The sequence below is a fragment of the Mauremys reevesii genome, linkage group 24 (genome assembly GCF_016161935.1).
Source record: "Mauremys reevesii isolate NIE-2019 linkage group 24, ASM1616193v1, whole genome shotgun sequence".
NCBI classification, from domain to species: Eukaryota; Metazoa; Chordata; order Testudines; family Geoemydidae; genus Mauremys; species Mauremys reevesii.
In genome coordinates, this window is record NC_052646.1 from 10,459,283 (window position 1) to 10,528,482 (window position 69,200).

General features: G+C 50.6%; 3 protein-coding genes across 9 annotated transcripts; 2 read left to right on the forward strand and 1 right to left on the reverse strand.

The window, feature by feature from the left end:
• Positions 1–1,499: 1,499 nt before the first annotated feature.
• Positions 1,500–21,226, forward strand: SDHC (succinate dehydrogenase complex subunit C). 4 transcript variants are annotated; one of them, XM_039512610.1, is made up of 6 exons: positions 1,500–1,641; positions 6,237–6,293; positions 8,117–8,218; positions 9,232–9,293; positions 14,400–14,563; positions 17,831–19,587. In XM_039512610.1, exons 1-6 carry the CDS (start codon positions 1,622–1,624, stop codon positions 17,933–17,935), a joined length of 510 nt encoding a protein of 169 aa, XP_039368544.1. In that variant the 5' UTR covers positions 1,500–1,621; the 3' UTR covers positions 17,936–19,587. The 4 variants fall into 4 exon arrangements, 3 of the variants coding, with proteins under 3 accessions (XP_039368544.1, XP_039368545.1, XP_039368542.1); XR_005591031.1 differs by lacking the exons at positions 1,500–1,641; positions 6,237–6,293 and adding an exon at positions 6,652–6,770 and having other exon boundaries at positions 17,831–18,028; positions 18,137–21,226; XM_039512611.1 differs by lacking the exons at positions 1,500–1,641; positions 6,237–6,293 and adding an exon at positions 6,582–6,680.
• Positions 21,227–23,527: 2,301 nt separating this feature from the next.
• CFAP126 (cilia and flagella associated protein 126) lies at positions 23,528–29,866 on the reverse strand. 2 transcript variants are annotated; one of them, XM_039512606.1, is made up of 5 exons: positions 29,773–29,866; positions 27,850–27,912; positions 27,215–27,295; positions 26,174–26,350; positions 23,528–24,720 (listed from the first exon to the last, which is right to left on the reverse strand). In XM_039512606.1, exons 1-5 carry the CDS (start codon positions 29,797–29,799, stop codon positions 24,040–24,042), a joined length of 1,029 nt encoding a protein of 342 aa, XP_039368540.1. In that variant the 5' UTR covers positions 29,800–29,866; the 3' UTR covers positions 23,528–24,039. The 2 variants fall into 2 exon arrangements, with proteins under 2 accessions (XP_039368540.1, XP_039368541.1); XM_039512607.1 differs by lacking the exons at positions 27,215–27,295; positions 27,850–27,912; positions 29,773–29,866 and adding an exon at positions 26,836–26,965.
• A 4,505-nt stretch (positions 29,867–34,371) lies between these two features.
• LOC120390417 (NACHT, LRR and PYD domains-containing protein 3-like) lies at positions 34,372–55,888 on the forward strand. Of its 3 annotated transcripts, none has more exons than XM_039513083.1 (10): positions 34,372–34,491; positions 42,171–42,237; positions 42,641–42,807; positions 43,740–43,917; positions 45,197–45,262; positions 46,180–47,917; positions 50,327–50,413; positions 51,065–51,235; positions 52,924–53,091; positions 54,979–55,888. In XM_039513083.1, the coding sequence occupies exons 2-10, from the start codon at positions 42,204–42,206 to the stop codon at positions 55,058–55,060; spliced, it is 2,691 nt and encodes an 896-aa protein (XP_039369017.1). In that variant the 5' UTR covers positions 34,372–34,491; positions 42,171–42,203; the 3' UTR covers positions 55,061–55,888. The 3 variants fall into 3 exon arrangements, with proteins under 3 accessions (XP_039369017.1, XP_039369020.1, XP_039369019.1); XM_039513085.1 differs by lacking the exon at positions 34,372–34,491 and adding an exon at positions 40,994–41,296; XM_039513086.1 differs by lacking the exon at positions 42,171–42,237.
• The last annotated feature ends 13,312 nt before the right edge of the window (positions 55,889–69,200 follow it).

The following is a 69,200-nucleotide window of genomic DNA, read 5'->3' on the forward strand; positions in this document are numbered from 1 at the left end:
CTTTCCATTTACATTCTCTAGGTAAAACTAGCTCCCCCCTTTCACTTCACTAAACCCACCACCCCTAAATAACAAACACTGTAACCAATTACACCCTGGCACCTCTGTGTTAGGTATTAGAGTTATAAAAACATGCTTAGCGTTTAGCCTTTATGGAATACTTGTAAATTGCTGCATGCATTAATCTCACTTTATAATACCTGTAGGCCATGTTATAAAGTAAAATTTAAGTGTTTGCTCCATAACTGTAAATCACCTGAGAGGAGAGCAGCATTACCAAGTGCGAAATACTTGTTTTCAACATGAAGTGTTATCTCTTGCCCAACAAAAGAAGCCCCCATCAACACTAGGGAAACCACTGCTGAACATAACCACTGCTGAAGACAAAAGGCTTTGTGCATTGCTTCTCCCCTCCCACCCCCATGAAGAAGAGACGTGAATTCAGCTGTCAGGAGGAATTCAGTTGCACAACTCTAATGCTTGAGTTCACACTTGATACATGGTTGGTGAAATCTAAGGTCTTGTCTACACTGCCACTTTACTGTGCTGAAACTTTCTCATTCAGGGGTGTGGAAACCCCCCGCCCCCCGAGCAATGAAAGTTTCAGTGCTGTAAAGTGGCAGTGTAGACAGTGCACTAGCGCTGGTAGCTACTCCCCTTGTAGGGGTGGGTTTTTTTTTTTTTTTACAGTTTTCTCCCAGTGTTGGTGCCGCAACTACACAGCCAAGTTGAAGTGTTGCTGCGGCAGCGCTTTAACATTGGCAGTGAAGACATGCCCTACGTATAGAACTCACAGCCAATTTGGGGTTTGTGTCCTGCTTCTCAACTGTTAGCCCTGAAGATCGTACTCATGCTCTTGAGCCACTGGAGCACTGCTTGAAAGGAGCATTTTGAGATCTGCAGAGCAGATCAAGATGAGCCAAAGTTACTTAGTCAATTTTTCTTCTTCTATGCCCATAGTTGGTGCTTAGCTGGTAAAAGCCCAATAGAAATATCTTTGCTCTCAAAACTAAAAAACTTATTTTTAAACTTTCATAATCTAATTTAATAAAACCTCTCTGTGGAGCCTCCCTCTGGGGCTCGAGCCAGGAGTGTCTGCCAAGTTTGTTACATTAATGTTAAGCATTTAGAGGGCACATTATATCCTCAGAGCACCCGACTATGACATTTCTGCTTCCATTGAAAATAAGTGGTGGGGCTGTAGAACCACCTTCACTGCCCCCAGCCCGCGTGGGGTAGGGCAATAGCGCTACCGCCCCTATAGGGCTGGGGACCGGAGAGCCAGAGCCAGGGGCTGGAGCATGTGCCTACTGATGTTAACAAGAGCAGGATCAAACCCGGTGACTTGCCCTGGGTCACAGAGCGAGTCCCTAACAGAACCCAGGCGTCCCGGCTCCCAGCCCCCCACAGCCCAGCTCCAGGGAGATGCACAGCAGGCAACAAAGTGCGCGTGCGCATGCGCGTGGCGGGGTCCCGGGGCTGGGAGGGAATCCCGGCTATGAGGGTCGAGGCGGCCGCTGGGAATGGAGGCTCCGCCTTTCCCCGCGCTGGGAGCGGAAGTAGGGCAGGCGGACGTATTTTGTACGTCTGAGGTCACTTCCGGACCTCGGAGCGTTTCAAGATGGCGGCTTCTTTGTTGAGGTGACGTCTGGGAGCGGGGGGGGGCGGGTAGGCTGGAGATCTGGCGAGTGTGGGGCGCTCGGGTAGCGGGCCGGGGGCCGGGCCGGGGAGAGGCCCGGCGGGTAGCGGGATGGCCCGGCGGGGTGGGCGGTGGCGGCCGTGCTGTGGAGAGCCCCGTGGCGGGCGGGCCGGTGACGGCCTGTGCTGTGGCTGCGCCTTTGGACAGGGTGGAAGCGTTGGAGGGCTCGGGGCAGCGCTGGGACCCTGCGCCTGGCTTCTCCCGGTCACCTGCAGCGGTGCTGCTCCTGCCTCCGGGGGCCGCCAGGGGCGCGCAGTTAGGCCAAAGCAACAGCCTCGGTGACCTGCAGTGAAGCCTGACTGGCTCCCGCTGCCGGGGCGAGCCCGTGACAGGCTTTTCTAACTAGCTTTCTGTCTGCATCTCCCAAAACTGCCAAATGCACTCCTAATTTTTTTATCCATGGTACATATATGACCCCAGTTACTGTAACATCTGAGCACTTCACAATCTTTAATGTGTTTATCCTCACAATCTAGGCATGGCCCAATATCTAAATAAATACTTTGCCTCAGTCTTTAATAAGGCTAATGATTTATCATTGGGATGATCATCTTTGGGATGATTTAGTTGGGTTTGGTCCTGCTTTGAGCAGGGGGTTGGACTAGATGACCTCCTGAGGTCCCTTCCAACCCTGATATTCTATGATTCTATGAAGGCTAATGAGGAGCTTAGGGATAATGGACGGATGACAAATGGGAATGAGGATATGGAGGTAGATATTACCGCATCTGAGGTAGAAGCCAAACTCGAACAGCTTAATGGGACAAAATCGGAGGGCCCAGATAATCTTCATCCAAGAATATTAAAGGAACTGGCACATGAAATTGCAAGCCCATTAATAAGAATCTTTAATGAATCAGTAAAGTCAGGGGTTGTACCGTATGACTGGAGAATTGCTAACATAGTTCCTATTTTTAAGAAAAAAATAATCCGAGTAACTATAGGCCTGTTAGTTTGACATCTGTAGTATGTAAGGTCTTGGAAAAATTTTTGAAGGAGAAAGTAGTTAAGGACATTGAGGTCAATGGTAATTGGGACAAAATACAACATGGTTTTACAAAAGGTAGATTGTGCCAAACCAACCTGATCTCCTTCTTTGAGAAGGTAACAGATTTTCTAGACGAAGGAAACACAGTGGATCTAATTTACCTCGATTTCAGTCATTTGACATGGTTCCACATGGGGAATTATTAGTTAAATTGGAAAAGATGGAGATCAATATGAAAATTGAAAGGTGGATAAGGAACTGTTTAAAGGAGAGACTACAACGGGTCATACTGAAGGGTGAACTGTGAGGCTGGAAGGAGGTTACTAGTGGAGTTCCTCAGGGATCAGTTTTGGGGCCAATCTTATTTATCCTTTTTATTACTGACCTTGGCACAAAAAAGCGGGAATGTGCTAATAAAGTTTGCAGATGACACAAAGCTGGGAGGTATTGCTAACAGAGAAGGACCGGGATATCCTACAGGAAGATCTGGATGACCTTGCAAACTGGAGTAATAGTAATAGGATGAAATTTAATAGTGAAAAGTGCAAGGTCATACATTTAGGGCTTAATAACAAGAATTTTAGTTATAAATTGGGGACACATCAGTTGGAAGTAACAGAGGAGGAGAAGGACCTCGGAGTATTGGTTGATCACAGGATGTCTATGAGCCGCCAATGTGATATGGCCGTTAAAAAAGCTAATACGGTTTTAGGATGCATCAGGCAAGGTATTTCCAGTAAAGATAAGGAGGTGTTAGTACCGTTATATAAGGCATTGTTGAGACCTCTTCTGGAATACTGTGTGCAGTTCTGGTCTCCCATGTTTAAGAAGGATGAATTCAAACTGGAACAGGTTCAGAGACAGGCTACTAGGATGATTCGAGGAATGGAAAACCTGTCTTATGAAAGGAGACTCAAAGAACTTGGCTTGTTTAGCCTAACCAAAAGAAGGTTGATGGGGGGATATGATGGCTTTTTATAAATATATCAGAGGGATTAATATTAGGGAGAGAGAGGAATTATTTAAGCTTAGTACCAATGTGGACACAAGAACAAATGGATATAAACTGGACACTAGGAAGTTTAGACTTGAAATTAGACGAAGGTTTCTAATCATTAGAGGAGTGAAGTTCTGGAACAGTCTTCCAAGGGGAGTAGTGGGGGCAAAAGACATATCTGGCTTTAAGGCTAAGCTTGATAAGTTTATGGAGGGGATGGTATGATGGGATAGCCTAATTTTGGCAATTAAAGATAAATTGCCAAATTATCAGCAGGTAAGTATGCCCAGTGGTCTGGGATGGGATGGGATCTGAGTTACTACAGAGAATTCTTTCCTGGGTGCTGGCTGGTGAGTCTTGCCCACATGCTCAGGGTTTAACTGATCGCCATATTTGGGGTCAGGAAGGAATTTTCCTCCAGGTCAGATTGGCAGAGGCCCTGGAGGTTTTTCGCCTTCCTCTGCAGCATGGGGCACGGGTCACTTGCTGGAGGATTCTCCGCAGCTTGAGGTCTTCAAACCACAATTTGAGGACTTCAATAACTCAGACATAGGTTAGGGGTTTGTTATAGAAGTGGATGAGTGAGATTGTATGGCCTGCATTGTGCAGGAGGTCAGACTAGATGATCATAATGGTCCCTTCTGACCTTAAAGGCTATGAGTCTATGTGAGGCAGGGTAGGGCTATTATCCCCTTTATTCAGGTGGGACCCGAGGCACAGAGACTGCGTGACTTGCCCAAGGTCATACAAGGAGTCTGTGGCAGAGCAGGGAATCCTGAATCCCTGCTTGCTTCCTAGCCTCTGGATCCTCCTTCCTCCCCTCATTGCAGAAATGCCAGATTTGTTTAGCTGTGTTCCTTGTTCAGTTTGCCTCCAGCTTCCAGAAAATTCTTCCACTGACAGAAGTTGGAGAGAGATGAGGGGAGGAATCTGGCCACGTTGGAAGCCCTCATCCTAAACGTGTTTTGTCATAGTAATTACCATAACTCCATAATGAAAGACACTGCAGAGAACTGCATTGTGAACCGACTAGATTAACCCAGACAGTGCTTATCTTAATAGGGGGCGGTGAATTGATCTTGGGAGACAGGAGGTTCTGAATTGCTAATGCTGGCTCTGCCAGCTAACTCGCAGTGTGACCTTTGTCAAGTCATTGAACGACTGTGTATTCTTTCCCTTCTTTGTTGTTTTGTTTTGAATTGCAGTAGAGCCTAGGGGCCCCAGGCGTGGACCATGGCCCTGTTGTGCTAGGTGCTGTACAAACAATAAAAAGAAGGTCCCTGCACTAAAGACTAAGTAAATTGTAAAACAAGGCTGATCCTCAGAGTGTGGAGCTGTCAGCCCTGTCATTTTGTGTACGCTGTCATTTTTTTTTGAAAATCTTTTGTCTTCTGCCATCTGTGTAGATGGTGTCCAGGAGTCAGAGCTTCGCTTTATGTAAATGTTTATAGCTTAGTTGAGGTCAATGGAGCTATGACGCCCTGTTGAGGGTCTGGTCCTCAGGTGTTTTTACTGCTGTGCCCTCCAGATCTGTTGGGGGATGGTTAAAAATACCAGCACTATGTTTACGGACTGGTGTTAATGAAACAGTGGGAGATTTCCTGAGATGCTGGAGCAGATGCAGTCTGCATGCATTTGAGGGTTAATTAATGTTTGTCAGTGCGCTGTAGATGAAAGTGCGGAGTGTTGTTATACACTTAATTCTAATCATGTCACCAGGAAATGAAGTGCTGTCTTTTGTGCCTTGTCCTTGACAGTAACTTGGGAGAGAGAGCGGATGCTGTAGATTCCAACCCACATCTGCAAACTCTTGAGCTGTGGCTGGATTGGAGGCCTGGCTCTGCCCCTCTTGCTGGAGAAATGCCCTTGAATGTCAGAGTCACAATTACTGCAATTGATCTGTAGAGAATGGCTCCCACTGCTTTGGGGACCATAAAAACCTTATTTATCTCCCACCTCCAGTGTTGATGTGCCTGAAATACTGTGTGCATTGGGCCATGACATTGACTTGCCTTCTCGCTAACACTCAGAGAATAACGAATGGCAAGGGTGAAACAATATAATGAAAAAGAGCTTTAAAGAGGAAAGCTGGTGATCTCTTTATTTCAGAGGCTCGAAGAGCTGTAGACTGAACCAGCTCTTTTCATAGTGCTTGGCAGGCATGCCTTTCTGGGACATTTACCACCCAGTCTTGATAATTGCTTCTCCTGAGAGTGAAGAATGGCCTGCATTAGCCTCGCTGTTAGTGCAGAGTACTGTTTATGCCTGTCTTATTAGCAAGGTATTACAGCTCAGTATGGTAATTACAGGGTATCATAAAGAGAGAACTCTTGGGCAGAGTCTGGAGAGTCTAACTAACAACTAGGCTCAGCGTTACAAGTGGTGTTAAAAATAATTCCTCATCCCCCAGGCTCACTCTTAAAACATCAGGCATTACACTGTGGTCTCCTCTGCTCCTGGTTATAAAAATGCCCCTGTATTGTGTGCATTTACCCCTTTCAGTGTCTAGCCGACATTCACATAGCTTTTTCCGTCTTCTTTTTTTTTTGCAGACATGTGGGTCAGCGTTGCCTGTGGACTCGGCTCGGCCCCAGCCTTTCTGTGCGACAGTGAGTTTTTGAGGCTTTATTGAGAGTAAAGGGATTAATTCCTTTCTCCCTAAGGGATCCCTTCTAAGACTTCACTGCCTGTGCATGTTCTACCTGCTTATTAATTCTAACCATTCAGATATCTGGCAGGTGCCATGTGTTGGCAGGGTATTTACTATGTCATTACATGATAAATGTGACTAGTTAAATAACCTGCAGGTGTTTATTTTATCCCAGGATACAATTATTACCTCACAAAAGAAACTCCTGGCTGGAGGCTGGGGTGTGTGTTAGTCCTGAGCCTGACTGTTATTGAAGGTGTCAATGATGAATATGTACAAACGCAGTTGGATTAGAATAGTGTAACCGGAATAAAAGCAGGCTCACTTTGAGATAGCCTCTTATGAGGTCAGCATTGATCGGGATTTGCATGCCGTACAGGTGCATCAGCGACTATGTTGCATCCATGTGCTTTGTCCGTCACTGCTGTCATTCTGTGTAAGCTGCAGTGCAGTGTACACAGTAACTTTATACCTTACAAAGGTATGAACAACAGAAATCCTCCCAGCTCCCGTGCTCCATGCAAGCTGCGCAGCTGGGCTCAGTGGGGAGTGGGGGAAGCTGTTGCTTTTTGTTTTTTTTGGCTAAATCGAGCTGTAAGAGTAATTGCTGAGTTATCTCAGGAACATGAAATTACAAGGTCTTTCTTCGGTACAATGTGCAATTACCGTGGCAGTAAAGAGCAGGTTGCATGGTATCAGCCTTATATAACATGTTATCAGACAGCTAATAGTCCGACTCGGCTGTGGATGGTGCTTTTCAGGTTGGGAGAACTAGGGAAATCAGTATGGAACTGAGCACAGCACTGTCTCACCATCCTAAGTTTTATTATGAAATGCTGAGAGCTGCCCCTGACTGTGTCAAATCCTGTTTTTCAAGAGCTCCGTGCTGCATTACTGCAGTTGAGACCAGCAGAGGTGCTTGAGGTGGCAGCTTTTGTTAGGGGCTCTAGTTTGGAACTCTCCCTCCACCCACAAGTCCACCAAGGCCCAGTTTTGTTACCCTACCAAACACGTTGTGAAGCCTATCTTTCTCCTTGTGTCAAGTATCAGAGGGGTAGCCGTGTTAGTCTGGTTCTGTAGAAGCTCCACCCACAAGTCCACCAAGGCCCAGTTTTGTTACCCTGCCAAACACGTTGTGAAGCCTATCTTTCTCCTTGTGGTTAAGGTTGTTGAGGAGGGTGGGTTGACGTCGGCAGTCCTTGTTAAAGTTGTAATTTTGAAGCTGTGGGCTTGGTGCCCAGACCACGGGATGGCACCTATAGATGGATTTAATAATTTTAATAAATAAATACTCCTCGATGAGCTGGGAATGGAGGAGATGAATTCATGTCAGAAGCCTGCTTCCCTGGCATCTCCATTCTTACTCATGGCCTCACTGCATCTTCCTTGGGCTTCATGCAGACCTGATGTCATGTTTATTCTGCCCTTTAGTTCTTTTTCTAGGTGCTGTTTTGCAGGGCAGCTATGAGCTGGCCCCATTTTCAGAACTGTGCCCATGGTTCAGGTAGTTTTCCTGTTTCAGGATAAAACTGCAAGGAGCAAAAAGCTGCTCAGTGGGAGGGGCATTGTGTGTGGTCGGTTTGACTTGTGCTGATGTGGAGATGGATGAGCTGTCTCCCATGGGATGTACAGTTCTGCAAGGTGAAACGCCTCTCTGGTGTTGCCCTGTGGACCTGGAACAGCCCTGCTCAGTGATGTTCTGCGGGCACAGGGTAAATGAGTCACTTAATTTTGTTGCTTTTCCTTCTACTCCTCTGACTTCCTACCTCTCCTTTGTTCCAGCGTGGTCCCCATGGGAACAACAGCGAAGGAGGAGATGGCTCAATTTTGGGATAAAAACACCCAGTCGAACCGTCCCATGTCCCCTCATATCACCGTCTACAAGTAAGAACTCCAGAGGCGTCTGCATCTCTGTGGGGTTACATCCCAGAGTCTGGCAAAGGACTTAACCCTCTGCATCCTCCCCTTCATGTGGAAAGAACTCTGTATGTTCCCTTTAGTCGTCAGGGAGCACCTGCTTTGTGGTTAAAGCAGAGGAGTGGGAGACCTGGCTTGTATTTCTAGCTCTGTCATAGACATTTTGAGACCCTGAGCGACGGAGTGTTACTTTCCCACCTGTGACAGTTTCTTCATCTCTGCAATGGCAATAATTAAACTGACCCATCTCAAGGGGTTGTGAGCCCTAGTTAATGTCTTCAGAGCCCTCTAACGTCCTTGATGGAAGGTGCTAGACTGGGTCAAAGGATTATTTCCCCCAAAAACCTGAGTCCAAAGGGTGTTAGGGTGACCTGAGGCACAGGAAGGGGATCATGTAAGGCCACCAGAGTACACCTCCTCAGTGTCTCTGCATTGGGCTCTTCCCATGATCTGATTCTCTTGTGGTGAATTTCCGGTTGTGTTGGGATTTTTCTCATTTCTGTGTATATGTCTGGGAGCCTGAATCCTGTCCTTCCCCTCTGAATCGGCAGCAGCCTTGCACTCTCCCCCCATCCTCCCTCCCTTTAAGCCCTCCCAGCAAACCTGGGCTTTCTCCCTCCCAGGATTCCTGCCAGTGGGGTTTGTCATTCCTGAGCCACCCCTGCAAATTCCCCGCCCATTTTCCTTCTGGCTAGATTCCTTGAATAATTCTGAGTGCAGAAATACACAGCCAGCAGCACAGAGCGGTCTGGGAATAGATTGGTCATGCCTCTGCCTCTGCCCCCCTTCTCAACAAGTTTATGTGAGTTTCCCAGTTTGTCTGGAAGGCTTCCAGCCTGTCCTTCACCCTCACATTACCTCAGGCTTCTCCTTAGACTATCTCACCTCTAACATGCTTCAGACACCCCAGATGTGCTATTTGCATATCACCCACACTCCATGAGTGGCTCATCTTTCTGACAAGGTCTGTTGTTTTGCAGGTGGTCTCTGCCCATGATGATGTCCATCGGCCACCGTGGCACTGGTGTTGCAATGAGTGCAGGTGTGTGAGTCTCTGCCTCAGGTACCTTCGGGAGTAGACGGGCCTTGGTCAGCATCAGTATAGAGAGCTTCCATTTGCCATCACTAATCCTGAGACAACTTGACTTTTATTCTGTTGATTACCTCGTCTCCCCTTGTCCTCAAGGCAAGGAGTTGGAGTGTCTCTGCTGTAGTTGCTACAGCTGGGATCTGTAATGGGCTATACTGACTGCACAAATAAATACCCATTGCTCCTAATCTCATTCTTTTCCTTCTGCAAGCTGTGTCTTGCCACATACACTGGTAGAGCCCTGCGTGGATACACAATTTATATCCATAGATACAAAGTGGATATCTGTGGAGCTGCAGGGCTCTAGTGACAATGAGCGAGACCAGCAGGGCCATGGCCAGAGACTGGGCCAGGAACCGCAGTGGCAAAAGCAGCAGCATGTTGGGCCACTGCTCCCAGGAGCCAGTACCCAGATTGGGCAGCTCCTCTGGTGTGGCTGTACCGCCCCCAACCCTGATCATTGGGGTGGGCACCAGGCTCACTGGCTGCTGTCCCTGGTCCCTAGTGTATGCACGCCTGCACGCTTCTGTCCCGTCCACACAGCAGTGTGTGTCTCCTGTCTGGGAGCATGCGAGCTGCTTGCACACACTAGTGGGACGAGGGATAGCTGCTGGTGAGCAGTGGGCAGGGCTGGGGTGGTACAGTCTCATCCTCAGAGCTGTCCAGGCTGGGTTCCGGCTCCTGCAAGTGGTGGCCCGACATGCTGCTGCTTTCACCGCTGCGGTTCAGGGCCTGGTCACTGGCCCTGCAGCTCCTCGGATATCCACTTTATATCCGCAGATATAAATTGTGTATCCGTGCAGGGCTCTATGCACTAGTGTCCAGACTCCTGTACCTTGTCAGACCCGGTGCCCTGCACGTGTGCCATATGTAAGCGGTACCCTTCCTGGGAAAGTCAAGGAGGCAGCATTTTCTATTGGTTAGAGCCTGGGAGTCAGAAAACCTGCATTCTGGTCTGAAATCTGCCACTCCCTTGCTTGAAATCACACAGCAAGTCACTTACCCTCCCAGGGCCTCATTTTTGTTTGGTGGAGACTGGCTCTCACATGGGTGCCGTAGTATAAATGCAAAGTGGGGTTTGCTTTTGCTTTGCCGTGGCTTCCCGTTAAAGGGCTGCTGCCCCAAGCAAGAACCCCAGTGTGGGGAAGCCACTCATCAGGTATGAATCGAAAGAGCAAGTTCAGATTGAAATGGGTTTTCTAAGCTTTCTGCAGGTATTTATTATTTGTATTACTGTAATGCCTAGGAACCTTAGTCATGGATCAAGATCTCATTGGTGTAGGTCTCATACAGACACAGCTGCTGCCTTCCCAATTAGGGCCCCCTACAGAGACACTGATAGTGCACACTGGGTGGGGGAGTAGGTGGCACCAGGATTGGGGCCGCTAAACCATGTCCAAACAGATAATTTGATCTTGTACCATTTAACCAAAACACTAATGTTGAAACCTTAACAGTCTTTCTGACCCTCATTCTCCTAAGGCCCTTCCCTCTTCTCTGGCTGTGTACAGAATCTGGCTCTTTAAAGTGTTTGTGCTACTGCTCAGCCTGCTGGGAAGTGGTGGAGCTGTGTTTGTAGGGGGAGGGCTGCGAGGGGGTGTCTGAGCAGAAGGCGCTTCACCCTTAGTGTTCTTCCTCCTGGGACCTGAGAGCCAGGCAGCAATACAGGTGGGAACAGGCGCTGAGGCCAAGGCCTATGTTTTCCAAACTGGACCTTCCCTTTAGGTGCCTGATTTCCAACACCTGGAAAGCCGTGAAGATCTGCAACCACAGTTGAAGTCAATGGGAGCTGTGGGTGCTCAGCACCTCTGAGGATTTGGCCCCAGGGTTTGGAAGTTGGGCGCCCAAAGGGAGAGGCCACTTGAAAATGTAGCCATAGGCACTCTTGTACATGTGGGCCCAGGTGACAAGAGCCAGTGCAGAGCTATGACTGGAGCTCTGCTCTCCTGCGCTCCAGCCGCATGGGGTTTATCTACACAGCCCATGGCAGCTAGTCACGGAGCTCAGATCGACAGACTCAGGCTTGTGGGGCTTGGGCTACCTTGCTGTAGATGCTGCAGCTCAGACTCTGAAGCCTAGGGATGGGGGTGGGGTTTTAGAGCCTGTGCTGAAAGGTTTTTTTACTGTGATAGCCCAAGTCTATTGACCTGGACTCTGAGACTTGCTGTTGCTCTCTGTGTAGACATACTCTAGCAGTGCTGACTTGCAGGGTATTTTCAGAGCAGGAACACATCTTCTGCATAAGCAGCAGGATACATAATGGCCATACTGGGTCAGACCAAAGGTCCATCTTGCCCAGTATCCTGTCTTCCCCACACTGGCCAATGCCAGGTTCCCCCGAGAGAATGAACAGAACAGGTGATCATCAAGTGATCCATCCCCTGTCGCCTATTCCCAGCTTCTGGCAAACAGAGGCTAGAGACACCCTCCTTGCCCATCCTCCAGGAACTTACCTAGTTCTTTTTTGAACCCTGTTACAACTGTGGATTGTAGGGAAAACCATGGCTAAGAGGTTTGCATGAGCCCCCACAGCCCCTCAGTTGTGACTCCGTACCACATTTAACTCAGGTCTTTGTGTTGTGCTGCTGTTGGAGCAAAATGATCAGGAAGGAAAGGGAGAGAGTGAGGGGCTGCTAAGAATAACTTCACCAGCCCTCCCTCTCCATCAACTCCTAAAGCTGGACCTGGAATGTGGGGAATGTCTTTGGGGAGAGGTAACCCCCCCCCCCCACACACACACTTGCTTTCCACAAGGTGGGTAGAATCTGAAATGAAATGCACAGCAAAGCTTGTGTCTCAGGACCAGAAAACTTCTGTTTCTGCCGGTGGGGGAATTTAACTAAAGATTGGATAAAAATGGCGCTAGAAACCTTGGTGCTGTTTCCAGATGGACTCATTAGACAGAGTTGCTTGTTTGAAGGGGGTCTAGTGTAGGTTGGGCCTTAAGGCTTGAACTGTCCATGTGCTCCCTGCCTCCCTCTTGGCTTTCACTCAGTTAAACCCCAGAATTGCTAATCTGTGCAGCTAGGCATTATTGTCACAAAGTAGAAAAGCTGAAGGTCCAGCCAGGTGCCAAATGTCAGCAGCATTTGAATTCTGTTACAGAAATGAACTACAATGAGCACAGCAGTGTTTTAACCCAACGTGGGTGCTTGCTGCAGATCACTCTGTTACATCAGCGCAATTTATCTCCTTGCTGGATCTTAGGAGCCCAGCAGGTTTATTCCCTAATGCCCTTTGAGTTAGCCCAGGTACCCTTCTCCGTAATACCATACTAGGAGGAGTGACGCCCACTGTGCCAGGCAGAGAGGTGGTTTGTCAACATGGTCCAAGCCTTGTGGTCCTGTTGGTCATTCTCCCCAGCCCAAAGCTACTCATTCCCCAGAAGGCTGGGAAATGCCTGCCCTTCTGTGCGGGGGGCTTGGCCAGCAGCCAGTGTGCTATCGAACCTGCTAGTTCAGGGGTAGGCAACCTATGGCAAGCTGATTTTCAGTGGCACTCTCACTGCCCGGGTCCTGGCCACCAGTCTGGCGGGCTCTGTGTTTTAATTTAATTTTAAATGAAGCTTCTTTAACATTTAAAAAACCTTATTTACTTCACATACAACAATAGTTTAGTTCTATATTACAGACTTATAGAAACAGACCTTCTAAAAATGTTAAAATGTATTACTGGCACGCAAAACATTAAAATAGAGTGAATAAATGAAGACTCGGCACATCACTTTTGAGGGGTCATTAACCTTTGTGCTAGTTGTTGTTCAAGCTCACAAAGTTGCCATTGCCTGTAAAAGAGGATTTATTACTCACTTACAAAACAAGCCCTTTGTTGACCTCTGCCATGGGAACAGCAAGAGGCCTCCTCCCCAGGCCTTTAGAATCCAAAGGGTAACCCCACACTGGCTGCACTGTCTCACCAGACAGCTGTGCAGCCAACAAAATGGAACAGACCGGGGAGCTCTGCTTTCACTGGCCAGGCCAGCAATTACATGAGCACTTGATTCCTGCACTTTCTCAAGGCAAACACAGAGGCCATTGAACCCACAAGTGGCTGAGCTGGGAAGCAGCTAGTTGGCTTGGAGGCGCTGGCACCGCTGCGGATAGAGCTGCTTAAGCCCGTGTACCAGAGGAGAGCAATCGGGCTCCACTGACCAGAGGGTTAATCACAGCTTGGCTAGCTCGTCTCTCTTTGATCACTCCCATTCTTTTAGCAGCACCATCTGTAAAAAGCCTCTTGGCCTAGAAATGACAGAGAGGCTGCCACCACGTCTCCAGCTAGCATGCTCACTTATGTCAAGCCGTGTCTTTGTGTGCCAGCCTCTTCACTGATGTCTGCACGTGCCATTGGGCTGCGGGGCTTGGCTCCTGCTAAACTGTTTGGTTAGTGATTGGCGAGTAGATATTTTTTTCCCTACTATTCTGGACTCTAGGGGACTTTCTGGTGGAGCTTCTCTCTTACATTTCAGACATTGAGGGGATCCTCTGAAACTTGCATTCCCAGGTAGTTTGGCTTATGCACTGAGGCCTTGATTCTGCAAAGGCTTGAGTGTGTGTCACTGTACTCTCAGGAATAGTCACTGGGGCTACTCACATGACTCTAGATACTCCCATACTTCAGTGTTGGCTGGACTGGGGCCAACAGTAAGGTACTTAATAGCCTTGTTGACTTCAGGGGGTAACACTGTGGTAACAAAGTGACCTCACACCTTATATTCTGTGACTGGAATTGTTCTTAAAGGCATAAGTGTGTCAGAACAAAAAGTGACCTCTCCTGCACTAATCACCTAAAAGTAACTCTCCTTCCATCTCCTCACTATGATGTGCAGAATTGAAGGCCGCTCCCTGTGGGAGCTGTGCTGTACTGATGCAGAGGAACCAGGAGAATGGGAGAAGAAGTTGGCTCATTTTGTTTGCATTGGCTTTTCAGGCCCCGGGAGTAGGAGCCCCTGGCTCCCAGCTGGGGAGTGCTGATTATCTTGCAGGGCTCTCTCTTTCCTGCTGAATAAGCTGCTGGCTAACATTGGCAGCTGGTTTGACTTGTGGGTTCTTTCTTTTCCAGGAGTCTCTCTCTTTGGCCTGGCTGCCTTGATTCTCCCAGAACAGTTCCCCTATTACCTGGCATTTGTGAAATCGCTGAGCCTGGGGCCTGCTCTGATCTACTCTGCTAAGTTTGTTTTGGCTTTCCCCCTCACCTACCACACCTGGAACGGAATCCGACACCTTGTGAGTAGCCTTGATGGAGCTGCATGTATGTGTCTGTCTAAGGTGCAGGGAGTTGGGTGGGCATCTGGGGTAATACTTTCAGAAGTGCCTAAGTCTCATTTTCCAACGTGACTTGTCACTTTGGCACTTCTGAAAGTGTAACCTCTTGTTTAATATCCCCAGCTTGTAACGTCATTGTCCTGTGACAGTGTGAGACCTTCCAAAATGACTGGTTTTCAGTGTTAATATCAGCTCACAATAGCCATGTTATGTTGTACATTAATATTATATTACATCTGTCTGTGATCTACTATAGTCCCTTTATAGAAACCAGCCCTTAATATTTGCCCTGGGCTGAAACTTGGGAGACAGTATCTCAGCGTAGGAGAACTTTGCGGATTTAAAAATACTATTGGCTCCCCAATGTGGGAACAAGATGTGCTGCTTTTGCTGCAGATAACGATGTCTTGTGTTTCTGTAACTTCAACTACATTTAGTTTTACAAAATCAAAATTGCAGAGGCAGCTGGCTGTGTGTGACCTGATCCCTTCTGCTTTAGGGGGAGTGTGGCTCAGGGGTGCTGCCCTTCAAACATGGATTTGTGCTGCACACGTTGGGTGCCCGTTGTGTTTTCGTCTTGGTGGCATAAGTATTGCTTCTCTAATAAAGTATTGATCCCCAGAGTTTGTATCTTGCTTCTGGTATTACCAGATGCTTATGATGAAAGAAACCCATCATGCACCTGGTAGAGCTGTCCCTGTAGGGATCAGTGGCACCCTGAGGAGTGAGGTGAGGGGGCTTTGTAAATCCCTCAGCTGGGGAGACTGGTTGACCCTGGTATGGCTGGCACTGCTGCAAACATTGTTCATTTTGCAGCCCACCAAGAATTCCAGATCAGATCTGCGAACATGAGGCCTGGCCCAGGGCTCCAGCGTTGATCTAGCTGGCTGAGCCCTGTTTGCTCACGGAGTTGCTGTCAAGCAAATAGAAAAAGTCTTAACAGTCCTCTCATTAGGGCCTTGTGAGTCAAATGTGGGTTGAAAGACTGTAACTGCGTATTTACATTAAAAAGGCAATGCAACTGCCTCCAAATCTATGTTAAAATAACCAGCAGTGCTGACAGCTGGCCAGGCGGAGGGCTACATTGCAGAAATGTGGGGCAGGGAACGGTTAATGCTTACGTTGTTAGGTGTTTCATTTCCTTGAATAAACTGCAGTGCTGTGGTGGTGGTGATGTGCGTGTGCATGTGCGCCGGTCGCTCCACTACTGGAGAGCTGGTCACTATTGTGCCTAGGCCTAAATTCAGTTAGGTGTCCAAAATCAGACCTATTGTCACAGCACTAGCCATGTAAACCAAAGGCACTGCCAGCTTAGGCTGAAATTCCCAGCTCTCTCCACCCTTAACTTAGATGTTTAGTGCACTGGGACATATTCTGATCACCTGATAGCACCTGTATGTGACATGGAGCAGTCCTACATTGGCCAGGGCTAGCAGCAGACTGAATGACCAACTAGGTCCATGTCTGACACCATGGTGATTGACTCAGACCCCATATACAGAGGCATAGTCAGAGAGAAATTCAGACAGTGAGGAAAATGACTCCTGAATGCTGCGTTCCCTGTCTTTGAGGGGACGGGGATGACTGCATGGATGGCCGGGTTAGGTGCAGAGCTGCTCTCTGGTAAGATTCCCCACTGGAGAAGGGGAGATACCTCCTGTGACTGATTTTGGCTCTCCTGTGGAGCTCCTTGGTGTAATACTGAGTGAGATCAGTAAGTTTCCATGTACAGAGGGAGAGCTGAGGCACAGAGCGACCATTACATCCAGTGTTATCTGGAGTGTTGACTAACTATGGGTGCCCACTCTGAGACATCTGGGACCTGGTGTCTCCATTAGATTTTTGTTTAGAGCTGAGGCTGCCTCACACCTTTGAAAACCAGGACATTGTCTCAGGTTGCTCACCCAGCACCAGCGGATGCTTAGAAAGTTTAGGCCTAAGTAACTGGCACAAAGTCATACAGGTAGTCAGTGGCAGAACTGGGAACAGACAAGACTGTCTGCCTTGTCTGTTGCTGCCTGCCACCTCAGTGCATTACGGATGGCTAAGGCTAAGTTTTAGTCAGGGGTATTTTAAAGTCACAGACAGGTAGTAAACAAAAATTCACAGTCCGTGACCTGTCCATGACTTTTACTAAAAATACCAGTGACTAAAACTTGGATGGGGAGGGGGCTGCCCGGGGCCCCAGCAGGTGCTGGGGGAGTGCAGGCGGTAGTGCGTGGCCCAGGACACCTGCTGGTGGGGGGCGGGGCTCCCTACCTGGCTCTGCGCCCCCCCCCCCAGCTCAGCTGCTAAGTGGAGGCATGGTCAGGCAGCCTGTGTGCTGCCTCTGCCGCCCCTGCAGCTCCCATTGGCCACGGTTTCCAGCCAATGGGAACTGTAAAGCCAGTGCTCTGGGCGGAGGCTGTGTGCAGAGCTGCCTGGCCACACCTCCACCTAGCAGCTGAGCAAGGGGGATATCGCTGCTTCCAGGGATCTCCCCAGGTAAGCGCCGCCCAGAGCCTGTCCCGTGCCCCAACCCCCTGCCCTGTCCCACACCCAAACTCTTCCGCTGCTGCGGGAGGGCGGTGGCCCGAGACTGCCCCAGCAGGGGCTGGTGCGACTGGCGCAGGGGCTGCAGAAGTCATGAAGGTCACGGAAAGTCACGGAATCTGTGACCTCTATGACAAACTCCCAGCCTTACTGATAGCCAGTCAGAAACCAGATGGAACCAGCTTCGCTGGGACAGGGTTTGTCGTTTGTGTGATGAATGGGAGTCACTGTAGCTAACTCTACAGGGCATTATCAAAGATTGCTCATTTCTGTTGGGTCACCGAGGCCATTCCCAGGATGATCCCTGGCAGCAACATCTCTAGTGCGCTGTCCAATCTAGGTGTTGGGGCTCTCACTGCCCCTGCGCACAGCCTGCACCCCTCACCCTAGAGACTCCTACAGAACTTGTGATAGGTCCGAGTGTCCCTCCCTCACTTGGGCATTTCTCTGCACTCCCTCCCATTTGCAGTCAGGTCCTCAGAACACACTACTCCAAGCGGGATCTCAACAGCTCCATAGCCAGAGGGGCTGTTCCCTTCTCTGGCTTGTTCTTTGCCTATTTTCTGTAACGCACTGATGGCCCTGGGCTCTGGAGGTCTGGCGTGCCTGGGGTTCAGTTGCAGACTGTGTGAGTGCCCCAGTGGGATGCCCTGAAGCCTTGCTGAGTGTGTCTCTGTCTCTGTTCTCTGTTTCTAGATGTGGGACATAGGAAAAGGATTTAAGATTCCCCAAGTCTACCAGTCTGGAGTCCTGGTCCTGGTCTTGACCCTGCTTTCCTCTGCTGGACTCGCAGCCATGTGAAGGCACCTCCCTCCTGAAGCCCTCCCTTCTCCTACAGGGATTTGATTCATCTGGTGATCTGATCCAGACAGAGCTCAGTATGTGTGTATGGAGGTAGGGCAGGAGGGACTAGAGACTCCTAGATAACTAAATTGTTGGGGAAAGATGGTGTTTTCCCTTCTTTGTAAAACATGTGACTGATCAGAGTTTGCTTATTACTAGCCCTGAGTGATGTGCTGTCTCCAGCTATCCTAGCCCAGCGGTTTCCCAGAACACCCTTCCAGAATGCCACGGGCAGGAGTCCCAGGCCAGGATGTTCAAGACTCTAGGTAGCCACAAGCAGCTGGTAACTGACAGCTGATTAGCAGTTGATTCCGATCCACTTAGAGCATGCTCAGAGGAGCTGCCTTCCTTAATTCATTGCTGTTCTTTCAAACTAACTCTGGTTCACTTGCTTTCTGCTCTGCCCTGAAGCTTGAGACAATACTGGCACTGTGTGCCCCCTCACTGGGCCTGAGCGGGGTTGGGGGAGGAGATGCGAGTGCCTCTAGCCTAGCGTCTGTGTGTAGGCTCACGTAAAAGACAACTGTCCCCATTGATGCTGGTGCTGGTTCTAGGGCAAGCAGAGACTGAGCCGCCGACGCCAGCGCCCGTGATGCTAGTAAGGGGAATGAGGAATTTGATGCTGTCTTGGGTACAATGCCTAACTGCTGGAATCTGGCTTTCTGCTGCAGTCAGCATCCTGTGGGCTTTACAGTGGGGAGAGGGGCAGCCTGTAGCGAGCCCAGTGCTTGGGGGCTGAGTATGTTGAGTTCCAAGTGCTCTGTGCAGCAGCTCACAACTCTTCCAGCCGATCAAGGATAAGCACCTGTATATTTTTGGAGTCTTCAATCAAATCTGTTCTTTTTTTTTCCCTCTGAAAATCTGTTCTTTGAACCTTTTGGATGAGTGCCAATGCCACAGTCTCCCCCCACTGTGTACTGTCACTCCAGCCCGTGTGTTTGTAACAGACCCACCCTCCCCAGTAAAGCAGGCTTGCTCTTCCACACCGCACGCTGGCAGCTGAGTTCTTGGTACAGATTTTTCAAATGAGCTGCCATTTTGGCTTTTCGATAGACTCTAATGCAACATCCGAAATTTGAACAGAGACGCATGGAGAATTTACCCTGAGTGGATGGAGAATGTCGTGTTCTTTTCAGAGAAGCAGTGCAGAGGTGTGTGGTATGATATGGGAGTCGGGGCCCTCTGATCTCATGTAATGGAGCCCATAGTGACTGGCTACACCTTTGGTATGCAGTTGAGAAGCCTGACACTGTGGGCCTGCACCCCATGGTCATTTACACTGATGTGAAATGCTCCCGGCTCAGTGTGGTGGCATTTCAGACCCAGTCCGTGCTCGCTTTGTGCTAGTGCCCCAGGTGCAGGCTGCTGGAGAGTCCGCCCAGGGGGCTAGAGATTGCGGCTAAAACCCAGTGTGCTCCAGTAGTTGCATTTACACTTGGAGACTTGGTTCTGCTCTAACAAGTGACTGTAAAAATGGCCCCTTCCTATTTAGGGGCTCTGCCTCCTCTATGGAGCAGTTGGAGCTGTTGACTCTACTGTCTGCAGGAAGGGTTTTCCTCCCCCTCTATTGATGCTGTGGAGCCAGCATGGACTGTCCTGAAACATGAATTCCGCTGGCTCCAGAGTGGCTCCAGGACAGCAATAGCAGCACAAGGTTCCTCCCACACAGTGCTTCAGCTCTGGGTGCTTTGGTGTCCAATGCCTAGTGAGGGTTTGGCCTCGGAGAGTAACAGTGACGTTATGACTCCCCTGACAGCACTAGGCCCTAGTGTGCACTACCTGCAGATGCATTTACCACTGGGTTGTCATGGGGTTAAGAAGCCTGTGGCTATAACCACTCGAGCCTGTGCTGGTGGCAGAGCAGTGTGGGGGGAGTGCCCTATAACTGTCAGTGAAGGTGCAGACCCAGAGAGGCAGTGGTGCATGGGCACCTCTCCCGGAGGAGGCAGAGAGATGATTTCCCTTCCCTTCCAAAGTCATGGAGCCAGCAAACAGTGCTGCCTTTTGGTGGCTACCAGTTTTAGTCTTTCACTGGTAATTCCCCCACCCCAAGTGAGCCAGTGAGTAGTGACCAAACAGAAGCATGGACTGATCTGGAGGCCTCAGTGGTAAGGTCAGGGCCTGGTGCAAGTGGTGACCATGGACAGAGGAGTGTCTGCTTAAAGTGCCCTGAAAAGCATTTATGCAAGATGGGGTGTGGGTGCCGTGTCTGTGCTGGATCAGAAGGCCTGGCAGGGGCTGAAAGGATTTTTTGCTTTTAGAAATATTAGCAGCGTCCAGTCTGCTTGTCCTGGTTTTGCTGTGGGATGTCTGTCCGGGGTCTCAGGATATCTATGAAGGGAGCACTAAAAGCCCTAGCTAAGAGGGAAGAGGTGGAGTCTTTGGCAAAGGCTTCCTTTATCCAAAGGGTTAGTCACTGACATTAGATTCATCAATTCCAAGGCCAGAAAGGACCACTGTGATCATCTTGTCTGACCCCTGGGATAACACAGGAGAGAAACGCCTCAAAATAATTCATAGAGCAGAGCTTTTAGAAAAATGTCCAAACTTGAACTAAAAATTGTCGCAAGGGAGAATACCTTGGTAAATTGTTCCAATGGTTAATTACTCTCATAGTAAAAAATTTACACTTTATTTTCAGTCTGAATCTTTCTAGCTTCAACTTCCATCCCCTAGATCGTGTTATACTTTTCTCTGATACACTGAAGAGCTCATTATTAAATATTTGTTCCCCATGTAGATACTTACAGACTTTGATCAAATCACCCCTTAACCATCTTTTTGTTAAACTAAGTAGATTGACCACCTTGAGTCTGTCACTGTAAGGCATGTTTTCTAATCCTTTAATCATTCTCATGGCTTTCCAAACCCTCCCCAATTTATCAATATCCTCCTTGAATTCTGGACTTCAGAACTGGACACAGGATTCCAGCAGCGGTCGGTCGTATCAGTGCCCAGTACAGAGGTAAAATAACCCCTCTACTTCTACTTGAGATTCCAGTTTATGTATCCAGAGATTGAGCTGATTATCCACCATGATCCTCCAGTCTTTTTCACAGTCAGTGCTTCCCAGGAAAAGAGCCCCCCGTTGTGCATGTATGACTGACATTCATTGTTCTTAGATGTATATGTTTACATTTAGCCATGTTAAAATGCATATTGTTTGCTTCCGCCCGGTTTACCAAGTATCCAGATTGCTGTGTCAGTGACCTGTCATCTTCATTACTTACAAAAATTGGGGGAGTGGTATCATCTGCAAACTTTATCAGTGATGATTTTATGTTTTCTTCAAGGTTATTGAAACAAATGTTAAATAGCATAGGGTGGAGAACCGGTCCCTGCGGGATCCCACTGGAAACATCTGCTTGATGATTCCCAGTTTAGAATTACAAATTGCAAAACACAAAACAGCAAAAGCAAACACAGGAGTGTAACAGTCTGAATAAACCCTTCCCCCCGCCAGGTGTTCAGCTTTCACTTCTGGCTTCTGTGATGATGTCATCCTCACTGTTTCTTCAATCACCACAGAGGTCTCTAAGCTGAGAGAAGACCCGAATCTCCAAATTCAAAAATCAAGCAGGGACGAATATCTTAAAAAAAACCCTCCAGCCCTCCCCTCCCCATCAGAAAGTGTGTGTGTGTTGGGGGGGTTACACAGACTTAACCCCACCCCCTTTGTAGATCACTATTCTTCAGCCATCCACTGATGCATTACATGCTGCAGTTGCCAAAACAACTTTCAATTGGAGTCCTCTTGATTTCTAATCAGTTATTTGACACATGCCAACTGTTAAGTTTGGACTTTGCCATGCCTAATTACCCTCTCACAAACGCTTCTGGCACCGAGTTGGCTTCAATACAGACAGGGAGATGGGAAGCCATGCTCTGAGTTCTGGGGAATCAGGGCAGCCCAGGACCTTGGTAACTCTGGGGGAGAAGCAGCAGAGGCAGGCACTGGTTTTACAGTTGCAGAAAGCGGGGCAGCCATGTTTCCATCATGCCCTTTCTGGTGTTTTGCCTACAATTTTTCTGTCCATTTGAAACCTTCCTTGTAAAATCTGAACCTAGGCTTGCATCTCATCTTAAGAGAGGGGGGTGGCTGTCACTGGCCAACTGGTTAAGTTCTTGGGGTTATTCTGGGCTTGCTAGGAGGCACTGGGCATGGCTTCTATTTGATGGAAGGCTTGCCAGGGTGGGATTGGGAGGATCCAGTCCTGTGTGCCCTTGCCCACCCATGTTCCTCAGCTGCTGCTGATCCAACTTCTTCAGGCTGGGACCAGCAAAGGGAGGTGAGTCAGAGTGGGAGGGCAGGCTGAGCATGGAGGAGCCTAATGCTGGGCCCCGGTGGTGGCATTGTCTAGCTGGGAGTGCGTGCCATAGTCTAGCTGTAGGTGGTGGCCAGTCAGGATCAGGTGTGCTGAGGGCCTTGGCCAGGTGATGCATGTTACAGCTGAGGTCTGTTGCCCTCCAGCGTGACTCTTCTTAAGTTATTTTTATTTTAATGCAAATTGATGCTAATAAAGGTGCTGCAGGGCCTGCTTCCCTTGGCCCACAGACCTTGCCCTGGAGAGCTCCACCCAGCCTCTATCTCCATTCAAGCTGTGGCCTCTCCAGGGCTGCCGTTAGGAGGCTCGATGATGCCCATTAGGAATTGCAGAATGCCCCCTGCTCCCACAATCTGATAGTTGTTCTGTGCACTGCATCCCCTCTCTGGCTCACTCGGATCCTGGGCTGGGTTCAAACCAGCTGCTGAGAGGTGTTGGGTTCCCTAGCCCCTGCCAGCCCCCCCCCTCCCCCCCCGACCTCCCAACTGCTCATCACTGCATTATAGACAAGCACAGGGGATCTACAGTGCAGTGAAAGCATCCCCCAGGCTTCGCAAAGATGATTCTTCTGCCAGCACTGAATGCGCTAGGCGTGGCTCCCCCTCCCCCATGCTGGGCAGAGAAGAGCCAGCCTGAAAACATGATGCTACAGATGGTGCGATACTGAGGCATTGCAGCCTGCATCCCCTTGGGACAGAGTCAGAACTGCACTGAGCCCCCCGGGGACTGGCTTTGTGTTTGCTCCATGACTCTTGACTGCCCCCCATTGGTTGTTGTTACTGGGGTGAGTGAAGCTCTTAGCTGTGCTAGAAGAAGAGCCAGCCCTGCAGGAAAGTGCTCAACATATCAAACTCGGTGAGTCCACGAGTGGCTGGGGGCTGCAAGGGCATCTCACCAGGACCCCCGGGGCTGCACCTAATCAGCCTGAAATGGGGACGATTGCCGCCCCCCTGCAATTAGAACACAGACGTGACCCATGGGGAGCAAGAGGCCCAGCATACTGTGTTCTAGCATGATCTGATGCTGCAGCACCGAGCATGCTGTCAGGAGCCATAGTGGCAGGCAGTGGAGGGTGAGTGCTGGCTCAAGGCCCTTGGCATTAATGCTTGTGGGAGTGGAGGCTGTGTGCTGGCCCACGGCGCTAATGTTTGTGAGAGTGGATGGTGAGTGCCAGCCCACGGCCTGCCACTGATGCTAATGCTGGTAAATGAAAACTGATGGGAGATTGTTTTTGTTTTAGTTTTATTTTTGTGTTGATTACCATGAACACACACACTGGCCACATGGTATTGTCGAATCATCAGCATCACTTGGGCTCCTTCAGAACCAACCACCCTCTTGCCAACCTGGGCATCAGCCCTGGCTGGTTTTGTTCCCACGCTCAGGTTGAAAAGCAATTTGTACATATGGCTGAATGTCCCTGTGAGGCAGCGTCTTGGTCCGAGAGCCCCGACCTTGGGGCTCAACAGGCTGGGAAGTCGATTGTGTCACTGCTGGGTCAGTTGGGCTCACTCTTATCCGGGGGGAAGTTCCTACTCGCAAAGAAACTAGCTCACAAACAGGATTAAAAGTTGAGATTTACAACTAGATGGAGGGAAAGGAAACACCTCCAGCCTGGGGATGGAGGTGACTAGAACTGAAGAAAGTAAAGGGCCAGAAGGCTTGAAATGCTGAGCAAGATGTTTGTCCTTGGTCTCATTAGCGTTCGTGTCTCGGGCATAGAATTTGCTTTGACCTTCAGTTGAATGTTTGCTCAAATCTTTCTTCAGGGCAGGACTGGGGTCTTGCTGACCCTTCCATCTTGGGTGACATGCTCCTGTTCCCCTCTGCTGCCCTCCTTGACATCCTCTTCTGGGTCTCAGCTGCTTCGCTAGCCTTTGAACCGGGGCGGCCTGATGCCAAGGCCTCAAGTGAGATGGCTCCCCTGGGACTGGCCTCCATTGACCCAGGACAACATGAAACCATGAGCTCAGGCGAGCTGACTCCTTTGGCTTTAGCCTCCACTGACCCAGGTCGACTTGCAGCTGGGACTTCAGCGGAGATGGCTCGCCTGGGATTAGCTTCCCTTGAAGGAGGGCGGTTGGAAGCTGGGATCTCTTTGATTCGAACATCCATGCAGCCGGGCTGGCGTGACAATGGGACCTCAGATGATACGCTTCCTCTGTGCCAAGCCTCCTTTGAGCCTGGCTTGCGCGAACCTGAGATCTCTTGGGAGGTAGCTCCTTTGATTCGAACATCCATGCAGCCAGGCTGGCGTGACAGTGGGACCTTGGGGGGGGTGGATCCTTTGTGATAAGCCTCCTCTTCAGGGGGCATTTTGGCTGAGGACCTGGGGCCCTGGGAGCCTCTGTTAGATGCCCGGCTGTTCTTACTGGAAAGCTCCTTTGTGGGCTGCGTGTGTGATTCAGGCTCTCGAGGCTGTTTAGGGAGGAAGAAGCGCAATGGTGGTTTGAACCCTGCTGCGGTGCTGCACAGAGGCCGTCAATGCCATGGAGGAGCACAGCGAAGCCAGAGGGGGAGAGGAATGTGAAGGGCAGAGCTGGCACTATAGGCGAGCTCTTTACTGCCAGTTGGGCTCTGCACCTGGGCGGCCCCCATGCAGAGAGGGTTTGCTGCAGTTCTTCCCCTGCCTGGGTCTCCGCATTCCTACTAGGTCCATCCCCAGGCTGGATGTAACCCCTTCCCTTCTGCAGTGCTGCTGCAGCAGGCTGGTTCCACTGACACCTGAGGATGAGCTGGTGCTGCTCAAGCACCACCCAGGGCCCATCTGCTCCCATCATTGACCCCAGTGGGATTGGAGACCTTCCTGTCAGTGCTGCAAAGTTAACCCTTTAGAAATGGGATGGCCAGTGTCCTGTGAGTTCAAGGGCTTCTGGCCACTGGGAAAATTTGTTAGGCCTGATCTGCCTACTTCCTGCCCCGGGTAGTGTGCCCAACATGACCTACATCCACCATAGGTCTATGGATTCCCAGCCCATCTCTTGGGAGGGCAACGTGGGCAGAGGTCAAAGGTCCCTACCTGCTTGGGGCATGGGCTTCTCTGCAAGAGCGAGCTTGTCAGGTAAGAAAAGAGATGCCACTCAGCAGTATGAGGAGCAGCTGGGGCAGGGGCATTTCTGCATTCTGGGCAGCTCCCACTCAGTACCTGGAGAGTGGCAGTAGTGAGAGCTGTGGTTTGTGAGCTCCCCCTGCTGGCACAGCTGCAGCACTGCGTGGGCACACGCCCCAAGCTGCCATGGCAGAGTGCACAACCAATGCTATACTGAACCTAGCAGCCCTGTCACACAGGCCGATGCAGCCCTGCAACCCAGCAGAGAAAAACCAGCACCTCCCCGAATACCAGGGGCTGTCAGTTTCCAGAGCTCATTACCATGTGAGATGAGAACGAACCCTCAGCATTAGCCTCTGCTATGCAGAGTACAGAGATTAGGGGTTTAGTTGAGAGTGGGGGTTGCTGATGGGGATGTGTGGCAGCCCAGCGAGGTGCCTTTGCCATGCAGCTGAGTCAGCCCCTCCCCAGCATGGCACAGGCTGCCATGTTCAGGAGATTAAATATGCTCTGAAAGGATGGATAAGAGGCTAGGAGTGTGTGCTTGAAATCTGCCCTTGGGACACCTCCAGCTGGCTTCATAAACCCTGGCCTTGGTATTTTGGGGCACAGCTACTCTCTGCTCACTCGCCCGGCTCAGAGACCCAGACACCCTCATGTCAGTCAGGGCGGCACAGATTAGTGCCAACAGTTACATACACGTGCCATTTCCCAGGCCGGCCTCCCCCACTCTGCTCTGCAAGGGTTCAAGCCAAGCCTCAGCAAACAGATGCCGTCTGCTCCCTGTAGGAAGGTGCAGCCCCTGCACACAGGGCTCCCTACCTTGCCGGTGATCTGTGGGCGGAGGCCGTTGCAGGCGCTGGTCAGTGCAGTGGACTTGTGGATCCAGTCGGTGAGGCGCGAGGCTGCGGCAGCCGAGCGGGAGGTCAGGTTCAGTTTGGCTGGGGGAATCTTCAGTGGCATCTCCCAGGTTCCCATAAATGTGCCCCAGGGGGAAGCCTGCAGGGCATGGGGGTGATGGCTTTGGTCTTGGGTGGCAGAGCCCTGAGAACTCTCAGAGACAGAGCAGCCCTGTCTGCACTGACATCAAAGACTTGCTATAGCCATGTCTGAAGGGGGCTGAACCCTGCCAGCTGGCAGTGAGACCCCACTACCCAAAGCTTCCTGCCCCCAAGGGAAACCCAGCCAGCAACAACCAGGTTCACACACAATTGTAGCTTCCCTAGCTCTAGTTTTGAGGGGGGGCAGGAACAACCCAGGAATCCAGCTGCTGCCCCCGGCTACTCTGCACCAGCTTCCTGGGCTGACTAAATGCTGGCCCTGGCTAGCTGCACCCTCTCTAAGGGAGGCACAGCCTGGGCTTTCAACTCACCAGGCAGAGCTAGTGTTACCAGGAGAAGGCTCTGCACAGGGGGTTGGGGGCCCTGGGAAAGATGGATGCTGTATAAAGCCAGCTGGTTTCCCAACTCATGGTTAGAAAATACCTTCCCCACACAGAACTCCCTCAGACCCAGGCCAGGAAGGGCAAAATGCAGCAGCCTCTCTGGTGGGGGCTCATGGGCACATCCCCTCCTGTTCATGATCACACCCCTCCCTGGGCCAGCACCAGCACAGAGTGCTAATGGGCAGGGGCCTTCAGGGTTAACTTCTCAATGTGATTCAACAATGGGAGGTGAGGAGTCACCATCTGATCACCCAGGGCCTATCGCCTTCACAGTGCAGGTCTGATGTACCTGGCAGGGCTTAGATACCATGGTGATGGGCACCAGAGACAAGGCAGATAGTTACTTGCCCACTTACTGGGCTCCCAGCTCCAAACCCTGAAAGCTGCTTAGCAAACAGGAGCCAAAGCAGCCCACTCACCTTTGAACGTGGCACTGTGGGGAGCAGGTGTCCTCGGTCATTGGCTATAAATTGGGTGTAGCCTTCCCGGGCAGAGGGGTGCTGAGGGCAGAAGGAAAACAACAGGGGTTAAACTGCTGACGTGGAGGTAGAACAGAAATGGATGGACACAGCCACTCTGGGGCTGGGCTATGAGGGAGAGCCTGGGAGGGCAGTGGGAATCCATCAGCCTGGCTGTCAGCATTGGGGCCTTGGGCAAACAGGGCTTCCCAGCTGCGTGTGATCCAAACTTGTAAGTCCCCAAACTGGTCGCCTGGCCCACCCTGGTCTGATCCCAGCACAGAGGCAAGTGGGAGGCAGGGTCTGGCTCCAGATTACTCTGGCTCCATTGACACTATCTTATTGCCACGCCCCTCCACTGGGTTCCAACTCATGTTAGAGGCTAACAGCTCCTGACGGAGCAGCCAGGAAGAACAGCAGAGGAGGCCGTTGGCTCAGAGGTTCCTGGGTGCACACTGTGTTGTGAGATGGTGCAGCCACCTTTCCTGCACAGGTGAGGTACAGATGCAGCACAGTGAGGCCTGCAGAGAGCTCTGGGACACGTCCCCATGAAAGGGGAGCGCAGGCAATGCAGGGTGAGGGCAGAGGCGTCCTACCTCCTTGTAGAGCTTGGGCAGGGTCCAGTTTTGCAAATTCTGTGCAATGAAGGCATCCTCATACTGCAAAAGAGAGAGGGGACAGGCCATTAAACAGGCAGCAGAGCCAGAGAGCTCCAGCGCCCACTTAGGGTGACCAGATAGAAAGTGTGAAAAATTGGGATGGGGGTGGGGGGTAATAGGAGCCCATATACCCCCCCCCCCACAAATATCAGGACTGTCCCTATAAAATCAGGACATCTGGTCATCCTACGCCCACTGCAGATACTCAGGGTATGCTTAAATAGTCTGGGATGCCCATTCCCCAAACCTACCACCTCCCCTGTCAGAGATCTCTCCAGCCTGTTACACTGACACCCTTGTGCCCTTAACAGCAGGGGGCAGTGGTGAGGGGGGCTCACAAAACCCTATTCCTGCTTGGGATGCATGCAAGCTACCCCTGGGCCCTGTGAAGCAACCCAGAAACAACAAGATCATGAGCTTCCAGCACGGCTCTGAGGCCAGGCAACCTGGCCTGGAGGAAGGAGCTCCAGCTGGGAGTGAGCCATGGGTTAGCTTGGAGCCAGGGACCCTAGATACACCTGCACTGCGACCTTGGACAAGTTCCCTCCCACTGAGCCTCAGTTTCCTCTGCTGTAAAGGGGGTGGGCATGATTCCCAATTCCTGACCATGAGCCCCCCACAGCTGTGGTGGTGGGGCCCAGGCTGACATGCCATTGAAGAGGCAGCCTGAGGGGGCAAAAGCTGAAGGTGTTGGGTGGAAGGCAGTCTCGGGAGGAGATTGTTTCTCTTGGGGGGGCGTTGGTGGAGGGATCTGTCTCATGAAGGTTTGGGGAGAGGTTGGGCTGGGGGTGTGTGTTGGTGGGGGACCCAAGGGAGTGTCAGGGGGACCTAGAGGGGTTGGACTAGGGCAGTCATGGGGACAGGTTAGGGGCCCCAGGGTGGTGGTTTGGGAATCATAGAATATCAGGGTTGGAAGGGACCTCAGGAGGTATCTAGTCCAACCCCCTACTCAAAGCAGGGCAAATCCCCAGACAGATTTTTACCCCAGTTCACTAAATGTCCCCCTCAAGGATTGAACTCACAACCCTGGGTTTAGCAGGCCAATGCTCAAACCACTGAGCTATCCCTCCCCCCCAAAGAGAGGTAGGGCTGGGGGGCAGGACTGTGGGGAGTTCTCTGGGGGGCTCCCGTGGGAGGTGAGCAGTACCATGGGGGGTAGGGCCTATGGAGGATGTAAGAGGGGTTGGGTGGGGTAGGACTGTGGTTGGTGGGATCCCGCAGGGGGTGGGGCCAGGGTCGGTGTGGGCCTGTGTGTTAAGGGGGTAGGGCTGGGGATAGTGGGGCCGGGGTTGGTGGGGTTTTGTGGTGGGGTAGGACTGGGGTTGGTGGGTCGGTGGGGCCTAGTGGGGTAGGGCCGGGGTTGGTGGGGCCAGGGTAGGTGGGAATGGGACCCGTGGGGGCAGGGGTCTGTGGGGACTGTGGTGGGGTAAGGCCAGGGTCAGTGGGACCCGTGGGGGTCAGGGGGCCCGTGGGCTGTAGGGCTAGGGTCAGCTGGGGGAGTAGGGCCGGGGTCGGTAGGGGCCGGTGGGGCCCGTGGGGGTAGGGCCGGGGTCAGCTGGGGGAGTAGGGCTGGGGTCGGTAGTGGCTGGCGGGGGGGTAGGGCCGGGTTCGTTGGAGGTCAGCTGGGGGGGCAGGGGTCGGTGAGGGCCCGCGGAGGGGGGGTAGGGCTGGGGTCCGTGTGGGCCTGCGGGGGGAGTTGGTGGAGTCTGCTGGGGGGGGGTAGGGCCGGGTCCTTTGGGGGTCAGCTGGGGGGGCAGGGGTCGGTGGGGGCCAGCGGGGGGGGTAGGGCCAGGGTCGGTGGGGGGTAGGGCCGGGGTCATTGGGGGTCCCGGGGGGGGGCGCCCGCCCCCCGGCCCTCACCTGCCCCGCTTTGTAGTTCGTTGCCATGCCGCCTCCGGCAGCTTTCCGCTCTGTTTACACCTGTCTCCTAGCAACCACGCGGGGCAGACACCAACCAATGGGGAAACAGCGCCCGGGTTCCATCCCCGAATCTCACAAAGTCTCGCGTAACTGTCCGACAGCTGAGCCCTCCCTATGGCCCCGCGGCGTCCGCCCCCGCGAGATCCCGCCCCCTCGTCTGACTGGCTGACTCCGCGGGGGCGGGGTCGCTTCTCCCCAGGGAACGTCGCGCGCGGACAGGGCTGCGCTGGCCCGGCCCAGGCTCCGTGGGGGTGTGCAGGGAAGGCGAAGGCGGTGGTGGGGGGAGTCATTAAAGCCGCTGGTGAATAGCCGGGCCCTGTGCTCAGCTCCTTGTTGCTACTGGCAGCGCCTGTCCCGCCCAGGCTGGGTGACCAGTGTCCCCATTTTATAGGGACAGTCCCGATCGTCGGGGCTTTGTCCTGTATAGGTGCCTATTACCGCTCCCCACCCCCGCCCTATCTGGTCACCTGGTCAGCCTGGAGCGCAAACAGCAGCTGGACCAGGCCTGAGCCTGACCCCGCTGGAGTCTGTGGCAGGGAATTGCAGGACCGCTGCTGCGCCCTGCAGCCGTCCCACTGCACCGGCTGGGTTAACAGCGACGGTCTGTCTGTGCCTCTGAAACATGAAATCGTGGCCGTGTAGGTGGGCAAAAGCACACGCTCAGGCCGGTGAACCTGCTGGGGTGATCCACCTGTCTTCCCTTCCCGGCAGTCAGAAGTTTAGGTTTGCCTCGGGCATGGGTTGCATCTCTGGCCATCTTGGCTAACAGCCATTGATGGACCTGTCCTTTGTCTCGTTCTTTACTGAACCCCATTAAACTTTTGGCCATCAACATCCCATGGCAATGAGTTCCACAGTTTAACTTGCCATTGTGTGGGAAAAGTACTTCCCCTTATTTGTATTAAACCTGATGCCTATTAATTTAAAAAAAAAAAAAAAACCTACTGGGCTGCCACCAGAGGTGCACAGCACCTGCCCTGTGCTCGTTACACCTTGTGTCATGGCCAGCTGGCAGTACCCATCAGAGAAGGGCTGGAATCAAGCCCTGCAACAGCTACCCCCCAAGCCAAACAACAGCAGGAGAGGGGCAAGGGGCAGGACATACATACAAGAGAGTCACTGCAGGAGAGCAGCATTTTCCGATGCAGAGCAAGACTGACACCCTGTGGCTAATTTGGGCTAACCACAGCTGCTGGATTTCTGCCTCCCCAGTCCCAGCTGTGCTGGAACTGCAGGGCATGTTCCAGAGGGGCAGGACTGGCTCCCAGGAGTTCTGATGTCTGAAGCTGAACTTCCTAGATTATCACTTGGCTCAGTGCAGCCCATGTCACTGCAGCTGTGTTATTACAGTTGCAGGTGTAACATTGACAGGCAGGATTGAACCTGGGACCTCTGGAGCTTAGCGCATGAGCTGAAAGCTACCCGACCCCTCAGGGATACCACTATTTATCTCTCTCCATTCTGAAAACTGATCATTTATTCCTACCTTTTGTTTCCCATCTTTTAACCAGTTACTGATCCACGGGAGGACTTCCCTCTTATCCCATGATGGCTCACTTTTCAAAAGTCAATTTAAATTAAATACATTTTTTAAAAAAAAATATATATTTTTAGAAATCTAGACCTGTTATGTGTTTTGGTGTAACTAACATTATCCTTATGTTACATTTGCATCATCCTAACAAAACATTTACTTTATTCATATCTCTTTTATATATCTCATCGGTCCTTTTCCCACCCTGTAAATTCAACCCCCCCCCCAATTTCAGTTCCTGGTGAAACCACTGCCTGGGACAGAACGCCACACCCAGAAGGTGTGTGGGTTACACAGGCCCTTCAGTTGTATGTATATGTTGGTTGCTCCATATGCCCTCGTAATGGTGCAAATCACTGCAGATCATTTAGCAGGAGAACACCTACGCCGTATCCCTGCACAGGGCTCCTTTCATCCACTGTTGGATCATTGCATTGTGGGCGTCAGCACAGCTTCCCAGAGCACGGACGCAAATACCTGATGAACAGTTGGCAGACTCCTAAAGGGCCAACACTCCTTCTATGAAAGCTCCCAACACACATTTCTGGGTCCCCCAGGGAGTCCTCCAACAAAACCAGGGAAGCTCAGATTTGATATTTTGGTCACTCCATGGTAAACACCAGACAGAGCTGCCCCCTTCACCCCAACAGGCCTTCTCCAGGCACCAGAAAGAAGCAAAAAAGGGCACAAACCCACTTTTTTTTGCTTAATTCAATAAATAAACCCCAAACAGAGGAGATTTGTGAGGAAATAGTGCAAATGCTGGTGGCAGAGAACCTTTGCTATGGCCAAAGTGCTGACAGGAGGAGCTGGGCACCTGCCCCATAATCAACTGAGGCAGGGCCGGCTTTAGGAAGTGCGGGTTCGAACATTTTAGGAAGTGCCCAATTCGAACATTTTTGGCGGGGCCCTGGGAGGGATGACTTAAAAAAAAAAGCCTTTCATTTCTTCCTTCTATTATTTACTTTCCATAACTATATAAATAATAAAATTATATATTATGTACATTGATTCATATATGCTGTTGATTGGTTATTAATGAACGCCGTTTCACATGTGTGGGTCACCGCCAATCCCTGGGGGTCTGCACATGTGTGGGTCCCAGCTGCTCCCTGCCCTCCCTCATTGAAGCAGGTATGCAGGGTTACTGCCCTGGGAACTGCAGGGCAGCAGTGGACATGGGGCTGGTTGGAGGCAGGGCAGGGGCTGACTGGAGGTAGGGTCTGGCTGCAGGCAAGGCAAGGGGTGCGGGGCTGGCTGGAGACGGGAGTGTGGGGTGGGCTGGCTGGCTTCAGGCAGGGCCGCAGGGGAGTGCAGCAGGGGTTGTCAGGGCTGGAGACAGAGGATTGTGGGACTGGCTGGCTTCAGGCAGGGGGGTGCAGCAGGGGTTGGCTGGAGACAGAGCAGGGCTGCGGGGCTTGCCGCGCTCCGGCCGGAGCTGCAGCCGGGGCCGCGGGGCTTGCCGCGCTCCGTCCTGAGCTGCAGCCGGGGCCGCGGGGCTTGCCGCGCTCCGGCCAGAGCTGCAGCCGGGGCCGCGGGGCTTGCTGCGCTCTGGCTGGAGCTGCAGCCGGGGCCGCGGGGCTTGCCACGCTCCGGCCGGAGCTGCAGCTGGGAGAGCGAAGCTGTGAGGCAGCCGCTCTCCCGCCTGCGCTTTGGTCAGGGGAGCAGGGCCACAGAAGACCCCGGAGCAGAGAGACGGCAGCTGGAGTAAGTAAAAAAAAAAATTAAAAAGGCGCCAAAGGTGCGGGGCCCTCTTAGGCGCGGGGCCCGATTCCCAGGAATCGGGCGAATCGACTTAAAGCCGGCCCTGAACTGAGGTATCCGGGGAAGTCCTGTGGGAATACGCAAAGGGACGGGATTTCCAAAAGTGCTCAGTATTGGCTTGACTCTGCTCCAGTTTAAGTCAATGGAAGTTTTACTGTTTCCCTGGGAGCAGAGTTAGGTCAACCGAGAGGCCCAGGTCAAAGAAGATATTTAGATTCCTAACTCCCATAGAAATCAATGGTCGTTAGGTGCCTTCGTGGATCTGGAGCTGAATGCTTTTGCAGATCGCATGTGAGGTGCCTACACGTATCTGGGAGGCAGGGATGTATGAACCCCTGGGTAGGTGCTGAGCCCTGCTCAGGGATAGAGGAGGGATGGCTTGTGTCTCCTGGTGCTGCCAGGAGTCCATTTGGCCCCCAGCACCGAATAGAGCGGCACTACCAGCTTTCCCTAGCTTGTGACCTGGCTGCAAGAGCCCCCTGGGGATACTCTGACCACCACCTTCCTGCCCCCACCCTGGGGACACCTGCAGGGTGGGAGGGCTGCAGTGCTGCTATGTCAATTGCACTGGCTGAGGAAGCCTGTAGGTTTTCTGTAGATTTTCTTTGCATTTCCAGCCACGCCAGCAGAAAGTGACCAGAGTGCACCGAGGAATCCCTTGTCAGCTTCCATCTGGCTGCTACCTCCTCTCCTTGCTGCTAGCAGTGGGGACATGGCGGTCCTGGGCTGTTTGATAAATGCAGCCTCTGACACCTGTTCTCCTTCTTTTAGGGATACCCACACAATGGGTCTCTGAGTCGTCCTGAGTGCAATGAGTTTGTGGTTCTCAGTCCAGTTCCTAGTGGCCCCACTTGACCCAAACCACCCTGCGACTGGAAGCAGCTGGCTCCCTTGGCTGGCAGCGTTAGCAGCCTGAAAGGATCAAAGAGGATGACCCCTCTTGGGGCAGCGTGCGTGCGGTGGGGCAGCTTGCCCTGTTGGTGCCCCTGCTGTACCCGTTCTGCGGTGAGATGGCCACGTTGCGGTGTCCAGGCGGCGTCACTGTCCCTTCTATCCCACCATGGTCACAATGGATCTTTCCAGTCCTAGTGGGTTGGCTTTGTCCTTTCACCCTAAAGATGTGATTGAGCCCAGTCTCCTCCAGCCTGGCTGCCAGCCGCCCCCTTGCTTTAGGAGCCCTGTTTGACTCCACATGACTCAAAAATCGTGCAGTGTGTGTGTGCATAGAGGCGGGGCTTTCCTCCTCCAGGCCTTCCTTCCTGCTGGGGACAGGAGTCCGGAGAGCACTTTAATACACTACACAGCAACCCAGACGGTGCAGGGCCGGGGGCATCTGCTGCAGACGGTGCTGCGCCTGTAAAGTAAGTGACAGGATTTCCTAGGGCTCTTCCCACCACCCTGCCCAAGCGGGAGCGCTGGGATCAGAGGAGAGAGGCAGAATCTCCCCAACTGCAGCTTTCTGGGTGTGAAGCAGAATGAAAATGAAAGTGAGGGGCTGGGCGGGAGGAGGCTCTGCAGAGGGCAGCTCCTGGTGTGTGTGTGTGTGTCTTTGGCTTTTCCATTCCACGAGGGGTCTGAGATCTTGGCAAGAGCTCAGCCAAGGAGCCTGTTCCCCAGGACGCTCCTGAGGGTTCTCCACAGGGGCCCAGACCTACATCCAGCCCTGTCGTAAACAGCTGGAGCCCGCTGGAGTTGCCTGCTTGTACCAGGGCTGACTTTGGCCTCGTAACAGGAAGGTTGTAGTTTCTGCCCAGCTGATCCAATGACCCCTGGGAGTGATCAGCTCAGTTTTCACTGCCGGAGGCTGCGGCCTGTTGAGCTGGTTCACGTGCCAATGCATGAAGTTGCTTTCTTGAAAGATAAGCCCTGCAGCTTTGGGGGCTGATGCAGGCAGGGTCTCCTCTCTGCACACTGACTAAATCTCCCGCCTGCTGTGCTCAGTCTCAGGGTTTGGCTGTGGTGCGGAGCTATAACTCAAGTGCTGCCCCTAATCTGAGCCCAGTCCACACACACAAACCCTTCATTCGAGTGCAATGGTGCTTTTAACTGGAGCTGGCTGGCCCCTCAGGTCATGGGCGGCCTGTGACCTGCCCATTGGGGGAGGCTTGTCCCTGGCCCCTCTCCTTCTGCCCAAGGCCCCCTCCCCTTCTGCCTCCCCATCCCACAGGAGCCTAGAGCACCCCCACTATGCCCCTGGCCCCAGCTCCAGGTGGCCAGGTGGTGTGGCAGCAGTGCCTCCACCCTGGTGCACCTGGTGCACCAGCCAGCCAGGCCTGGAGTGCTGGGTGGCCAGGTGGTGTGGCTGCAGTGCCCCCAGCCCTGAAGTGCCAGGCGGCCAGGTGGCATGGTCTAAGCATTGGGCGGGCAGCGCAGCCCTGTAGTGTTTCCAATTTAGCTACTTTGTCACTAGATTTAGTGACCCTTTTGGTTTTTCTAGCGAGAAAATAAGTGTCAAAGTGACCAGTGACAAATCTAGCGACTTTCACTGCCATTCAGAGAAATAAATCACCAATATATATAGTCACAGAATCATTTACAAGCAGCTCAATAGTGTTAACAAAATCCATTCCGTGCTCTTCTTACTACATTCTGCTGCACACCAAGTCAACGTCATTATGTCTCAATTGAGCATGTCCTCGGAAGGAATTGAATTCCAGGGCTTCTTGGGCCAAGATCACTATAATCTGCAGGTGAGGAAAAGAAGTTCATGGAGGCTAATTAAATACTTTGCTAAAGCCAGGCACACTTCTGAAAGAGCAGCACATTAGCCAGGGCTTGTTTTTACCCAAATGTTTTTTTTTTCTCTGCTCCGTAGTAGGTAGCACACCCTGTCATGCAGGGAAAGCCCAGCTAATGCAGCAGGCTGGCTGGGGGAGGCAGGTTAGCCAGCCGCACTGATGGAAGGTGGGGTGGGATGAGACAGGGCCATGTGCCCCAATGGGGCAGGGGACACTGTGCCTCCAGGAACGAAGCCCTTACTCCAGGATCAAAGGTGGAGCTAGCTTGATTTCAGTTCCCCTTTACTCCTTCCCCTGGCTTGGCCTGGGGTTAGCTACTCAGCTGTTTTCAGAAATGAAACCCTGGAAGCGGGCGGAAGGGGTCTGGCTAGTGGATTTTTGTTTTTAAATCTACTTTCTTTGCTCTCTGCAGCGCTGAGCTCAGGCCAGGCAAATGCCCTCCTCCCGCTGGCTCTGGGCTCTCCCTTTCACTAACCTGTTGGCTCAAATCCAGGCTGGTAAGAGCCAGATGAAATTAACCAACTCCAGCCTGCCTGGGTTGCAGTGTACAGAGCATCCTTCCCAATAAGCAGAGGGCTGCAGTTTCCTTCCCAATGAGCAGAGGGCGCCCTCCTGATGATGACAGTGACCTGGTGTAGTTGCTGCCGGTGTGCAGCAGAATGTAGTAAGAAGACCATGGAATGAATTTTAATAACACTATCGAGCTGCTTGTCAATGATTTGAGAACATTGCAGGCTCTCCCGGGTGCTGGGACTCCAGCCCCGTCAGGCCACGCAGACTGCTAGTTTCGGCGATATAAGAGATCTCGGGTTGCCGTGTCGACCTTTAATTGGTAGTCCTCCAGTTTGTCATGCACAAAGCTGTGATGGTTTGTCGTGTTCTCTCCCAAGGCCTGAAGCAGCTGGTCAGTACCTGAGTACACAAGAAGGGAGGAATACTTTAGAAAAGCATGGAACGGATTTTATTATCACTACTGAGATGCTCGTGAATGATTTTGTGACTTTCCTCGCCTGGGTATGTGTGTGCGTGGTGTGTGTGTGTGTGTGTGTGTGTGTGTGTATATATATAATTCTCTGTTGCATTCTCTGGATATAATTTTCTGTAAACTTTGTTCAGTGACATTTTTGACTCCTTTTGAGTGCTTAAACAGCTACATCTAAGGACTTTTCAGGCATGGGTAAAAGTAACGTACAGGACTTACCGGTACTGCTGGAGTCCTGAGGGGGGCGTGGCCTCATCCCAAAGAGGCGTGGCCTCTCAAGATTTAAAGGTCCTGGGGAACGAGCTGTGGCTGGAAGACCCAGAGTCTTTAAATCAACCAGGGGCTCCCCGCTGCAGAGGTGGCTGGGAGCCCTCTGGGGCTCAGGGGCAAATTAAAGGGCTGGGGCTCCAGCCGTCGGGGGGAACCCCGAGCTTTGCGGGACTGGGGCAGGGATTTAAAGGGCCCAGAGCTCCTGCCGCTGAGGGAAGCCTGGAGTCCTTTAAATCCTGGCCCCAGCCTGGCCGCCAGAGCCGCGGCCGGGATTCAAAGGGCTCTGGGCTGCCTGCAGCTGCGGGGAGCTCTGAGCCCTTTAAATCCCGGCCCCAGCCCGGCCGCCAGAGCCGCGGCTGGGATTTAAATGGCTCTGGAGCCCTTTCAATCCCTGCTGTGGAAGTCGATGCGGTCCAGCACGGCGCACTGGCTCTTGCTTACTTTCACCTCTGTTTTCAGGGTTTGTCTGGTGACTTCCTGCTATGTGGAGTTGGCAACACTGACTTCCCTCCTTACCAAAACAAAACATTCCCTGAGTATGTTACACAAACACACTCCATCTAAATTCACATACATCGGAGAGGGTTTTCCACAGTTCTGAATGCCAGTTTCACTATTCTGACCGTCACCAGCCCAGTCTGGGGAACCCCCCATCTTCCTCTCAGCGTTGGCGAGGGCCCTTGCTCAGAGTCTCTATTTCTCCCTCACACTCACTGAGCATCAGGATCAGGAGGCCTCTTGTCTCCTGGGTGGCCAGTTGCTAATTGTCTTGGCAAGCCGTCTGTAGCTCGCTTTCTGTGGCTCCAGCCCCTCAGGGAGATCTCCAGTCCTTGGGATGGGAGCCATAAAGTACGTGTTTATCCTAGTAGTCACTAGACGGGAAAACAACTCACAGTTTGCCGGAGGGTTACACAACAGCGGTAAAACCCTGGGACTCAGTCATAGATTCCAAGGCCAGAGGGCACCATTGTCATCTAGTCTGACCTCCTGGCTGACACAGGCCAGAGACCTCCTAGAGCTTTGAGAAAAACATCCAATCTGGATTTAAAAATGGCCAGTGATGGAGAATCCACCATGACCTTGGGTAAATCGTTCCAGGGGTTAATTACCCTCACTGTTAAAAATGTACACCTTATATCCAGCCTCAACTTCCAGCCATCAGATTGTGTTAGCCAGAGGTTCCTAGGGATCACCAGGGCTAGTGTTAGCCTTGCTGGGACCCGCTGCCCAGGCTGAAGCTGGAGCCCCACCACCTGGCGCTGAGGCCTGAGACCGGCTCAGGTTACAGGCCCCCTGCCTGGGGCTGAAGCCCTTGGGCTTCGGCTTTGGCCCCTCTGCCTGGGCTAGTGGGGCTCAGGCTTTGGCCCACCCGCCCAGTGCAGCGTGGCTCAGGCGGGGTCAGACTTGGGTCCCCCTCCTGGGGTCATGTAGTAATTTTTGTTGCCAGAAGGGCGTTGCAGCGCAAGGAAGTTTGAGAACCCCTGTGCTAGACCTTTCTCTGCTAGACTCTGCTAGTCTGTTATTAAATATTTATCCCCCATGTAGACACTTATAGACTCTGATCAATCTCCCATAAACATTTCTGTGTTATGCTAAATACATTGAGGTCTTTGAGCCTATCACTGTAAGGCAGGTTTTTGAATCCTTTAATCATTCTTGTGACTTTCCTCTGAACCCTCTCCAATTTATCAACATCCTACTTGAATTGTGGGCACTAGAACTGGATGATTTTATGGTTTCTTTAAGGTCATTGATAAAAATATGAAATATTGTAGGGCCAAGAACTGATCCCTGTGGGATCCTACTGGAAACACTGACTTGATGATCCCCTAATAATAATTTAATTTATGGAGATATATACCTATTTTATAGACCTGGAAGGGACCTTGAAAGGTCATGGAGTTCAGTCCCCTGCCTTCACAATAGGACCATGTACCAACCTGGAAAGATTTTTGCCCCAGATTCCTAAATGGCCCCTCTCAAGGATTGAGCTCATAACTCTGGGTTTAGCAGGCCAATGCTCAAACCACTGAGCTATCCCTCCCCCTGGTTAGTGTTACATTTTGAGACCTATCAGTTAGCCAGCTTTTAATCCATTTACTGTGTGATGTGTTAATTTTATATCATTCTAGTTTTTGTTGTGCGATACCAAGTCAAACACCTTACAGAAGTTAGGTATATTGCATCAACATTATTACTGTTATCAACCAAACTCATAATGTCATAAAAAAAGATGTCATTAGTTTGACAGGATCTACTTTCCATAAATCCATGTTGACTTGCATTAATTACATTAGCCTTTTAAAATTCTTTATTAATCAAGTCCCATATTACCTGCTCAATTATCTTGCTGGGGATTGATGTCATGCTGACAGGCCTATAATTACCAGGGCCATCCCATTTACCCTTTTTTAAAATTGGCACAACATTAGCTTTCTTCTAGTCTTCTGGAACTTCCCCAGTGCTCCAAGACTTATTGAAAATCAACATTAATAGTCCAGCAAGGACCTTAGCCAGCTGTTTTGAAATTCTTGGCTGCAAGTTATCTGGACTTGCAGATTTAAAAATATCTAACTTTAGTCTCTGTTTAACATCCTCCAGAGATACTAGTTGAATAGAAAGAGTGTTATCACTATGTGATGAGACTATATCATCTGTTTTTTCCCTAAGTACAGAACAGAAATATTTATTGAACACTTCTGCCTTTTCTGCATTATTATTGTTAATTCTACCTTTTTCATCCAGTAATGGACAATACCATTGTCAGGATTCTTTTTGTTCCTAATATATTTTAAAAAATCCTTCCTATTGTCCTTAATTCTGCTGGCCAGAGATTTTTCTTTGAGTCTCTTTGCTTCCCTTATCACTTTCCTACAATTCCTAACTTCTGATTAATATTCATTACTGTCAACTTCCCCTTTTTTCCACTTGTTATATATAATTTTTTTTATTTTTATAGCTGCCTTCACTTCCCCTCTAAACCAGATCTTTGTTTAATCAGACCATCCTTCTTCCTCAGTTATGGGATTTTGGTTTTGGGGCAACTAGTAAGGTGTTCTTAAATAATTCCCAATGATCATTCATATTTTTCTGATTAAATTCTTCCTCCCAGCTGATTTGGCTTATAATTGTTTTCAGCTTTGTGAAATTGGCTCCTTTAAAGCATTAAAGTCTGGACTTCAGGACTTCATTCTGCTTGCATAGTACAAATGTGATCAAGTCATGATCACTTGTACATAAGCTACCATTAATTTTAATTGAGATGGGAGTGTGATTTAATGGTTAAAGCAGGCAAAACTGAGGGTCAGGAATCATAGGCTCTATGCCTCGCTCTGAGAGGGGAATATGGCCTAGCAATTAGAACAGCTGTGCTAAACAGCATAGATCTAACAGATTCATGCTAAGTAGATGAGGTTGGAATCTACCCTCTCAGAGACCAAGGTTCTAGTCCCTGCTGTGCTAGAAATGACCTTGTCCAACCCCACAGTTTATTTGTAAAATGGGGTGGCTGATGCTTTTCTGCCTCTGCACCACTGTGATGAATATGGCGATGCTTGTTCTTGTTTGGGAGGGGTCAGGCAGGAAGGAGCAGATGGTCATCTGTGGTCTTCCACTTAGAGTTGTCAGGGAGCAAGGTCAGAGCTGGCTCTATCCCCTACTGAGTCTACAGAACTGGCTTGGCCTGTGCCAAACTAGCCAATACTGCAGGAGCCTGGGGGAACCAGGTTGCAAATTCACTTAGATGTGGAAACTGGGGCGTGTCTGCAGAACATTGTTGGCCAAGTCACCGTGATGGCATGGTAGTACTTTGGGTAAGGTAGACATGCCTTCAGGTTGTCTGTTTTAACATCCTTTTCTCTAATGCTTTGTCCCCAATGCTCAATACAAATACTTGGCTTTAAGGAGGCTGCTGATCATTATCACTGGTCACAGGCTCCTGAAGGGAAGAACCACAGGTGCCCAGAGTCCAATTTTACCTGATTGGTGATAACGACTGGCACCTGGGGTAGCCTGACCTAGTCCTGGCCTAAGAGTGGAAGCCTCCCACAATTCCAACCTGTGATAATCAAGTGGCCCAAGGCCTGAGGTGGGTGCTCCCAGAGAGACCAGCAAGGGGACAGAGGTTGAGCTAGCCTTGTAACCATGACAACCACTATTCTGGTACAGGACTAGAGGGTACGTACCATTTAGGTGTCTTAACTTTCTCATTTCCTTGTGTCTACACAGGACAGCCTGTGTAGATTAAACAGAACCAACAGTTTTCCCCAGGTTGTTGGATTAAGAAAAGCTCTTCAGCACAGCAATGGCTACTTCCAGGAAAAAGCAGATATTTGTGAAAGCGCCAAGATGGCACAAGAGCTCCACATTCATCAGGGGCATTTCATGAAGATCTTATTCTTGTGGAAGTAGCCGCTGTTCCCTCTAGGTCCTTCCTCTGCAATGCAACCCAAATGTTAGTGGGCTAGAAAAAGCCACTCCCGTATTGGGTGGAGGGCACACTATCAAAGTTGGCTGTACCCATTTCTGACTTTCTACAGTCTGTAGCATTTAAGCAAGCGGTAGGAGATAATCAGGAGATCAAAGGGTTTGTCTACATGGGGAAATTTACTTGCATAATTTCACCACGGTCGTTATACTGGTATAACTCCCATGTGGACACTCTTAGTGTGCGACAACTATAGAGGTCCTACTGCCTCTTTACATCCCTCTGGCAGCAAACTGTAACGTGTGCCAGAGTGATGTGCAGGGGCCTTAATGTGAAAGAAAACCAGGCCTTATCTGCAAACTTTTAAAAACCTGAATAGAACTCAGAAACTAATTAACAGATTTCCTTGGAAGTCCTCAGACAATCCAAGCTTTATTCTGAGACTAGGGACTGAAAAGCTGAAGCAGATACATATTTTCATACAAAACAGAGGCTAAATTCCAGATTTAAGTGCAAAATGACCCAGCTGTAGATATGGCTGCTCCTCCCTCATGCTGAGCTGTTAACCTGGAGATGGACGTGTCGTTCCTTGCCTCTGTGTGATGTACTTTCCCCTCTGCCTAGACTTCTCAGCGACGCAAGAGCAGAGTGAATAAAATGGCTTCCAACCAACGGGCTGCGGTGAGCGAAGGTGAGTGTGATCGATGGGCTCCTCTCATCATGAGCAAAGCAGCACTGCTCCTGCAGTAAAGCTCAGTGCCACAGCTAGCGCCTGCCCCATTCCTGACAGCGCCTCCTGGGAGAGGCTGGGACTAGAACAGTGCTGACATTGTAACAGCCCTGCTCCTGCTCCATTCCCTGCAGCGCCTCCTGCAGGGAGAGGCTGGCACTGCAGTTGCTGTGAACTCCCTCACGGCCTGTGCTCCTATACGATTCCTTAAAATGCTACGATTCCTTAAAATGCAACCTTCTGGTAGAGGCTGCATCTGGAGTAGCTGTGATGTCTCAGATAAGGGTGCCAGTTATCAGTGAGTGATATGAGCCCACCCCAAGCTATAAGTGCCATACTGTCTAAGTGCTGGTCTTCTCCACAGATAATATTGTAGCCTTCAGAAAACACATGGATAATTATACATCTGGGGAGCTGAAGAGGCTGAGCGAGCACTTCCGCCCTGACTTGCTCTACGTCATGGAGAACGACATTCTCACTGTGCTGCAGGAACTCACCAGCAGATGTGTCATCACTGCTCAGCAGGCCCAGGTATGGCACCGCTCATTGACCAGCAGGAAGCCAGGCTAATGCTGCCGGAGCTGAATTCTAAAGGCCCCAGGCATTCTAGGACCTTAGAGCTCTCCCCATGGAGACCTGGTCCCTTGCTGGTGACAGAAAGAGGCTAATGCTGGTCATGAGGTCCAGGGAGATACCACAAACTGTGGGAAAGGTAAATACAGTGTAGAAGTGAGCACCCAAGCTGAGTGACAGAGATCTGCCCCCTAGTTCATCATTATTATAATTCATTGTTCATTTTAATCACACACACGCATCCCCCCCCCCCCCTCCATGCACACACTTCATGTTGCCTTTTTTGAGCTCTCTTGTTCTGGACTGTTCCCTGGCTGGTGGGACTCTGCATTGTTCAGCACTTTCCAGCTTTCAAATACCTCCAGGAGTGAGCAGGTGCCAATGTTCCCCACTGAGATTTTGGACTCTGGAGGGTGCTCAGCCTGTCCCTCTGTTCTAGGCCCGTCGGCATCCACCCGTCAGACGTCTCTAGATCCAGGTGTGCAGGGAACAAAGATAACTCTTAGTTACACTTGGAGCTGGCAAGGAGAAGGCATTGTTAAGAACGATATTTGCCACTGACCTCTTCTGGGAATGAAAATGCAGCACAGCCCCCAATCTGCATTGATCTGGGGACTAAATGCAACGAGGAGTCAGACATGAACCCAGATCTCTGCCACAACAACAAAATGCCACCACTTTTACTTCGCCACCAGTCCACTCTTCCCTGGCAGAGCCTTTCACTGCCCTTCTATCCAGGGACCAGGTACTGGGATGGTCACTTTTAAGAAGTGGCCCTTGGCCATGCGGCATTATGTCACTCTTCTGATTCCATTCTAGCAGCTACGTTCCACCCTGCCATGGCAGGCAGCTTCTGACTCTTTCTCGTCTGGTATCCCTCTGTGGTTTAGGATTACCATGACTGGGAGAGGAACCACGACTCAGCCAGCGCTGCAGAGAAGCTGGCAGATGACATTTTGGCTATGAACCAGGCCGCAGGGCTGGGTCTCTGGGAGTGTCTGTTTGCTCTGCAGAGCAGGTGGGCTCACCCCAATCTCCATGGGATGCTGGAGGAAATAATTCAGAATGGTAACGTACCCATCGCACAGAATGTGGGGACACATGAAGTGGGGGGCATCGGCCATTGGTATAATAGGCAGCTAGCTACCGCGGGATGCTGGGTTGCAGGTTTTTGCTTATTATTATGCGCCATGCAGGCTCTGAGGTGGCTGAGGAGGCAGTATCTGCTATTCAGCTTCCTGGGTTCATCAGTCATCTCCTTGGACTCCAGAGAGATTACTGATTACTGATGAACCCTCAGCCGCCCCGGAACCTGCATGACGTATATAACAAGCTCAGCGTTCTTCCGCCGGGTGGCAGGGGGTCTCAGGACGGGAGGCGTGTCACATTTCTCATTCTCTGGCCGGCACAGCTGGGGCGGTTGGGGATGGCCCAGGCCGGCTCGGGGCTGGGGCAGCTGGCCAGCACAACTTGGGCTGGCTTGGGGCGGCTGGGGTTGGCTTGGGGCTGGGGCTGGCTTGGTGCTCAGGTCAGCCAGCCAGCGTGGCTTGGGTTGCTCGGACTGACCGTCTGGGGCCATCCCAGTGCTAAGGTGGCTGAGGCCGGGCCGGAGCTGGGGTGGCTGGGCCCAGCCCGGGGCTCGGGCCAGCCGGCTGGAAGGGCTGGGGCTGCTCGTGCTGGACTGTCTGGGGCTGGCCTGGAGCTTGGGTCAGCTGGCTGGTGCGGGAGGGTGGGAGACTTGGGGTTCCAGCCACTAGGGGGGGACCCTCTTGTGGAAGGGATGGGGCTGGGGGGGCTAGCCTCCCCGAGGGCTATGTGGCGGGGGAGGGGGCGGGAATCCACAGGAATCCTATGAACAAGTGACCAGAGAGCTGGGGAAAAGCAAGTGTGACCAGAGCTGGGCACAAGCAGAGAGGAAGAAGGATCTGTGCAGAAGAGGGACCCCTTTTGGCTGGATAAGGAGCCTGCAGAGAGATTGCTGGGCAGAGAGCAGCTCCTACAGTGCAGTGATGAGCATGAAAAGAGAACAGCAAATAGTTGGTCAGGAGACAGAGGACTGTGTCCTGAGCTCAGACACGGACGGCTTCGTGTCTGCACAAGGGTGAGAGCTGGTTTGACCAGCCATGTGGAGATGAGCCCAGCGTACCTCATAGCAGAGAGGAAACAAGATTCAGTTGTAATAAATATAAAAGGGAAACTCAGTGTGGCATTGCTGATGTTAAATAAAGAGGTAAAACTAAGAGCCCAGAACAATGAAATGTGATGGTATTTGAATATTTGTAACCATAACCTATGTCACAGAATAGCATAGTTTGGGCCGTCTCTCTCTCTCTCTCTCTCTTTCTAGGTCAAAATCTGTTAAAGGAAAATCTCCTGAATGAAAATGGGCACGTGCTTGATGCCGAACTGAAAGGTACCGTGATGGAATTTCATCCCTGTTCATGACAATAAAGGGCTCAGTCATGCCTTATAGGCACTGATCTGTACTGGGGCTGGGACAGAACCTCTCGACTCAGGGTCAGCTTCAGTGGGGCACAACTCCCCAGTGGTCCAAGGAAATACCCCTGTAGAGAGTGCAGCTTACCCCCATTGTGAGCCCAGCTATCTCCGCTAGCCAGGGCACCCAGAACAGGGCCATGGCCCTGCCTCCTCCTCAGCCCCCATCGGGGTCTCATGTGTCCCAGAAGGTGCTAGGAGGAGGAAGCAGGATAATTGTGCCATTACAATTGTGTCCATCTGGTTTAGAGGTAGGAAGGCTTCTTACACCCTTTCCCCCTTGTGCAAGCGCAGAACAGCTGGGCTCAAACTGGCTCTGCGTGTATTGAACTGCAGTGGCATCCACTGGGCAGCTCAGCATGAATGCCGGGGCTTCTCTGCTCTCCTTCAGCTACACCTGCAGCTGCACTTCCAGGGATCCTTATTTTATAGGCACACGGAACCAGCTGTGGTCAAAATTAGACCTATCAGAGTTGCTGGGTTTGCTAGAATTGAATATCCCAAGCTGGAACAGGAAACCTGATGCGATCCTGTTGGATCTCAGTGCAAGCTCCAGGGTAAACCAGAAAGTATTCACGATCTGACTCAGCAGAGGAGAGGGCAGAGGGAAGACAAAGATGTGAGATCAGAGCAGTTACTTATCTGTCCACACCTCAGTTTGGTATCTGGTTAGAATATAAATGAGAAGAAAAGTGTCTCTATCAGGCCTCTGCTTGGTATCTCTCCAGGTGCACATGGTCATTGGCAGTAAGGGGGGAGGTCCAAAATGGGAAAGACAGCGAGAAATATGACTGGGGGACGCCATGTCTGTCTCAACACATTTCTTCGTTCCAGTTTGCCAAAAAAAGCACAAAGATAATCTCTGTGACTTGACATGGATGATGAAGGAAAACAGGAGCTCAGGGAAGTCACGGGGACCTCAGCCTCCCTCCATCTCTAGCCACTATGTGGAGCTGAAGGTTGTCTCAGACCATCACTTCAAGAAGCAGACACACCAGGAGCACGAGGCCCTGGCCGCGGCTGGGGAGCTGAATGAATATCGCCTCCAGAGGAGAATGAAGAGTGAGCTGGAGCGCATCGCCCCTGACCGGCTCTTCCGCTGGTGCTTTCGAACCCGCCGTCTCCCCCTGTCAGTGATGGTGAGCGGAGTCGCCGGCGTGGGCAAGACAACCCTGGTGCAGAAGTTCATCTTTGACTGGGCAACGGGGAAGCACTATCAGAAATTTGCCTTTGTTTTCTTCTTCAAGTTCCGGGACCTGAACACTATTACTGAGAAGAAGAGCCTAGAATCTCTGCTCTGTCAAACATATCCACACCTCCGGGACAAGCTCCCAAGAGTCCTGGAAGACCCTGAGAAGCTGCTTTTCATCTTTGATGGCTTGGATGAGAGCAAGACTGATTTGAAATTAAGCAGAGGTGGATCCCATGAGCTGTGTAGGAATCCAGGGGATGTGAAGCCACTGACTGTGATTGTCGCCAGCCTGCTGAAACAGACTCTGCTGAAGGGATGTTCTGTGCTGCTCACCAGCCGCCCCAGCAAGTTGAGCAGTTTGGAGGCTGGAGTCTTCCATAGAGTGGCCAGTATTGTGGGCTTCCTCTCCAAGGAAAGGGAAAGATACTTTTCCATGTTCTTTGGAGATGAGCGAGCCTCCAGGGAGGCCTTTGCGTATGTGAGGGACAATCAGGTTCTGTACACGTTGTGCTACAACCCGTCTTACTGCTGGATCACATGCACGGCCCTGAAACCCTGCTTCACTGCCAAGGCAGGGAGACCACAGCCTGCACCCAAAACAGTGACCCAACTCTTTGTCAGCTACGTCACCCATATTATGGCCAATCACACTCAGGAGCGGCCTGAGCCACAGCGGATGCGAGATACATTGATAAGTGTCGGATGGTTGGCTGAATACGGCATCACAAACCACATTCTAGTCTTTGATCTGAAGTATTTACAGGATTTCAATGTGGAGTTTTCTCCATTCCTCAGTGGCTTCTTGGTGGAGAACCCTCAAACCGATGACTCTTCCCAGGTGACCTACTCCTTCCTTCACCTCACCATCCAGGAGTTCTTTGCTGCCCTCGTGCATTACCTAGATTATAAGGAGGTCAAGTTCAGAGACACAATGGCTAAAGCCAGGTCCTGTAAGGAAGGTGACTATGAGATCTTCTCTCGCTTCCTGGCTGGGCTTTCCCATCCTGCAACCAAGATGCCCCTGGAGAAATATGTGGGGAAGTTCTCTGCAGAGGCAACTCGCAAGGTTATTGGGTGGCTCAGTGAGATGAACTATGAAGAGCTGCAAAGCCCAGAAGAGCCCAAGGGGAAGAGGAGGCTGATGAATGTATTCAATTTGTTTTTTGAATCCCAGAACAGCCAACTTGTGCGTGATGTGGTGGGTAAAGCTGCCCATATGGACTTCTCAGAGTTATACCTCATGCCGGTGGATTGCACAGTCCTTGCTTATGTGTTGAGTTGCTGTGAAGAAATACAGCGCCTAACCCTAGATTCCTGCTTCATCCAGAACGAGGGCCTGGAGCGACTCAGAGCTGAGCTGCACAAAGTCAGAGAACTGAGGTAGGAAAAGAGGTCATGTGTAAAGTTTAAAATATTAGGGACTTGACGTGTCAGTGGCCTCAGCAGGGCTGTCAGGTAGCTGGTGATTCCCAAGAGTGTTACATATACGGACATTACACCATTCTGTAACATACAAGATCCAAGCCCATGTTATAGTCATCCTCTGTCTATGTCACTTGTGGCCCATTTTGCAAGAGAAAAGTCATTTCATGGACCAAACATCTCACCTCCCTAAGGCTTGCTTCCCAAATACTTAATTCTGCAGACCTCCAAGGAAGGGCTGCATGGATCACTGGTGGTCCACAGACCCACAAGTGGAACCGTCTGTCTATCTCAGGGTTTTATACTGGCACCCGTCATCACAGTATGTGAGCACCTGCAGCGTGAAATCTATAGCAACAGTGAAGTCCTTAGTCTGGACGTCATGAAGCTCCAGCTCTTCTCTATTTTCAGAGTCAAAACTCTGCTTGGAGAAGGGTTTTTGTTTATAGATTTTTTTTTTGAGCTTTTATTAAGTTTCTGTCTTTGGGGTGGGGGTGTTGGTAGAAGGCATGTCCGTGCCATGGCATCCTTAGGGCAGAAAAGCTACTGCGTTGTCACTTAGTGGGAATAAGAGCTTCCTGAAAAAGACAAGTTGGGCCTCTTGGCACCAGAGATTCAAATCCCAGGGGGACCCGCTTAGCAAAGAGAGACACTGAGTTCCAGGGTGTTCCTGGATGTATGTGCTTGGAAGCAAGGTCCATCAATAGCTATTAGCCAGGGTGGGCAGGGGTGCAAAACCATGCTCTGAGCGTCTCGTTTGCCAGAAGCTATTATACTGGGCAATATCTGGATTAAGCACTTTTTCTCACCCCACTAGGTATTGCAGTCCTTAGTATACAGGTTTGTCCCTTAAATCTGGGCCAGTCTCTTCTGTTGGAGTCTTCAGTCTTCTGAGTGTCCTTGTTGCTTTTGCCCCGGTGTCCTGAGACAGACAAACTCCTCTTCCTCACTGAGGTGTAGTGTGCTGCAGCTCCTGCCTGTCACTGCAGAGCAGGTTGCATGTCAGTGCTAGTCTGTGTCCATGGGACCCAGTTCTGCTTGTCTTGTGCGCCCAGCGCTCTCATTGAATTCACAGGCGCTTTGGGTGGGAGGGATCAGGCCTTGCACTTTGGGAGCCCGCGGCATGAAAAGTCCCCTCACGGTAGCTGCAGTGCAAGCGAAGGTTAAGGTGCAGCTGCCCCTCTGCTGTGCTCGTGCAAGGAAGGATGGGTTTGTAGTTAAAGCGCAAATTTCTGCCTGGCTCTGCCGCTGACTCACTGTGTGATCCTAGGCAAGTCGTTTTCCCCTCTCTGAGCCTCAGTTTCCCCTTCTCACAATAGCAACACTGCAGTAGCGCGTGGTGGAGGGTTGGTGGCTGGGAGGTTTCACTGATCAGTGTCCATAGGGCACTTTAAGATCCTCAGGCGGCAGGAGCTGGTGAAATGCACAATGCCGTTGGGCTGGGCCTGGCAGGCGCGCAGCACTGAACACAGCCCCGCACGAACTGGCCTGGAGTCTCCCAGGAGCCTTGGTCCTGAGCAGCCGCTTCGTTCTCCCAATTAGGCACGTCACAGAGCCGTGGGGAGGCACTCTAGGCTGTGTCTCTATGGTTAGACCCCACTGTGGGAGGACTCTAACCAGAGGCCCTGCGTAGAGCACAGCCCCCACCTTGCCTGCAGCCACAGAGCTATGGCTAGAGCGACACTGTGCCGTCACCATGTGTTGTAGGGTGTCGCTCTGGCTGTTGCTGTGGGCGTGTTGGGGGCCCTGCTTTAGGCAGAGGTAGCTCAGGGAGGGGGACACTGGGTGTGGATGGGGGGCCTTGAGGAGGCGCTAGGCACGGTGGGAGTCAGAGCAGGTTTCGGAGCACGCCGAGGGTCTGTCTACACTGTGCTCAGAGGTGTGACTGCAGCCGAGCTCGCTTTGATCTAGCTCAAGTGACGACAGCGGTGAAGCCGCCGCAGCGTGAGCTACGTGTGCACAGTCCGTGCTGCTGTTATCTGAGCCTGCTGGATCACGTCAGCACGCGCTGCAGTCACCCCTCTGAGCGCAGTGTAGTGTGAGCGGGGGCAGGGCAGCCCGCGAGAGGAGCAGGGCGAATAGGGGAAATGCCGTTGGGGTACCAGAGAGCCGTGAGACAGGGAGGAAGCTCGAAGAGGGGATTGTGAGGCACAGGGAGGATTTATGGATTGGAGAGGGAGGAGGAGCGAGCTGTGGAAGGATTTGATGGGTCTGGAATTGATGTAAATGAGGTAATGCAGATTGAACAAACATGCAAATCTTCCATTGCATAATTTGCATAGCACATCCAGCTTTCCAAACCCGCAGCCTTGGCAGATTTGTCTCCGTATCCAGCCTGAAATGCTTTGTTCTTTCATTTCTCACCAGTCTCCTGGATAACGATCTGAAGGATCCTACAATGAAGGATATTTGCAAGGCCCTAAAGCACCAGAACTGTAGGCTAGAGGCTCTGAGGTAATTCAGTATCACTCATTTTCAAATGTATTTCATGCTCTGAAGAGTCATGGGGCTTGCAGCCTGTGTACATGGGGATGGGAGATAAGGCATAATGATAAGCTTGGGGCTCTGCCATTTTGCTCTGGGCCGTTGTCTGTTTTTTTTTGTTTTGTTCAGTACATGGATGGGGGATGGGAGATGGCCAGGGAAAATCCAGGATGTGCAGGAAGTTGTGGTGGTGATTTGGAACACAGCTCTTTTCCCTTGGAGTTACACGGAACCAATGTCCCAGCAGCGGCCATGCTAGGGACCTGTGAAATGCAGCTCCTCCTGAGTGCTTGTGGTCACTAGTGATCCTTTGGCCGCTCACTCTGCCAGCTGTAACCCATCCCCCTTGAGATCCTTCTGGCTCTGGGCCCGTCCCCATCTGTGTGCCATTGGTTCTGACGGGTCTCCTCCCTCCTGGCTGGCTGATTGTTCTCTGGGCTCTCTCACTCATTTCCTTCCTACCTCTGTTCTGATTTGTCAGCTCTCCATTCTGTTCTCTTGTTTGTTCTCCCTCCTCCTCCTCCTCCTGACTTTGACAGTTTCTCTCTCTCTCTCCTCTTTACCTTTTTCTGGTTTTCTCTCTCATTCATTTGGCTCCTTCTCTCCCTGCCTGCTCTCTAGCCTAGGGAGGAACGCGTTCACTGAACAGTGCTGTGAAGAACTGGCATCTGCCCTTGCGGAAAACCGGACCCTCCTGAGTCTCGAACTCAAGAAGAATAAACTGCGGACAATGGGCCTTTCTTACCTGTCAAGGGTGTTTGTGTCCCCAGAGTGCAAGATTCGGAAATTAGGGTAAGTATCAGTCTGACAGTGACGCTTCTGCTCTAGGGCACTGAAGGTTTCCAGGGTGTTTGCTCTTCCCCTCTAGACACCTGTGTTTGTCTGTCAAAGCCCTTCACCCCTTTCCTGGCATAAGCATAATTTCAGATCGTGTCAGAGAGGGTGACACAGAAACAAGGATTCGCAAGGGTACAAAAAATCTTGTCAGGTTCACAAGGTATGCTGGTCCCATCTCCTGTGGAGCAAACCGCCCAGGGGAAGGGGAGGTGAAACATTCCTCCCACTCCACGTCCTTGGCGGGAGTGGCCAGCCCTGCCTTGATCAGCCAGCACTGCTTTGAAATCCCAGCCCAAAGGATCTCAAGAGCCTGATCATGCCTGGGCTCCAGAAGCAAAATGCTTTCCAGGAAAGAGCGGTTGGGGCTGTTCTGATCTTGTGCTGGTGTGAGCACAGCAGGGAGTGGAAATGGAGGGGTTTCTACGGGCTCAGATCTCTGGTCAGCTATAGCACTAGGAGGAATTATTTCTGGGAAGTTCTATAGGCTATGCCAGCATTTTGCAAAGTTTGGGTCACAACCCAGTACTGGGTCGTGGCATGTAAGGCACTGGGTCGCTCTGGTCATCACCGCTGACCGGGATGCTAAAAGTCCCGTCAACGGTGCTGCCCAGCTAAGGCAGGCTAGTGCCTACCTGTCCTGACACTGTGCTGTGCCCCGGAAGTGGCCAGCAGCAGGTCTGGCTTCTAGGTGGGGCGGGGGCACAGGGCTCTGCGTGCTGCCCCTGCCCTGAGCACCAGCTCCGCATGGCCAATGGGAGCTGGGGGGGGGCAGTGCCTGCAGGCGAGAGACGCGTACCTCCGCCTAGGAACTGGACCTGCTGCTGGCCACTTCAGGCACAGAGCATTCCGCATGGCCAGGACAGGCGGGAAGCCTGCCTTAGCTCCCCTGCTGCGCCGCTGACCGGGAGCTGCCTGAAGTAAGTCCATGGCCCAACCCCTGCCCCAGCCCCGAGCCCCCCCCAAATTCCAGAACCCCTTCCTGCACCCCAAACCCCTCACCCTTGGTCCCACCCTAGAGCCTGCACCCCCAGCCCAGAGCCCTGATCCCCTCCCGCACTCCAACCCCCTGCCCTAGCTCTGAGCCTCCCCAAACCTGGAGCCCTTCCTGCACCCCAAACCCCTCATCCCCGGCCTCACCCCAGAGCCTGCATCCCCAGCCCAGAGCCCTGACCCCCAACATCCTGCCCCAGCCTTGAGCCCCTCCCACACCTCAAACCCCTCATCCCCAGCTCCGTTGGGTCGCGGGCATCAACAATTTTCTTCAACTGGGTCCCCAGAAAAAAAGTTTGAAAACCTCTGGGCTATGTTGTGCAGGAGGTCAAATCAGATGATCTTAATGGTCTCTTCTGGTCTGAGATTCTATGCATCTAGTGGATTGCTGATTAGGAATTAGCGTGGTGAAGAGTCCCTGCTAATATGGATGCAGCCCCCGTGCCAGCTTTAGATTTGTTAAACCTGTGTGATTCTGCATATGTGGTGAGATTATCAGAGAGAGGGAGTGAGGCAGAGGGAGGCAAAGTGACATGGACCAGTAAAGTGAGGATGGTGGGGAGATGGACATAGGCAGCCAGACAGTGCAGGAAGCCCTGTCAATGCTGTGCTGCAGCCTTTCTCTAAGGTATGTGTCCGATGTTCTGCTGCAGCCTCCAGGGAACTGGTTTGTCAGATGAATCCTGCGGGAGCCTCTGCTCTGCTCTCTCCAAAAACTCCAGCCTCCGGCATCTGAACCTGAGTGCGAATATGTTCACCGATCGCTGTGCTGAAGAAGTGCATCTCCTCATCCTGACGTGCCCCAGCCTCACTGAGATCAGGTAAGGTGGCAACTCCGGCTCGTCCTGCAGGGCAGACACAGCGAATTTGTTTTCTTTTCTCCTCTCGTTATGCACACCCCCTTTGCCTGTGCAAACCTGTTGCATAATTTCTTTATTCTTGGTTATGGAGAGGTTGACTGGGGAGAGATGCCTCAGGGGACTGGGAATGGATCCAGTCCTGGTTGGTGGGGACCAAAGGTCACTGCTGTCCCATGGCTGGTTGACGATCCATGTCACAAACTTTGGTGCTTTTAACCACTCCCTAGTGAACAAGTATCACATCACAATAGTCTGTATCCAAACTGGCATCACTTACCCCGGTCTGCTGGCAATCTCAGCAGAGAAACCAAGGAAGACATGGGGTGCGGAGCCCAGCCAGTTCTCTCAGCACTCGAAGGGTCCTGCCAGGTAAGGGGTGAGGCACCGGCTGGTGCCAGTGCGCATGGCAGGGGCGCGAGGGCTTCCAGTGCTGTGCTTGTTCTGGGAATCTGCCGAGGAATCAGACTCCAGTGATGTCTGTTCAGCACTTGTCACGGCCCGAAAGTCCCCTGCCCCCCAAATAATGATGTAAAGAAACAACGATTGCCATTTGTGTGTTGTTTTTCTGAATGGAGGAGCAGTCTGGACAGGAGCTATTCAGAATGGGCCTCGCCCAGCTGAGTTGGCGTTGCACATCCGTGGGCAGAACCATGTAATGAACAACACAGGGAGCTCTGTGGATAAGGGGTGATGGCAGTCTGTTGGTCAGGCTTTAGAGAGTTTTTAAGCTGTCTTGGTGGTTCAGTGCCAGAGACCAGTGACTCAGTGGCCAAACACCCGTGAAGGCCTTGCGGTGGGGAGTGTGGCAGCTTTACAGGGCTGTGTGGACATCGCATTGAAGGGACCTTTTCTGTCTCTACAAAGATTGATCACAGGGACTTGAGCTGACGTGCTCCTGACTATTCCACCCTCCTGTTTTCTGCCCTCCCAGCTTTCTGAATTTTTATACCACATCCACCCCTGTGGTGCCTTCCCAGTCCTGCTCCTCCCCGGTCTATTCAGAATGCAGCCAAAGTCACCCGGCTGGCCTGCCAGTTGGACTCCATCACTCCCCTCCCGTTTAACCCAATCACCTCTCAGAGTCTCACTTCACATCTCTCCCCAGTGCTGCTCCGGCCTAAAGCTCTGCTCTTGTTACTTGGCAGCGTGCTTCCCAAACTTTGACACGCCAGGTGAGACCAGGGTTGCTGGGTAACAAGCGGAAAGATTATGCAGTGGTTCGGATACTGGCTTGAGAGACCAGCATTCAGTTCCTTGCTCTGGCACAGACTTTCTGTGGGCAAGTCACTTAGGATAAACTCTTCAAAAGCCCCTAAAGTTCCATTTCCAAAATTGACTTTAAAAGATATTAAGGTTTTGTTGACTTCCATGGAGACTTAGGCACCTGAGCCATGTTTAAAAATGGGATTTGGGATCCTAAGTCACTTGGATGCTTTTGCAAATGTTACCCATAGGCCTTGCCTAGCAGAACAGGGACTGCGCGGCTTGCTGGGGTAGATACCTACAGTGCACCAGGGTGCCACACACTAAGCGTCCGTGCGGACCCTACTACTGCACACTAAGAGCTCCTTAGTGCACCTTGACCTGCTCTGCTTTGAAATGGGTGTAGGTCAGCGTGCACTAGGGAGCTTTCAGCATGCAGTAGCAAGGTTCACACAGCTAGTCAGTGCACAGCGGGCTAATGCGCTGTAGATTACACGCCCCCCAGGGGTGCTGCACGGATAAATATGCTAAGACTGAGACTAGAGCCATGTAAATACCTAACAGAGAGAGCAACAGCAGAGTCCTGTTCATCTGTGATATGAGTTACTGGAGGGTAACCCTGGGTATTTTCTGTTTGTCTTCTAGGCTAGGTTTGAACGACTTCTCTCCAGAGGTGGAAAAGCAGCTGAAGAACGTGCAGAGAGAAGGGCTGGCCATTCATTTTTAAAGAACAGAGCTGTACTGTTCCATGCTGTGAAAGCAGCACTGGACGCTAGTGATGCACTGCCTGGTGCAGCGTCTACTGCCTGTGATTCAGTGCGAGGGGTGACAGCTGGAGATTAAAGCACACTGCATAAGACATATAGGGGCACATTGCAAGGAAACTCGGGCCAAACTCCTATGATGGATCTGCTGAGCTGGGGACTACAACTCCCATCAGTCCCCGCTGCACATCCCCTTCCTCCTGGCCAGGTAAGGAAGCGGCAGCCACATGGCAAGTAGGTGGCGGAAGGGAAACTGAAACAGCAGCCGCATGGCAAGCAGGGAGTTGGAGAGAAGCTGAATTCAGAGTGGAGTTCCCAGGAACCATATGTGTGGAACAGAGCCATGTGGGACTTATGGGGGAGCAGCAGCGCTGGGCAGGAACCCAGCACAGAGGGGCCCCAATGACAGACACTAACTGAGCCTGGCCTGGAAACCTACAAGTTCCTATTTGCTTGGAATAGAGACTGGACGGGACGGGGCACCCCAAGCACAAGCCAGGACAAGCCCTGACTCTCGACTGGACTGCCCCAGGGGCCCAAACATTTACTGCTATCGCTCTGTTTGAACTGTAATTGTTTAAGCCACTATACCTAAGGTATCTACAACCTTTCCTTTGCTGCTGGCATTTCTAAAGCATTTCTGTTCTTGGTATGAAAATTATTGTCCCCTCTGGCTAAGCAGCAGTTCTGCAGAAAAGGCCCTAGGGGATTACAGGGGACAAGAAGCTGGATATGAGTCAGCAGTGTGCCCTTGTTGCCAAGAAGGCTAATGGCATATTGGGCTGTATTAGTAGGAGTATTGCCAGTAGATAAAGGGCAGTGATTATTTCCCTCTATTTGGCACTGGTGAGGCCACATCTGCAGTACTGTGTCCAGTTTTGGTCCCCAAAGTACAGAAGAGATGTGGACAAATTGGAGAGAGTCCAGTGGAGGGCAACAGAAATGATTAGGGGGCTGGGGCACATGACTTACGAGGAGAGGCTGAGGGAACTGGGATTGTTTAGTCTGCAGAAGAGAACAGTGAGGTGGGATTTGATAGCAGCCTTCAACTACCTGAAGGGGGCATTCCAAAGAGGCTGGAGCTTGGCTGTTCTCAGTGGTGGCAGATGACAGAACAAGAAACAAAGGTCTCAAGTTGCAGTGGGGGAGGTCTAGGTTGGATATTAGGAAACACTATTTCACTAGGAGTATGGTGAAGCACTGGAATGGGTTACCTAGAGAGGTGGTGGGATCTCCATCCTTAGAGTTTTTTAAGGCCTGGCTTGACAAAGCCCTGGCTGGGATGATTTAGTTGGTGTTGGTCCTGGTTGAGCAGGGGATTGGACTAGATGACCTCCTGAAGTCTCTTCCATTTCTTCCAGTCTCTTCTATGATTCTAAGAGATGATTTTTGTGGCTTGTATTATACAGCAGGAGGTCCTCTGCAAAAATGTCCTGGATATTGATCATGTTATTCACACAGTAGTGAAAATAGTGAACTACATAAGAGTGAGGGGATTTAGTCATCGGCAATTCATTTCCCTTCTTGAAGACACTGACGCCGAAAACCAGGACTGACTTTATCATACAAATGTCCTCTGGCTCAGCCTAGGAAAGGTATTGCAGCAAGTGTGGGAGCTCAGAGATGAAATTTGCACTTTTCTGGAAAAGAAAATGATTTTCCTGAATTAAAGAATTCAAACCGGGTATGCGTCTTCACTTTTGGTGTGGATATCTTGGCACATTTAAATTAACAATGTAAAGCTGCAAGGAAATAATGTGTTTGTACACAAATTGTATTCTACTGTGACAGCTTTCAAAGCTGAGTTAGTCTTGCTTTCAAAACAAATTAAGGACAAAGTGTTTGCTCACTTTCCAATACTGAAATACTTGGAAGTGTCACCAGAGCAGACAGAAAATTCAAGCAAAATTTTGAGTGACTTGCACGGAGAATTTTTTCATCAACTCTCTGACTTTGCGAAGATAGAGAAGACACTGGAGCTGGTGTCATGCCCACTGTCATTTGACTACAAGAAAGCCCCGCAAGAATTACAACTAGAGCTCATTAATATCCATTGTGATTCCACCTTGAAGGAACAGTACAATTCAGAAAAACTGGACAGGTTTTATGCCTCCTTGAGTGAAACAAAGCTCCAAAAAATATCCACAAGGTGGCACAGAAAAATCTTTGTTTTGTTCGGCTCCACCTATGTGTACGAACAAACATTTTTCCTGCTGAACTACAACAAATCTCCCTCCTGATCCCAGTTAACTCATCTCAGCTCGGTATTACGGATTTCCACAACAAGAATGACACCGGACTTTGATGCCCTTGTAAAGAAGGGTGACCAGCTGCATTGTTCACATTAATCAAAGAGGGCATGGAAAGGGGTTACATTTGGTGTAATAGATTGTTATGATGGTATATTTATAATAGTAAGTAAGGTTTTATGTTTATTTTCACTATAATATGTCTTTATTAAATAGAGTTTCTTTGAATATCTCTGAATTGTTAATTTTGTGAGCATTCATTGCCTACCATAGAATTTCCCTAGCCAGATGGGTCTGCCCACCCCTGCTCTAAGAGGCAATACTTCCTCTCTCACAAGCACAGAGTCTGTGTAGCAGAAACTTTTAATAAAAGGAGGGAAGTAACTCAGCATTCATTTGGGAAAACACTGCAACTAAGGTTCACAAACATAAACCATGAGCAAAAGACCCACCCCCAAGTAAGTTGGGCAGTGTCCTTTTCCCCTCAGGTTCTTAAGTCCCGCAACCCAAAAGTCCCTTTAACATGCCCGTCCCTTCTTTGCATCCCACTCACAGTTGTTTTCCTTGGCCAGTGCAGCCCCAGACTTCAGATGTTCATCTGCAGATTTCACCTCCCACTCTGTGTGGAGGCGGGTGGTGGTAAGGAGGCACCTTACACACTCCGCTGTTCGGGCACTCGCTCATCGCCCCAACAGCCAATTGCTGTGCCTCTCTGTTGGGCTCTGTTCTGGCTCTTTCCACCAGCCACCCTTCTGGCCACTTGCCATGCCTCTTCACCAGCCACTCTGCTGGCCACACCCCTCCACCAGCTGCTCACACCAAGATGTCTTCAGGCCCCCACTTAACACAGCTCTGATTTCAGATATTAGTGGGGGGAGTCTCAGTGCTGGTGCACACTGGGCACTCTCTGGTAATAAAGATACTGTCTCAAAGTAGGGCTAATACTTAGACATCAGTGATTTTAGCTCTGCAGCATGTAACAATACAGGTCTGTCTCATCTTACGCTGGGGTTACGTTCCACGGTCAGCGCATAAAGTGAAAACAGCGTATAGTCAAAATTACATTGAGTGTAATGGCGGGCGGAATCGCACACACTACAGGAACAGTATTTAAATTATTTTTCTCTTTTTTTTGTTTTGTTTTTGCTAACCATGTAAAGCTGAATTCGCTGATGTTAAATGCGCGTAAGATGCAACAGACCTGTACTCTTAACTCTTCTTTTTTACATCATGGGGAAAGCACAAAGGTCAAATACCATCTAAAACCCTTAAACAGCACCACATACAAGTACTCATCCACACCCACTCTCAACTCATGGGGCTGTGGAACCCATATCCCCTAGCAAATGCCGTTGAGTTGATGGTGAGTTCCTCCATTGGGTTAGGCCAGGTACAGTTCTGCTGCCCTCATCTCACCCAACAAGGGTAACAACATTTTATTACTCCTGCCCCAATAACAAGGAGACTGGGGATCCAACACCAGCCACAAGTGATCATTTGGGCAAGCAATCCCATCATGCTGAGCACCTAGGCAGGGTGGGTGTGTTCATGCAAACGAGATCAGTTCCTGAAGTCTTTTTCCACTAGATGTCAGGGGAGAGCTCATTCAGACTCTGCTTACATTTACAAAAGCTGCAGAGTAGATATTAAGAAATCTTTAAGGATAATTAAATGCTGGCACAGGTACCAAGGGAGGTTGTGAAATCCCCATAATTTTTAAGAACAAGTTAGACATCTGTAAGTGATGATCTAGGTATACATGGGATGCCTCAGAATGGAGGCATGGACTAGATTAATGGTTCTCACCCACAGGTACATGTACCCCTGGGGGTACGCAGAGGTCTTCCAGGGGGTACATCAACTCATCTAGGTATTTTCCTACTTTTACAATAGGCTACATAAAAAGCACTAGCGAAGTCAATACAGACTAAAATTTCATAAGGACGATGACTTGTTTGTATTGCTCTGTATATTCTAAATCTAAACTGAAATTTAAGTGCAATATTTACATTACAGTTGATTTATTTTATAAATATATGGTAAAAATGAGAGTCAACCATTTATCAGTAGTAGTGTGGCTGTGACACTTTTGTGTTTCTATGTCTGATTTTGTAAGCAAGTAGTTTTTAAGTGAGATGAAACTTGGGGTATGTAAACAAATCAGACTTCTGAAACGGGTACAGTAGTCTGGAAAGGCTGAGCATCACCTGACTTGATGACCTCTCCAGGTCCCTTCCAGCCCTACATTTCTGTGATTCTATGTGCTATGCCTACTTGTACCTGTTTTATTTATTGGACTCTTAAAGAGAGAGACATTCCAATTCTACTTACCAGCTCTATGCCTGTATTAAATACACATTACAGCCAGGTACCAAGTCCTCTAACAGAGGGGATGCAACCTTTCAGCAGTGGTGTGCTGAGTCTTCATGTATACACGCTAATTTAAGGCTTCACGTGCCAGTAATACATTTTAAGGTTTTTAGCAGCTCTCTAAGTCTATAATATAGAACCAAACTACTGGTATATGTAAAGTAAACAAGGTTTTCAAAATGTTTCAGAAGCTTTATTTAAAATGCAGATCTTATTAGTTTAGTGTGATCCTTGCCCTTGCTTTTCCTTGTTAAATTTTCCAGTGTCTGGTGGCACCTATTTGGATACTTTAAGCTGCACACAGGCTTCTGAGTGATCAGTTGTTAACTGGCTGGAACCCCAGATCGGCAGCTGAGGTGAGTGGAGCTGGCGGCTGGGAGGGCTGAGCAGGGCCGGAGGCCTGGACCCTGTCTGGCAGGGGGGCTTGTGCTGAAACTCCAACCGGAAGCAAGGTGAGTGGGGCTGCGGCGGGGACCCCAGCTGGCAAGGGGCCAGCAGCCAGAGCCCCAGAGCAGCAGCGGGCTGAGCGGGTCAGCCCACCTAGCTGTGGGGTTTCAGGGGTGGGCTAGGCGTCTCCGCCCGTCCCCGCTCTGGGGTTTCAGCCGCCGGCTCCTGCCATCCGGGGTCTCAGCCCACTGCCAGCCTGGGGTTCCTCTACCCAGGCCAGCAGCAGGCGCTGAGTGGGACCGGCGCTAGGACCCCGGCTGGCAGGAACTGGTGGTGGAAACCCCAGAGCGGCGGCGGGCTGAGCAGCTGAGCCTGCTGCTGCTAAGGGGTTTCAGCTGCTGGCTCCTGCCAGCTGGAGTCTCAGCCTGCCGCCAGCCTGGGGTTCCTTCCCCCAGGCAGCAGCAGGTACTGAGTGGGACCAGCGGCGGGACCCTGGCTGGCAAGGGGCCAGCAGTGGGAACCCCAGAGCGGTGGGCTGAGCGGTTCAGCCCACCCCACGTGCCATCAAAAATTGGCTCGCATACCACCTTTAGCACGCGTGCCGTAGGTTGCCGACCCCTGCTCTAACACAATGTTTCAACATCAATATAGCCAGAGTGTATGCAGATTAGCAGTTCAGCATGCATGTCGTTATGTATTATGACCTTATTGCCTTCATAGAGAATACCATGTTGTACTGTCAGTTCTTCCTTTGTTCTGTACTCATGAGACACTACGTCTGCAGAATCTGCTTATCTGTTAGACAAGGGCATGCCTGGTTAAACTCCTCTCCCTTGCCTCATCTTGGCATATGCTGAGAGTCTTATAATCCAGGCTCTGGCCAGTGACTCTTTGTAGTGACAGCGAATATGCAGGGATACTGCTCAAACTTGGTTCATGTCAACACAATGGCTAGGCCTTCTATCTCCCTGCAAGCATAATTTTGCACCGTCCTCAAGCCAAATGCTAGAGGCTGACCAACCAGTAATGCTGCTTTCAATCCACATTTCCCCTCATCATGTGTTATGGTTTTATTTTGTACGTAACCATTTGTTTCTAATGCCTCTACTTGCTGTTAATTGAATCTCTGTGTTGATCAGGAGCTGGGTGCTCCAGGAAGATGCTTGGTAGGCTCTGGGGATGGAGTGTGCCTTTCGCTAACCTGTAGAGTCACAGCAGGGCAGTGCTTGTGCTGTCCATGGCCGGTGGCGTTGGGGAGCTGACCCATGGGAGGCACAGACCAGGACTGCTCAGGCGAAGAGCACGTGGTAGTGAGGTGCCTCACAAGCTGGATACCCCAGGAAACATCACAGTGAGTCACTAGCTTTTGGATCTGTTTGAAATAAAGATGGAACGGCTATGGGACTTGATTAATAAAGAATTGAAGGAGGGTAATGAATCAATGCCAATCAATATGGTTTTCTGGAAAACAGATCTTGTCAAGCTAACTTGATATCTTTTATCAGAGGGGGAGCCGTCTTAGTCTGGGTCTGTAAAAAGCAACAAAGAGTCCTGTGGCACCTTAAAGACTAACAGATGTATTGGAGCATAAGCTTTCGTGGGTGAATCCTCACTTTGTCAGACGCATGTACTGGAAATTTCCAGAGGCAGGTATAAATATGCAGGCCAGAATCAGTCTGGAGATAACAGGGTTAATTCAATCAGGGAGGATGAGGCCCTCTTCTAGCAGTTGAGGTGTCATCAGCTCAGGATTAAACAAAGGCTGTGAATGGCTTGCCAACTACACAAGCAGTTTCCCCGGGGTCCAGGGGTGAGGCAAAACCAAGCAGCCCATAAGCATTTTCAATCCCCAAACAACCCAGTTGGTCCCAAACCAGCAGCTTCTTGCGTGCCCTGCAGCTGCAAACAAGTCACTTAGGGCCTGATTTCCAGAGCACCCAGTGCTCCCCTTCCCTCCCAAGGGAGTGGCAAATGCTCAGCACCTCTGGGCACTTGCCCAGTCCACTCATTCCTTTGGGAGGCAGTGATGAGATCTAGTCTGAAACCCTCACACAATGACCAGAAAATTCCCCCTCAGAATAGCCTGGGTGGAAAATCCCTGAGCCAGAAGGTCCTTAGGATGAACATTTGATGCCTGGTCCTAGAATCATAGATTATTAGGGTTGGAAGGGACCTCAGGAGATCATCTAGTCCAACCCCCTGCCCAAAGCAGGGCCAATCCCCAAATGGCCCCCTCAAGGATTGAACTCACAACCCTCAGTTTAGCAGGCCAATGCTCAAACCACTGAGCTATCCTCTACCTCTTTGCAGGTTACTCTGCATGTATGCGCCTTCCTTCCAGTAGGCCAGGCAGGCTCACCTCCATAGCCTGGTGCCCAGGGAAGGGAGAGGCTGGTGTCCTTGGTGCTCCCAGGGCAGCACAGGGCTCCCCGTGCCTCCCAGCACAAACTCTGCTCCCCCAGTTGGGCATTGGAGAAGCAGGGATTTGGAAAGGGTTTTCCCTTAGAGATCTGACAGCAGAGAGCCACCCATGGGGGCAGAACGGAGTTGGCAGGACCTCCAGCGAGAGGGGTGTGGCCCTGAGCCAGGGGCTGATGGGCATGGAGGGGTCCTCCCAACTCCCTCTGCCTTCCTGGAAAAGCAGCTGCAGTTCTGCTCCCCGCTCCAGGGTGACCAGATCTGCGGTCCGGGTGGGGGAAGGTGTTATCTCAAAGGGGAGCCAAGAGAACTCTGTATGTATGATGGTGGAGGTATCAGGATATCAAACAAGCCCCTTTTGCTCAGAAGAGCAGAAGCAGGTAAGTGTATTGAGGGATAAATTACAAATAAGGGAAGGGGTAAACGTGAACAACAGTAACTATAGAAAACACAAACCAGTAATACAGCAGCTTTACCAAGAAGCATAAAGCTCAGGCCCAAATACATAAGCCACCACGGCAATTAAACGTATAAAACCCCAACTAAGAGAACCCTGATTGTACCTCACTATATCCTAGCATGTCTGTGGCAGCAGTGATGTCCAGGACCTACACTCTTTGGGTAATTGGAAGCCGTGGAGGAGGAACACTAGAGTCCCTCGATGTCGATCGGGGATGGAAGAAGCAGACCAAGAACCCTCTGGTGCTGGTGTCTTCAGGAACAGGAGCAGGTAAGGTGGAATACTTCTTCCTTCTCTTCACTTCAGGAAAGGGTGGTATTCTCCGATGATGCACGGATGCCTCAAAGACCTGAACCATGCACACACAGCCACTAGGATGGACTGTGCCACTTGTCTGTGGTTACAGTTTTTATGCAGTCTGTGGCAGGAAAACATGGTATGGTCATAGAAGATTAGGGTTGGAAGGGACCTCAGAAGGTCATCTAATCTAACCCCCTGCTCAAAGCAGGACCAATCCCCAGACAGATTTTTACCCCCATTCCCTCCCCCCCTAAAAGGTGGGGAAAGGCAGGAAACAGTCAGAGGCAAAATGTTCTTGAGATGGCCCAGTGGCAGGGAAAAAACAGTTTGATCCAGTCATAACTTAATCAGGATGACAGAGCACAAAGGGGTCATAAGATGGAGTTTACAAGATGTCAGTACAGACTCCATCTTGGATTGCTGCCATATCCTTACAAACTAATTATTAGGAAACATCACACATCTTAATAAACCATTAACAAGATAACAAATCACACCCAACAAAGAGGACGAGGCAGGCAGAGTTTCACGGCTGATGATATTTGGTGACTGAGCTTCTGACTGTCTCCTGCAGCTTGGTTGTGGATTTTTGCACTAATTCAAAATGGCCACACTCTCCCATTACTTTCAATGAGTCTGAAGCCACAGGCTCCCCTAGGTGTTAGGTGGTCCAGGTTTTGCCTGGGGCAATGACGTTGTCCTTAGTGAAGATGGCCACTGCTACCCATTGTTTCAAAGGGAGTGAAGCCAGGCCTCCTTCAGGGAAGATGGTTGCACTCTGGCTCTGTGGCTAGGAAACTGGAGATGAAACTTGAGGGGAAGCAGGGAATGGGGAGGGGGTGAGGAGAAAAGAGATTCAGGAGAGAGACCTAGAGGAAGGGGTAGGGCTGCCATCTCTACGGTACAAAAATCCAACACAGCCGGGAAGTCCCATCACACCAGACAGCTGGCTCTGTGTACTGAGTGCCCAGCCACATTTCTGAGGACAGCTACCTCAACAAAAGGGCAATCCTGGGAAAACTGGGACAAATGGCAACCTAGGGACGAGACTACTGGGAACAGGAGGGAATCTGTCGGGTCCTGGGCATGTGGAAACAAGGGGGTGCAGAGAAATAAAGGTAGAGGGAGAGAGAGAGAGAATGCGACAGGTATGAGACAGTGAAGGGAAACAAGGAGTCTGGAGGCATCTTAAAGACTAACAGATTTATTTGGACATAAGCTTTCGTGGGCAAAAAACCCACTTCTTCAGATGCATGGAGTGAAAGTTACAGATGCAGGCATTATATAATGACAGGTGAAGAGAAGGGAGTAACTCACAAGTGGAGAACCAGTGGTGACAGGGCCAATTCTATCACAGTGAATGTAGTCCACTCCCAAAAATAGATGAGGAGGTGTCAATTCCAGGAGGGTGGTTTAGGTTGGATATTAGGAAAAACTTTTTCACTAGGAGGGTGGTGAAGCACTGGAATGGGTTCCCTAGGGAGGTGGTGGAATCTCCTTCCTTAGAGGTTTTAAAGGTCAGGCTTGACAAGGCCCTGGCTGGGATGATTTAGTTGGGGATTGGTCCTGCTTTGAGCAGGGGGTTGGACTAGATGACCTCCAGAGGTCCCTTCCAACCCTGATATTCTATGATTCTAAAATGCTTCCCCACAGATCCTCTTGCAGGGCGCACACACACACACACACACACACACACACACACACACACACACACACACACACACACACACACACACACACACACACACACACACACACACACACAGTTCTTTTGCCCGTTCTAAACATCCCCTGTGTCTATGCAAAGCTGTGGGTCAATTTCTCTACCTTGATTGGGGAGGAGCTGTGATAGGGAGGTGTGTGAAAGCACTGGGAATGGGATGGGGAGACTTCCAGCCCTTCATCCACCCTAGCTGAAAGAAATTGAACAGAAGGTTGGGGACCTGTCTGACAAGAGTGGGAGCTCTTGAGCCAGCCCTAGTGGACAGATGTCACCTTCTAAATATCACTTATTTAAATTCCTCCTCAATACCCACTTTTTCTGCAAGGACAGGAATTTGGCCACTAGTAGGCCGGCACTGCTCCCTGCTGTAGATTGTTAGCTTCTTGTGGCAGGAACTGGTTCTCTGTGGTTTGTAAGGCACTGTCAGTGCTTACCAAGTAATAATTAATGATGAATCCTGTAATGAAACACAAGTGTCTGCGGTGGAGCTGTTCTCCCACAGCAGCCACCAAGGGTGACTCAGAAATTAATCTGACAGAAATCCGATAGTTCTGTATGTAGAGACTGTTTGTGGAAGACAGATAGTCCCTGTCTCTGTAGCCAAGGTCCTTTAGTAATATGGTGGAGCAACAGACTAATAGCAGAGTTGTGTCCATGGGGGATAGCAGTTACCAGAGAGTAAACCTGGCTTAGAACAACGTTTCTCCAGTGATGGAAAAAACATTTGAAAAACCTTGAAACAGAGAAGGTCTGAAGATTCATTTTACAGACCACTGTAATCAATGTAACTGTGCTTAACCCTGCTGTGAAAGCTGAGTGGGACGCAAAGAAGAAGCAAGTGAATATGTTGACTGCAAAGGGTTCTCTACCCTCACTCTGCAGGCTTTGGCCAACCACAGAGGCATGTTCACGAACACCACTGGGATGTCCAGGAAAGGTGCATGATGCCTGGGTGCTGAGGAGACTGGGTGTTTACCGGCTGGGACAAGCAGGGACCTTATTCCCTCCTAATGACACTGTTCTCAAAGGGGTGTCAATTAGGTTGTGATAACTGGGCCTACACATTTACCCTAACTGTGAACCAAAAAAAAAAAAAAAATCAATGAACCAAAATGGATGTGTTGGAAAGTAGGCCTAAATGGTAGACAAAATAATGAGAGGCTGGACTATTCCACCCATCACTCCCTTTTGGAGTCCAAAAACTTTGTCTTTAAAGAGAAAAATTGGCTACTGAAGTGAGATTCACCATCATGGCTGCTGCCACGACTATCTCCTGGGACCCTGAACCTTCATCAAAATCCTGAGAGATGTCCTCACCAGAGCGGGCCAGAGACAGGGAGCCAGATGACATCACCACCTCCACTGGCTCTGGCTAAATCCCGAACACAACCTGGGACATGAAACTTTGTCTGGCCCCTCCCCACCATGTCTCCTTTTCCTTCCCTACCTTATTGAAGGTCTGTAATTTAGCTGTGGTTTGAACTGTTTTAATCAATTTTACTACTGTTAGTTTGTTCTGTTTACTCTTTTTAGACATTTACACAGTTAATAATCACATAACACCATGACAATGTGAGTACTTATAGGCCTGGGCAAGATAAGGGAGCAGCTAATCATAGAATCATAGAATCTCAGGGTTGGAAGGGACCTCAGGAGGTCATCTAGTCCAACCCCCTGCTCAAAGCAGGACCAAACCCAGCTAAATCATCCCAGCCAGGGCTTTGTCAAGCCTGACCTTAAAAACCTCTAAGGAAGGAGATTCCACCACCTCCCTAGGTAACCCATTCCAGTTCTTCACCACCCTACTAGTGAAAAAGTTTTTCCTAATATCCAACCTAAACCTCCCCCTCTGCAGCTTGAGACCATTACTCCTTGTTCTGTCATCTTCTACCACTGAGAACAGTCTAGATCCATCCTCTTTGGAACCCCCTTTCAGGTAGTTGAAAGCAGCTATCAAATCCCCCCTCATTCTTCTCTTCTGCAGGCTAAACAATCCCAGTTCCTCAGCCTCTCCTCATAAGTCATGTGTTCCAGCCCCCTAATCATTTTTGTTGCCCTCTGCTGGACTCTCTCCAATTTATCCACATCCTTCTTGTAGTGTGGGGCCCAAAACTGGACACAGTACTCCAGATGAGGCCTCACCAGTGCTGAGTAGAGGGGAATGATCACATCCCTCGATCTGCTGGAAATGCCCCTACTTATACAACCCAAAATGCCATTAGCCTTCTTGGCAACAAGGGCACACTGTTGACTCATAGTCAGCTTTTCGTCCACCGTAACCCCTAGGTCCTTTTCTGCAGAACTGCTGCCCAGCCATTTGGTCCCTAGTCTGTAGCAGTGCATGGGATTCTTCCGTCCTAAGTGCAGGACTCTGCACTTGTCCTTGTTGAACCTCATCATATTTCTTTTGGCCCAATCCTCTAATTTGTCTAGGTCCCTCTGTATCCTATCCCTACCCTCCAGCGTATCAACCACTCCTCCCAGTTTAGTGTCATCTGCAAACTTGCTAAGGGTGCAGTCCACACCATCCTCCAGATCGTTAATGAAGATATTGAATAGGACTCGATTAATAAAGAATTAAAGGAGGTCAATATAATTAATGTCAATCAACATGGGTCTATGCAAAATAGATCTTGCAAACTAACTTGATATCTTTTTTGATAATATTACAAGTTTGGTTGATAAAAGTAATAGTATTGAAGTATCAGAGGGGTAGCCGTGTTAGTCTGGATCTATATTGAAGTAATATATTTAGACTTCTGTACAGCATTTGACTTGGTATCATGCAACATTTTGATTAAGAAACTAGAATGACACAAAATTAATATGGCACCCTTTATATGGATTAAAAACTGGCTAACTGACAGATCTCAACATTTAATTTTACAGGGGGAATCATAATCAAGTTGATGTGTTTCTAGTGGGCTCTCCCAGGGGTTGGTTCCTGGCCCTAGCTACTTAACAATGTTATCAATGACCAGGAAGAAAATATAAAACCATCGCTGATAAAATTTGTGTGAGACACAAAGATTGGGGGAGTGGTGTTGTAGTAACTGGGCCTACACCTTTACCCAAGTTGTGAGAAGTGAGTAAAAGTTCATAAAATGGTCACAGAAATCTGTAACAATGAATGTTGATGGAAAAAGGTAAAAAAGGAGACAGAAGGACTGTTTTACCGTGTTATATCTGAATTCGTGTTATATCGGGTTGCGTTATATCGGGGTAGAGGTGTAGATTGAGCTCCTTGAGTAAATCACTATCAGACCTACAAAAGCAATTTTCCCTCTCTTGGTATTGACACCTCCTCATCAATTATTGGGAGTGGACCACATCCACCCTGACTGAATTGGCCTTCAACATTGGTTCTCTACTTGTAAGGTAACTCCCTTCTCTTCGTGTGCCAATATATATTTATGCCTCTATCTGTAATTTTCACTCCATGCATCTGAAGAAGTGGGTTTTTTACCCATGAAAGTTTATGCCCAAATAAATCTGTTAGTCTTTAAGGTGCCACCAGATTTCTCGTTGTTTTTGTGGATACAGACTAACACGGCTACCCCTCTGATACTTTACTATCAGACCTGTTTTCTAATCCTGTAATCATTCTCATGACTCTTCTCTGAATCCTCTCAAATTTATCAACATCCTTCCTGAATTGTGGACAGCAGACCTGGACACAGGAATCCAGCACTGGTCATACCAATACCATCTACAGAGATAAAATAACCTCTCTACTCCTACTTGAGATTCTCCTGTTGATGCATCCCAGGATCGCATTAGCCCTTTGTGCCATACTATCACACTGGGAGCTCGTGTTCAGCTGATTATCCACCATAATCCCCCAAATCATTTTCAGAGTCACTGCTTCCCTGGGAATAGTCCCTCATCCTGTAAGTACAACCTACATTCTTTGTTCCTATATGTATACATTTAGAAATGTATGTGGTGTGCATATCACAGCCCTACTGTCCAGCCACTTCCCCAGTGGTGAGGATCAGGGGACCACTACACCAAGTCCCAGCTCAGGGACCCTGTAAATAGCAGCCTCCTGCTGCACTTCTTTAACTTCTCTATTTCCCTGTGCCACTTCCCCAGCACCTTCTTTTCACTTACCTTAAGCCTGGTCTACACTAGGCGTTTAAACCGGTTTTAGGAGCGTAAAACCGATTTAACGCCACACCCGTCCACACTGAGAG

Coding starts and splice junctions, on each gene's coding strand:
- CFAP126 (XM_039512606.1), bottom strand. CDS start 29,799: ATGGCAACGAACTACAAAGCGGGGCAG. Junction 27,913..29,772: donor CGAACTACAAAGCGGGGCAG/GTGAGGGCCGGG, acceptor TCTCTTTTGCAG/TATGAGGATGCCTTCATTGC. Junction 27,296..27,849: donor TGCCCAAGCTCTACAAGGAG/GTAGGACGCCTC, acceptor TTCTGCCCTCAG/CACCCCTCTGCCCGGGAAGG.
- SDHC (XM_039512608.1), top strand. CDS start 6,676: ATGAGGTCAGCATTGATCGGGATTTGCATGCCGTACAGGTGCATCAGC. Junction 6,771..8,116: donor CGTCACTGCTGTCATTCTGT/GTAAGCTGCAGT, acceptor CCTTTGTTCCAG/CGTGGTCCCCATGGGAACAA. Junction 8,219..9,231: donor CCTCATATCACCGTCTACAA/GTAAGAACTCCA, acceptor GTTGTTTTGCAG/GTGGTCTCTGCCCATGATGA.
- LOC120390417 (XM_039513083.1), top strand. CDS start 42,204: ATGGCTTCCAACCAACGGGCTGCGGTGAGCGAAG. Junction 42,238..42,640: donor ACGGGCTGCGGTGAGCGAAG/GTGAGTGTGATC, acceptor TCTTCTCCACAG/ATAATATTGTAGCCTTCAGA. Junction 45,263..46,179: donor GCTTGATGCCGAACTGAAAG/GTACCGTGATGG, acceptor TCTTCGTTCCAG/TTTGCCAAAAAAAGCACAAA.